Source organism: Polypterus senegalus, chromosome 3 (genome assembly GCF_016835505.1).
Source record: "Polypterus senegalus isolate Bchr_013 chromosome 3, ASM1683550v1, whole genome shotgun sequence".
Taxonomy (NCBI): domain Eukaryota; kingdom Metazoa; phylum Chordata; class Cladistia; order Polypteriformes; family Polypteridae; genus Polypterus; species Polypterus senegalus.
Window position 1 is genome coordinate 287,850,407 of NC_053156.1, and position 72,089 is coordinate 287,922,495.

At 40.9% G+C, this 72,089-nt stretch overlaps 2 protein-coding genes across 2 annotated transcripts; one reads left to right on the forward strand and one right to left on the reverse strand.

Annotated features, from left to right (window-relative positions):
- The first annotated feature begins 13,658 nt into the window (after positions 1–13,658).
- On the forward strand, positions 13,659–14,120 carry LOC120526918 (polyubiquitin-like). Its single transcript, XM_039750017.1, has one exon. It carries the CDS (start codon positions 13,659–13,661, stop codon positions 14,118–14,120), a length of 462 nt encoding a protein of 153 aa, XP_039605951.1.
- A 25,834-nt stretch (positions 14,121–39,954) lies between these two features.
- On the reverse strand, positions 39,955–44,622 carry LOC120526708 (trichohyalin-like). Its single transcript, XM_039749865.1, has one exon. It carries the CDS (start codon positions 44,620–44,622, stop codon positions 39,955–39,957), a length of 4,668 nt encoding a protein of 1,555 aa, XP_039605799.1.
- Between the last annotated feature and the right edge of the window lie 27,467 nt (positions 44,623–72,089).

Here is a 72,089-nt window from a genome sequence, read left to right on the forward strand (position 1 = left end):
GGTCAAACCCAAATTTCTCCAATGTGGTGAAAAGGTAGTTCCATTCAATCACATCAAATGCTTTATCTGCATCCAAGGATAACAAAATGTCTGGGATGTTTGACTTTGCGGGTGAGTATATTACATTAAACAGGCATTGAAGATTGGACGCTAAATGTTGGCTTTTAATAAATCCAGTTTGATCTTGTGATATTACTGAAGGCATTCCTTCTAGCTAGGACTTTGGAGAGTATCTCAACATCATTATTCAGAAGTGAAATTGGTCTGTATGATGCACATTGTAACACGTCCTTATTTTGTTTAGGAAAGACAGTGATTAATGCTTGATGAAAAGTTTGAGGTAGAATTTTATTGCGTCTAGCTTTTGTGAATGTTGCTAATAGGAGAGGAGCTAGCTGAGCAGAGAACTTCTTATAACATTCGGCAGGGTAGCCATCGGGGCCTGATGCTTTCCCACTCTGAAGTAATTTTATAGCATCTAATAATTCTGATAATGTCAACGGTTTATCTAGTTCCTCTGCACTAACAGAATCTATTTGTGGTATCTCTAATGCATCCAGAAATGCATTAGATTGTGTGTTGTCTTCTTAGAATATAAGGATTTATAGTAGTCTCTAAATGTGTGCATTATATTTGTATGGTTAATGACTATGTCTCCATTTGTGTTGGTAATTGCTGGGATTGCATTGCAAACTTCTTGCTTGTGGATTTTTGAGCTAAAAGCTTATTAGCTTTCTCTCCATGTTCATAGTAATGATATCTTGATTTAAAAATGAGTTGTTCAGTTTCTTTAGTTGTCAAGAGGTTTAGTTCTGAATGCAGAGCCTGACTTTTCCTATGAAGAGCCTCACTTGGACACCTGGTATGTTCTTCATCTATTCTAGTAATTTCATTAGTTAGCTTTGATACCTTCTTGGTTTCCAATTTATTTCTGTGGGTAAGATATGAGATAATCTGTCCTGTTAAGAAGGCATTCAGGGTTTCCCAGAGTATTCCTGCAGAGACCTCTGAGGATATATTTGTCTTTAGAAAAAAAATGATTTGTTTTGATATAAATTCTGTAAAGTTCTCATCTGCTAATAAAAGTGGGATAAGATGCCATCTGCGAGATGAGTATGTGGGGCATAATGATTTTAGCACCACAATCAGAGAAACATGGTCGGAAATAACAATAGCGTCGCACTTGCAGGATTTAATCGTAGGCAAGAAATGGTTATATACAGAAAAAATAATCAATTCTTGAGTAGCAATGATGCACTGGTAAGTAGAAGGAATATGTTCTTGAATTTGGGTTTAGAAATCTCCAGGGGTCTGATAAGTTGTGGTCAGTTACAAATTGTGTAATTGTCTTAGCAGTGTTAGATGTCATCACCCCTGTGACAGTAGACCTATCTAGGTCTGGATTTAAAACACAATTAAAATCCCTAGCCATTATAATTTTTTGAGTGTTCACATTGGGAATGGATGCAAATACATTTTGGATGAATTCCCTATCATCTACATTGGGTAAACATTTATCAAAATCACTTTACAGTTAAATAAATTACCTATAACAATCATGTATCTCCCTTCAGGATCAGATACAACATCTGATACTACAAATGAGACTGTTCTATGCATGGGAATTCCCACACCTCTAGTTTTTTCTTGTAAAGCTGGAATGGAACATTTGGCCAGTCCAGTCTTTTTGCAGCTGGAACTGTTCTTTGATTAATAAGTGGGTCTCCTGTAAAAATGCTATTTTAGCGTTTAGACTTGTTAGGTGAGAGAGTACTTTCTTTCTTTTTAATTCGTGAGTCGGGCCTTTAACATTCCAGCTCACAAAATTAACTGTCCCATCTTGGAGACATTGATTCTGAATTTTTGATGTTATTTTGTAGTCTTAACCAAACGTGAGACAGCTATGACCTTATGACCTTATCCATTGTTTCATTGTTAATTATAATTATAAGGATTAAAAGGATAGATTAGAGATAGCTTGCTCACTTTCTCCCCTCCCTAGTAGTCCTCCTCCCATTTTGCCTCCCTACGTGAGGCTGAACCCCACTTCACAAAGTCCCAGTCCTCTGACATACCTAGAGACAGAGCACGTCCAAAACAAAACAAGCCCCCAGCAGCGGTGTATGTGAATTAAAATTTAAATATCTATTGCCAATACAGTCTAAATACTATAAGCATAAAAAAAAAAAAAAAAAAGAAAATCTTCAACAATCTTGAAATGTTAAGATAGTAAACCCAGGGAATGGTGTTAAATAACGGTCCTGGATAAGCATAGTAAACCCTAGTGCAATTATAACAACAACAATAAACCAAGGATATGATGTTTAACAGTCTCCTTTAGAATAAAAAAGGGTTACTAATTCAATTTTTTCCACACATACATACATAAACGTGTAAAATTGTAATTAAAAGAAAAACAGATACCGAGAAGTGACCGAGAAGGGAAAAGGATGTATAATTACGGTACCAGTTCTCGTTGCAAGCAGATCAGACAGCCTTCTTTAAGATGCCATGTCAGGGTGCGACTCACAGTCTTATTTCAGGAAACTGTTGGGATCAGCTTTCTTAACTCTTTATCTTCTTCCTCCCTACTGGTATATATGTAATGTTTGCCTTGAATCTCCACTTTCAGTTTGGCAGGATACAAGAGGCTGTATCTGATATTGGCTTTTCGTAAGCGCTGTTTAATATTATAAAAAGAGGCACACTTAGCAGCTGTTAAGGGTGAGAAAACAGGGAAAATACGAATGAGGTTATTTTCAAATATAATCTCTTGTTTTTGTCTGAGAAGTGACATTACATTTAATTTAAATTGTAACTTATCAAAGTGCACAATAAAAGTCCTAGGTTTAGAGTTGTTTGATCCCTGTATGCGATAAGCTGCAGCTATCTCGGTGTCTGATTTAAAATCCTTGCCCTTTTATCAAGGTACATAGGCTGATTTCTGTCTGTTCAACATTTTCTCTCTGATGGATGTATTCAGCGCTAATATTCGCAGTGCCGTGTGTCCATCTGGTGGTTATGTCTCTGTTACATGTCATTTAGTATGGGATTCGTAAAAGCAGTGCTAATACGTGTAATGCACCATCTGTTACGTAACAGAGACATAGCAGCTGGACAGACACAAATATGCAGAAGTACACAAGCACACACACATATATATATATATATATATATATACTAGCCATCTCCCGCAGCTTCGCCCGCATATTAGTGAAACAGGACAGCAAGGTGGGCCCTGCCCAGCTCTCTACTCCTGACGTCACTCTTCCCCCTCCCCTCGGCCCGCAGCCTCTGTTTTGGATTAGCGCGAATATATCGCTCCTGCAAGCGAACTGTGATTCTTAGCGCAATGAGAGAAGTTGCAAAATCAACCAGAATGTTTAAGCAAATTATAGAAAAAAACCCAATATAAATCTGTTAAGTAGTTCTCTCATGAAAGCAGACAGACAAACAAACCGGTCTAAAAAACTATAAGAAATTTCATGCTTGGACCACAAAATCTTTAAAACCGTTTCTTAGTGAGCACCAATGGGCCAAAGGTAACCTACATTCCAAATTTAAAGTCCCAAGTCCTCATGGTTTGGGAGGTTTTGTGATGAATGAGTCAGTTGTATTTGGCTTTTATATATATAAGATAGATATAGATATATGTACAGTGTATACAGTATATGCATATATCTATCCTCTATTATCCTTATGGTATGAAAAAATTGCATTATTTGGTTTATTGCAGCAAGCATGTATGAGGTATTTGTTAGGATCCTGGCTGGAAAGTGAAACAGACATTGTGCACAATCCCCATAAGGCATTCATACATTATTTGTATGAAAATGTGCTATATAAATAAATGTTGTTGTTGTTTTAGTGCACCTGTTAGACTAAAACTATACATTTAAGAAGGGCTTTTTATTTGTTGAGCTCATGGTTGCTGTGCTTTCTAATAACCACAAGATGTCACTATTTTCAAATCCCTGACATTTAGTGTTGTTTTTGTGGCACAACAAACCTCAAAAACTTCACAGGGTTTTGTTCACCCGCCAGTACTATAAACCCAGAAGCTGATTCTCGGTAAAATTAGCTGAATAGGATTGGCAAGCTAGTTGGGTTGAATGGCCTGTTTTTGTCAAAGAAGTTCAGATGTTCAAATGGTGATATTTTCTAGTGTTATTACCCTGGTTGTCCATTTTTCAAAACTGTACTGTAACTCAGTGGGGAAAACCACTCATCCCATCTTACTGGGCACTTGAATTATCTTCCATTAAAAATAATTTAGGGCACTTTAGCAAATTACTGGGGCAACATTTTCAGAGCTGAAACAAAGTAAAAATGCCCAATAGTGGGGGATCGTGTGAGGGGCACTTGTATTAATTTTCTGTAATTGGAAGTTGGTTTACACAGAGGGAGAGTAAAGGGGGAAGCCCTAACAATATTGGAGCAGTCTGAGGATGTTAGAACAAGCCCTGCAGTACAGTTCTCACACCACTCCTGTCCAGAGCTGGGATGGTAAGTATGGTGGTTATGATTATTTCTTTATTTTTTTTTATGTTGGATGAGCATTGCTAGGAAATAATCTGTAACAATTTTGAGTTTATATATTTCAATATTTTAGTTTGCTTAGTTTTACACTTCATTTGATTTACATCTGATAAAATTTGTATTTTTGTATATATATGATACATAATTTAAAAAGTTTGGAATATATTTTAAACTTCCAGTGCTTAGAGTCTCTACTCAGTGAAGAGTGTAATACAAAAATTAAATTGAAATTGCAATTGAAATGTATTTGTTAAAAACATTGGAAAGACTTGTATTGGGTTTAGTGACACCCCATCTCAACACCTTTAAAGGCTGCATTGAGCTCACACTAAAGTGCCCTAACCCTCGTGTTCTCTTCTGTTATAAGCTCGGTTACAACTGACTGGCAGGAGGAAGTGTGGTCAGACAAACGTGGAACGGTGGACTGTGTCAAAGGTGAGCGAACCCGAGCTAGAAACAAAGTGAGTGATGCACCATCAGTAGCAGAAAATTCAAATGCTGCAAACAATTGTTTTGTGTTAATAGCTAAGGAAAATGAATGACTAATCATACTATCTTTTAATCTTCATGACGTCACAGGGTGACTTTTTAGAATGGCCGCCTCACAGTATTTGGGCTTTATTCAAAGCTGTCACAGCACATCGGTTGGGTGCATTGTTTAATAATAAATAATAATTCTTTACATGTATACAACGCTTTTCTCACTACTTAAAGTGCTTCAGTGAGTACGAAGCCATTTCAACCAACACTTTGATGTGTAGCATCCACCTAAATGAAGCGATGGCAGCCATTTTTATGCCAGGACATTCACCACACATTAGCTGTTAGATGGGAAAGTGGTGAGAGAGATAGCCAGTTAGAGACATTGGGTGGCCTGAATAAATGGCCATGGAGGGAAATTTAGCCTGGACATCGGTATATGGTCATGGCCAAAAGTTCTGAGAGAATGAGTGTTGGTTTTCACAAAGTTTGCTGCTTCAGTGTTTTTAGATCTTTTTTTGTCAGATGTTTCTATGGTATACTGAAATATAATTACAACCAGTTCATAAGTTTCAAAGGCTGTTATTGACAGTGACATTAATTTATGTGAAGAGTCAACATTTGCAGTGTTGGCCCTTCTTTCTTTTTCAAGACCTCTGCCATTCACCCTGGCATGTTGCCAATCAACTTCTGGGCCAAATCCTGACTGATGGCAGCCCATTCTTGTAGAATCAGTGCTTGGAGTTTGTCAGAATTGGTGGGTTTGTGTTTGTCCACCCGCCCCTTGAGGACTGACCACAAGTTCTCAATGGGATTAAGGTCTGGGGAGTTTCCTGGCCATGGACCCAACATTTCGATGTTTTGTTCCCAGAGCCACTTAGTTCACACTTTTGCCGTATGGCCCGGTGCTCCATCATTCTGGAAAAGGCATTGTTGATCACCAAACTGATCTTGGATGGTTGGGAGAAGTTTTGGTACCATTCTTTATTCATGGCTTGGAATCAAGGGGCACCACCAGTGCAGAGCTTGCTCAGGAATGGCAGCCAGCAGGTGTGAGTGCATCTGCACATACACTCAGGTGAAGACTTTTGGAGGATGGCCTGGTGGGTGTCAAGAAGAGCAGCAAAAAAGCCAAGAAAAACATCAGGGACAGACTGATATTCTGCAAAAAGTACAGGGATTGGACTGCGGAGGACTGCTGGGGGTAAAGTCAGTTTCTCTCATGAACCCCCTTTCCGATTATTTGGGGCATCCGGAAAAAAAGAGAAGAAAAGGTGAACGGCGCTACCTATCAGTCCTGTGTCATGCCAACAGTAAAGCATCCTGAGACCATTCATGTGTGGGGTTGCTTCTCAGCCAAGGCAGTGGGCTCACTCACAATTTAGCCTAAGAACACAGCCATGAATAAAGAATGGGACCAAAACATCTTCTGAGAGCAACTACTCCAAACCATCCAAGAACAGTTTGCTGACCCACAATGCATTTTCCAACATGATGGAGCACCGGGCCATAAGGCAAAGGTTAGAACTAAGTGGCTTGGGGAACAAAACATCGAAATTTTGGGTCCATGGCCAGGAAACTCCCTAGACCTTAATCCCATGTTTGTTTTGGTCCCATTCTTTATGCCCCAAATGATCAGAAAGGGGATTCATGAGAAAAAATTGTTTGACCCCAGCAGTCCTCTACAGTCCAATCCCTGTACCTTTTGCAGAATATCAGTCTGTCCCTGATGTTTTTCTTGGAGAGAAGTGGCTTCTTTGCTGCCCTTCTAGATACCAGGCCATCCTCCAAAAGTCTTAGCCTCACTGTGCATGCAGAAGCACTCACACCTGCCTGCAGCCATTCTTGAGCAAGCTCTGCACTGGTGGTGCCCCCTGATCCCGAGCCATGAATACAGAATGGGACCAAAACATCCTCCAAGAGCATCTTCTCCTAACCATTCAAGAACAGTTTGGTGACCCACAATGTCTTTGCCAGCATGATGGAGCACCGGGCCATAAGGCAAAAGTGTGAACTAAGTGGCTCTGGGAACAAAACATCGAAATGTTGGGTCCATAGCCAGGAAACTCCCCAGACCTTAATCCCATTGAGAACTTGTGGTCAATCCTCAAGAGGCGGGTGGACAAACAAAAACCCACCAATTCTGACAAATTACAAGCATTGATTATGCAAGAATGGGCAGCTGCCATCAGTCAGGATTTGGCCCAAAAGTTGATTGCCAGCCTGCCAGAGCGAATGGCAGAGGTCTTGAAAAAGAAAGAAGGGCCAACACCGCAAATATTGACTCTTTGTCTTAATGTAATTGTCAATAAAAGCCTTTGAAACTTCTGAAATGCTTGTAATTCATAGAAACATCTGACAGAAAGATCTGAAAACACTGAAGCAGCAAACTTTGTGAAAACCAATACATGTGTCATTCTCAAAATTTTTGGCCACAACTGTATTCTCTTCTCTTATGCTCAGAGATCTTTTATGACCACAGAGAATCAAGACCTCAGTTTTACATCTAATCCAAAGGAAGACATTCCTTTTACAGCTCAGAGTCCCCATCACTACACTGGGGCATTGGGATCCATATTCAGAGCACAGGGTAAGCATCCCCTGCTAGCCTCACCGACATGTCTTCCAGCAGCAACTCAGTGTTCTCCTAAATGGTCTCCCATCCAAGTACTTGCCGGGCCTGAACATGCTTGGCTTCAGGTGGATGACCTGATCTGAAGTGCATGTGGTATGATTTGGTGGTACCTACTTCATGAATTTGCACAGATCCATTCTGGGTACACTCTTAAAAATAAAGGTGCCAAAGTGGTTCCTCAGAATATGTCAGGCAATTGTTTTGTGGCAACAGTTTTAGACAATGAATGAAGTATCCTATGTACGTCTTAACTTTTATGATCTCACAGGACAACAGGTTCGAATGGCCACCTCATAGTAAGTGGGCCCCATTCAAAACTGTCATATCATAGTGATTGGGTACATGTTTTCATTCTGATTGGGGCACAGATGCATTCTGGGTACACTCTTAAAAGGAAAGGTGCCAAAGTGGTTACTCAGAGTGATGCCATAAGGGGACCAGTTTGGAATCCCAAATGAACCATCCACCAGAAGGTCCCAGATTAGAACCATTATTTGGTTCAGGCTCCATAAAAAAACATGAATAGATGATAACAGATTTCTAAAATACCAGTGGATTTTTGATTTTAAGAGGATTCTTACTGCATACAATACCACAGGCCAAGTTCAGTTTTCTTGATCTGTTAGTATCCTGATAGGTAGCCTACTAAACATTAAAGATTTCTGTTTTATTCAGAAACCAGCAATCTTTTCAAAGACTACAGAAACAATTTAAGTGCAAGGAACACTTCTTCTTCTTCTTTCGGCTGCTCCCGTTATCGGTTGCCACAGCGGATCATCTTCTTACATATCTTTCTGTCCTCCGTATCTTGCTCTGTCAAACCCATCACCTGCCTGTCTTCTCTCATTACATCCATAAACCCTCTGCACATGTCTAAGCCAATGCAATCTCGCCTCTCTGAGTTTGTCCCCCAACCGTCCAACTTGAACTGACCCTTTAATGTCCTCATTTCTAATCCTGTCCATCCTCATCATACCCAATGCAAATCTTAGCATCTTTAACTCTGCCACCTCCAGCGCTGTCTCCTGCTTTCTGGTCAGTGCCACCGTCTCCAGCCCATATAACATAGTAGGTCTCACTACCATCCTGTAGACCTTCCCTCTCACTCTTGCTGATACCCGTCTGTCACAAATCACTCATGACACTCTTCTTCACCCACTCCACCCTGCCTGCCTCTCTTTTTCACTTCTCTTCCACAATCCCCATTACTCTGTACTGTTGATCCTAAGTATTTAAACTCGTCCACCTTCGCCAACTCTACTTCTTGCATCCTCACCATTCCACTGACCTCCCTCTCATTCACACACATGTATTCTGTCTTGTCCCTACTGACCTTCATTCCTCTCCTCTCTAGAGCAGATCTCCACCTATCCAGGGTCTCCTCAACCTGTTCCCTACTATTGCTACAGATCACAATGTCCTCAGCAAACATTACAATCCACGGGGACTCCTGTGTAATCTCGTCTGCCAATCTGTCCATCACCAGTGCAAATAAGAAGGGGCTCAGAGCCGATCCCTGATGTAATCCCACCTCCACTTTGAATGCATCCGTCACTCCTACCGCAGACCTCACCACTGTCACATTTCCCTCGTACATAAGTGCAAGGAACACTTAATGGAACAAATTGATTTTCTGCAAAGTGATGGTCCTATGAGGAACCACACAACCCAGTAAAGTGCCATTATTCCAATTGACAATGGCACCTCATTTCACTTGAATGTCAAGTTCCACGCAAAATTTGATGAATAATGTCACAGACTCTGGAAAATAAAACCACTTCCAGATCCCTGGAAATATTCTAGCTCAAATGGTTGAGTGTTTAATTTTTCACTTTTCCAGTGTGCAGATTTCTTCACTTGACCAGGTAGCATCAGGTTTGTGAGTTGAGATGCCATGGTTTTGTCACACTCAGTGGATTTGCTGCAAGGGACAAATCCTATTAAATTCATTCCAAATGTCGATTTTGGTAAACTGGTAGAATTGGGCTGAGCTGGATATAATATGATTCAGAACTTGCCTTAATAAACATTGCATCTTAGTCCCAGAAATACTTCAAGTGTAAACTTTTGGGCTAAAGGTGGAAGTTAACTGAAGGATGCAAGTTTGAATTCTGAAAATGGAGCAACACAGACTGGCTATAATGCAAAATAACAACTACAGTGCTTTCAAAAAGTATTCAGACCCCTTCATTATTTTCACATTTTGTTATGTTGCACTTCTGTTATTTTTCCCATACTAAACACACCAGAATAACAAAATGAAAACAGCATTTTAGAAATATTTGCTACTTTAGTAGAAAAAAAAAAAAAAAAAAAAATATATATATATATATATATATATATATATATATATATATATATATATATATATATATATATATATATATATATATATATATATATACATTGGCCCAAGTATTCAGACCCTTTGGTATGACATTTAAAATATGCCTCAGGTGCATTCCATTCTAGTGATCATAACTGAAACATTTCTACAACTTGTTTGGAGTCCACCTATGGTCAATTCAAATAATTGGACCTGATTACGAAATACAGACATCTGACTATATAGAAGGGTCCACATTTGACAAACACCAAGTCCCAAGGTCATAGGAACTGTGTCCATAGTTTAGAGGCAGGATCTGCGGAAGGTTACAAAAAATTACTGCAGCATAGAAGGTTCCTAAGAGCAATGTGGCTTTCATAATTCTTGAAGTAGGTTAGAACAACAATGAGTCTTCCTAGTATTGGCCACCCATCCAAACTTAGCAATCATGGAAAGGACCATGGTAAGCGTGGTGGGCCAGAACCAGATGATCACTCTGCCTTGGCTCCAGAAACTTGTGGCTTTATACCAGAGTGGTGGACAGAAGCCTCTTCTCAGTAAAAGACCCATGAAAACCTCCTTGGACTCTGAGATAGATAGATAGATAGATAGATAGATAGATAGATAGATAGATAGATAGATAGATAGATAGATAGATAGATAGATAGATAGATAGATAGATAGATAGATAGATAGATAGATAGATAGATAGATAGATAGATAGATAGATAGATAGATAGATAGATAGATAGATAGATAGATAGATAGATAGATAGATAGATAGATCACACTCCAAGTGATCTTACCAGCCCAACACACCACATCATAGAAAATCACACTGGCCATCGCAGAGTTATAGATGTGAATGATGTCACTTCCCACATTAATGGAACGCAGCCTCCTAAGAAAAGTGAGCCTTCTCTGCCCTACCTCATCTAGTTCAGTTCCTCTGTGTTTCTAGACCAGTCTAACCTGGCACTAACATGGAACCCCCAAGTATTTGTAGGAGTGGACCACATCCATTCCCTGAATAGTGACCAGACTCAGTGTCTCTTTGGTGCTGTACACGTCGATAAGTGGTTTCTCAGTTTTGATGTCAAGCTGCAGACAATTTTCTTTGCACTATGAAACAAACATTCTCCACCTAACTCTGCTCCTCTGTCTCATGCCCTTTTATCAATTGACCTCATAAGTGCAAAATAATCTGAACGTGACTGGGCATTATATTTATAGGTTAAAATACAGGGATATCCTGTTCCAGAGTGCCCTGAACCTCAGATTAGTCCAGGGGCTCACCTTCCAACAGAGCAAAGGCAGCACAGAAGTGGCTTAGGAACAACTCTGGGAAAGTCCTTGAGTGTTGTTTGATGTGGTTAAGAAATGAATTTAAATGCTTTTAGCATAAAGCAGAAATACAGGGTGCCACAGGACAACAGGAAATTTTCAATTGACATGTAATGCACGAACAAACACATTACAAAATACGTTTCATGATGAAATGTATTGTACAGGATATGCAATTAATGATGGTAATCAATATTCATTCAATATTTTATATTTTGAAGAAAACATCATGAAGGCGTTGTCCATTTCTCCATTTACATTCTGACAGGCTGTTCTGGAAATTCTGCAGAGGAATGCCAGCAATTTCCACTTCATTCCTCCTTTTTAGTTCAGCAATGGTTGCAGGATGTGTGTGGTACTCTTGGCTTTTAAGATGTTCCCACAGAAAAAAAACTCACAGTGAGATCTGGGGATCTCGGAGGCCATGGAATGTTACCGTTGTGTGAAGTGGCGTGCCTTCCAAACAATCGTTGAATAGCTGCCATCGATTGTCAGGCACTATGCAAAGTGGCTCCACCTGGGGACTTCTTTTTTAAGGCTACACCCGGTTCTTTAAAATTACGCGCCCATGTTGTAATCGCATGAGCAGATGGAACACGATCATGATGTCCTAACTGGCAATGACGCCGAAATTCCCTTTGCGCTGCAGTCACACTATCACTGTTCTTATGAAAGGTTTTCACAGCGAACGTTCACTGCACACCACTCCACTGCTCCATTATAACTAATGGCAAGGGGTTCTAAATGGTCTGAAACAACTGCCAACACCCCAGGGTTGCCAACACCTAGTTCTAAAATTTCCCATTTCCCTAAGCCACCTTATATATATATTTTGTATATAAAGTGAAAGGGTCTGAATGTTTTCTGAATGCACTGCAAATATACTGGTCAAAAAAATTAAAGGAACACTTTTTAATCAGAGTATAGCATCAAGTCAGTGAAACTTGTGATCTATTGATCTGGTCAGTTAAGTAGCAGAGGGGTTTGTTAATCAGTTTCAGCGGCTTTGGTATTAATGAAATTAACAACAGGTGCACTAGAGGGGCAACAATGAGATGACCCCCAAAACAGGAATTAATGGTTTAACAGGTGGAGGCCACTGACATTTTTCCCTTCTCATCAGTTTTTTAACTAGTTTTGCATTTGGCTACGGTCAGTGTCACTACTGGTAGCATGAGGCGATAGCTGGACCCTACAGTTGTGGCACAGGTAGTCCAACTTCTCCAGGATGGCACATCAATACGTGCCATTGCCAGAAGGTTTCCTGTGTCTCCCAGCACAGTCTCAAGGGCATGGAGGAGATTCCAGGAGACAGACAGGCAGTTACTCTAGGAGAGCTGGACAGGGCACCGCATAGAAGGTCCTTAATCCATCACTAGGACCCACCGGTATCTGCTCCTTTGGGCAAGGAGGAACAGGATGAGCACTGCCAGAGCCTACAAAATGACCTCCAGCAGGCCACTGGTGTGAATGTCTCTGACCAAACAATCAGAAACAGACTTCATGAGGGTGGCCTGAGGGCCCGGCGTTGTCTAGTGGGCCCTGTGCTCACTGCTCGGCACGGTGGAGCTCAATTAACATTTGCTGTAGAATACCAGAATTGGCAGGTCCACCACTGGCGCCCTGTGCTTTTCACAGATGAGAGCAGGTTCAGCCTGAGCACATGTGACAGACGTGAAAGGGTCTGGAGAAGCCGTGAAGAACGTTATGCTGCCTGTAACATCGTTCAGCTTGACTGGTTTGGTGGTGAGTCAGTGATGGTCAGTCTGGGGAGGCATATCCATGGAGGGACACACAGATCTCTATAGGCTAGACAACGACACCTTGACTGCCATTAGGTATCGGAATGAAATCCTTGGATCCATTGTCAGACCCTGTACTGGTGCGGTAGTTTCTGGGTTCCTCCTGGTGCACAACAATGCCTAGCCTCATATGGCGGGAGTATGGAGGCAGTTCCTGGAGGTTGAAGGAGTTGATACCATTGACTGGCCCCCACGCTCACTCGTCTGACCTCAATCCAATCGAACACCTCTGGCTGTGACATTATATTTCAGTCCATCCGACGTTGCCAGGTTGCACCTCAGACTGTCCAGGAGCTCAGTGATGCCCTGCTCCAGATCTGGGAGGTAATTCCCCAGCAAACCATCTGACATCTCATTAGGAGCATGCTAGGCATGCATACAAGCATGTGGGGGCCATACATATGTTTTTCCCATTGATATGATGAGTTTTCAAAGTGTTCCTTTAATTTTTTTGAGCAGTCTATATAAGTACTGGTTAAATTCATTCTGGATGTGCTTTGCAATTATCTAATTATATATTTCAGATTGACTAATGCAAATCTTTGTGAAAACCCTGACGGGGAAAACCATCACCCTAGACGTCGAGGCCAGTGACAACATTGATGATGTAAAGACCAAAATCCAGGAAAAGGAGGGCATTCCACCTGGCCAGCAGAGGCTGATATTTGCTGGCAAACCACTTGAAAAGGGAAGAACCTTGTCTGACTACAATATCCAGAAGGAGTCCACTCTTCACCTGGTTCTCAGACTCCGGGGTGGCATGCAGATCTTTGTGAAAACCCTGACTGGCAAGACCATCAACCTGGAGGTGGAGGCCAGTGACACCATTGAAAATATAAAGATAAAAATCCAGGATAAGGAAAGCATTCCCCCTGATCAGCAGAGACTGATTTTTGCTGGAAAACATCTAGAAGATGGGAGGACCCTGTTTGACTACAGCATTCAAAAAGAGTCCACGTTGTACCTTGTCCTGAGACTTCGTGGAGGCTGGTGAAGGCGATGTCAATCGATGCTTAGGTTTCACTGTTCAGTTTGTGTCACTGTCAGATTAGTCATTGTCTCAGACACTTCAAAGTGGCTTCATTAAAATTTCACTTTGATTTGGTTCGGCTTCATAACTCAGTTGGCATCACTATAAGCTGTGCCCTATTTCTCAAAACGTAATGCAAAAGCTGTAAGAGCTCAAGAACTGAACAATAAATATAACGTGTTGAAAGACGACTGTATTTTGTTGAGTGAATTCTAATTTAAATCCTTCAGTCTTAAGCCGATGTCACATCACGTGACTTTTTGTAATGTCAGACACAGATCTTGTCACTGCACCATGTCAATTTAAACATGGCAGAAAATTGCAGCCGGGTTACATTTACAGCCCAGCCACCGATCTCTCAGCACAGCGAGTGCTTGCCCCTTTTTCTGGCATCCAATGGCATGGTGCCTGATGGACCAAAGGTTTAACAGCTATGGAGAGTTCAGAGCCAATCTCTTAACTTTTAATTTTTTTTTCCCATTCTGTTATGGTATGTAAATTACCAGTATGTGAAGTGGCTCCACCTGGAGGCTTCATTTTTAAGCCTGAACGTGTTTCTTCGAAATTATGCACCCATGTTGCAATCGCTTGAGCAGATAAGACACAATCATGACGTCCTAACTGGCAATGACGCTGAAATTCCCTTTGCGCATCAGTCACATGATCACCATTCTCATAAAAGGCTTTCACAGTGATTGCTCGTTGCACACCACTCCACTGCTCCATTATAAGTAATGATAAGGGGTTCTAAACGAGGCTACATTGGTCCCAAACAACTGCCGATGCCCCAGAGTCGCCAAACATTGTGTTCCAAAATGTCCCGTTTCCCTGCACCACCCTATATAACAATCTCTCTATATATAAAATCCAACGTCTGTCTGTATGTCGGTCTGCTTTTCATGAGAAAACTACTTAACGGATTAAGATCGGGTTTATTTTCTACAAATTGCTTGAACATTCCTGTTGATTTTATGCTGAGGTGAGACAATGACCCCAAGAAGCAACTACCATCTGCACTTCTGAGCAGGTCTCCCTTCTGCTAAAGGTACAAGCACCCATCCCGGTTGGGCTGCCCATCCCTCTCCATCTATCCATTCATTGCGCTAAGGATCATAGTTCTCTTGCAGGTGTGATAATATTCGCACTAATCTGAGACAGAGGCTGCGGACCGAGGGCAAGGGGAAGCATGACGTCAGGAGTGGACGGGCGGGGATCTCCTCACTCACATGCCTGCCTCTGTTAGAATCGGTCTACGTCTGGCCACATTTTGAAGCATAACTTGCCTCTGCTTAGCTAGTGATACCTGTTTGTTTATTAATTTCTAAAGTTTGTCTTGTTTCACTAATATGTGGGCAGAATAATGAAAATAATTTTTATTTCTTTTCTCCATTCTGTTATGGTATGAAAAATACCAAACATCAGACAAATGAGCTTCTCTTCTTTTTGTGAGGTCCACAGCCCCCATGCTTCCAGATGCAGCTGGCACTGTTCTGGTGATGTGCAAAAGGTTAAAACCTGCGGTGCGTTTGGCTGCAGTCTCTGCCCTTTTTTCTTTTTGTACATAAAATACGAGACATCAGAGATACGAGATTCTCTTTTATCTGTGAAGTCCAAAACACACGTGTTCCAAATTATGTGCATTGTACTACCAGAAGAGCAGCTCCCCTGCTTACAAAGGACACTTCTCTGGCAAACAAGAAATTCAAACCTGCTTGATTTTATCCAGTCACAGACTACTTGGTCTCATTCATTGGCTACCCCACATTAGGCGCTTTTGTTAGGGCACTTGCTAACAACAGCGGAAAGTGGCTAAGATTATGTATATAAAAGCTATGACTGAAAATTCCTGGACAAGTAGTCTAATGTGACATATGCTTTAACTAAACCTCTCTCAAAAACTCCACAGGTGTGTCTCAAGGAGAAATGTTTTGACCAATTGCTTGTCTTCATAAGATTTTCTTTTTTAACTATTTGTAAATCACTGCAGTAGGTTTTGTCCAGCACCTATATTGATAAAGAGTGAACCCATAGGCACAAATGATCTAAAGGACTTGAAGTTGTGTATGCCACATCAACTGACCCCAGGGGTTGTCCTCCTAATGAAATGTGAGAGGTAAAAGTTACTCCTTTTCATAAAACTTTGAATAAACAGGGGTCATTAATAATAATAATAGTCAGTCAGTCAGTCAGTCATTCTCCAACCTGCTATATCCCAATACAGCGCCATGGTGGTCTGCTCAAGCTGATCCCAGCCCACCACAGGGCACACACACCCCCACACACCAAGCACACACTACGGACAATTTAGGGTGGCCAGTGCATCTAACCTGCATGTCTTTGGACTGTGGGAGGAAACTGGAGCACCTGGAGTAAACCCACGCAGACATGGCGAGAACATGCAAACTCCACGCAGGGAGGACCCGGATAATAATAATAATAATAATAATAATAATAATAATAATAATAATAATAATAATAATAAATAATGAAATTTAATTACATTTACATAGCATTTTTTTCACTACTCAAAGAGCTTTACATAGGCAGAGGGAACCTACCAGCAATGTGTAGCACTCACCTGGATGATGCAACAGCAGCCATTTTCTGTCAGTACGCTCACTGCACATTAGCTATTAGATGGTGAAGGGGTGAGAGAGAGAGATTAGAGACGGGGGATAACTAGGGGGCCAGAATGGACAGGGTTGTGATGGGCAATTTAGCCAGGACATCAGGATAAATCCTACACTTTTCAAAAGATGCCAAGGGAACTTTTATGACTATAGAGTTGGGAACTTGGTTGTATGTCTCTTCTGAAAGATGGTGCCATGTTTACAGTACTGTGTTCCTGTCACTGTCAAAATAGATAGCTGAAGGAACACACAGTCTGTTAATATGTCTAACTGAGCTTTCTCTCTCTCTCTCTCTCTCTCTCTCTATATATATATATATATATATGGTGGCCGGGCTGGAGCCCGGCCGGGGCGTAGGAGGACGTGAGGAGGGCTTGTGCCTCCTCCAGACCGCAGGGCGTCCGTCCTGGTTCTGTTGGGGGCCACGGGTTGAGGGCATGGAAGCCCTTCCCTGTAGGGGCCCGTGGTCACCGCCAGGCGGCGCCAATGCCGGTTTATCCCGTGCGGTTGCGGTTGGGGCTGGAGCCCGGCGGGCGCTTGGAGGACCGGAGGAGGGCGAGTGCCTCCTCCAGACGGAGTGGGGCGTCCGTCCTGGTTAGGCAGGGGCCTCGGGTACAGGGCTTTGAAGCCCAGCCCTGTAGGGACCCGTGGCCACCGCCAGGCGGCGCCCGGTGCCCAATTATCCCGGAGCCCGGCACTTCCGCCACACCAGGAAGTGCCGGGGAAGACTTTGTGTGGCACCGGAGAGCTGCCAGGAAGACAGCCGACACTTCCGCCACGCTTGGGCGTGGCTAGAGGCGGAAGCACCTGGGGCTCATCCGGGCATTATTTAGGGGCCGCCTCCCTCCAGTGATTGGTGGAAGTCGGGTGGAAGGGGACTGAGCAAGAGGAAGGACTGGAGGCGCCAGGAAGGCACAAGAGACTGTGGGCCTGGACTTTGGGGAATTCGGTGCAAGAAGGCACTGGGGGTGCACGTGAGCCATTTCTGTAAATAATATAGTGTAAATAAAAGTGTGTTGGGTGAAACAATGTTGTCCGTCTGTCTGTGCCGGGGCCAGGCTTCACAATATATATATATATATAATCTTCTATACTAATAAAAGGCAAAGCCCTCACTCACTGACTGACTCACTCATCACTAATTCTCCAACTTCCCGTGTAGGTAGAAGGCTGAAATTTGGCAGGCTCATTCCTTACAGCTTACAAAAGTTGGGCAGGTTTCATTTCGAAATTCTACACATAATGGTCATAACTAGAAGCTATTTTTCTCCATAATGGAGCTGAGCTTGATGGCTGTGGGGGGCGAAGTTTCGTGTGACATTATCACGCCTCCCACGTACTCACGTGAACTGACTGTCAACTCAGTACGTAGAAAACAAGGAAGAGCTCCAAAACGCGCTGAAGAAAACATGCATTATATAATTGAGAAGGCAGCGAAACAATAAGAAGCGAGCGAGTGACATATACAACCATATTCATGAGTGCAGCTACTTCGGAAACAAAGCACAGTGTAAACCTAAAGTTTAAATTAAGTTCATAGACAGGCTGCTGCTGGCGTTTGTCATGCCCACGGGTAATGCGGGATACAAGTTTAATGAGACGACGCAGGATATAAACGAGAGTTTTGATCACTTTGTAACTAAGTTAAAATTGCAGGTGAAGGGCTGTGCTTATGCAAATTCCAAGAGACTGTGTTTGTGGGGGATTGACAGTTAAGGCGGGTGGGGGAGTCACGTCATCATCTCCCCTCCCATTTACCTCATTTCGCTCTGAGCTGAGCTCCACAGCTAACGCAGTCTTGTGGAAGCAACTTTGTGACGCTGCCACCAAATACTCACAGAAAAATCCACAAGTTAATACACATGCTGTCTCTAGAGTTTCTCCACACTCTGAATCCTCCAGTCACTACTTACAAATGGTTACATTGACAATCGTGTTACGTTATTTTTAAAATGTTTCCTTTTCTTAGCACAAGCACAGCTAAGAAGCTTCGATGCATGTGCTCCATAACGCTTTAAAAAATAACGCATTTAATGACACTTTGCATTCCAAGCAAAGGAGAACTTCTGTCAATGCATGATTTCCTGGTTCACCGATTATATTGATGCACACATCAGAGCTACAAAAATTTAACAGTCGGAAGAAAGCGCGTTGCTACGACTGATTGGAGGAAAATTTAATTTCAAAAGACTACCCAACAGAAGCCTTGATAAAAGCGTGGTTTTGTGCACATATATATATGTATATATATGTGGATGTATATGTATATATACTGTATATATGTGTGTATATGTATATATATATGTTTATGTGTGTGTGTATATATATATGACAGCAACACTCATGACAATGACAATGTCAATCATGTTACGTTATTAGAGCCCTCTAGTCTATTATAAAAAAAAAACCTTGGGACGAGAGATGAGACTTTTTTCCTGCAACGAGACATGATTTTTTGAAGACAGACAAAGATACACTTTACACTGCTAGATGGTCAAGTCATGTCCTACTTCCAATCATTTTCAAACAAGACCATGGTCATCTAACCTCTCAGTTGTTGTAATGCTTTTGGCAGACACACTTCCTGTGTTCTCAGCTCTTAAAAATTTTTGGTGCCAAGAGATTTAACCACGCCCGGAGGCTGGAAAAGACAAAGTAGAATCTCGTAAATAATTCAAAAATGTTGGAGCAATACACATGCAGAGCAGGTTAGAGGTAATGGAAGTAGGAAAATTCTAAAGTCTCAAAAAAATGAGAGTAAAGATTGCATTAGTGAAAACAAACAGAAAATATCCATCCATTTTCCAACCCGCTGAATCCGAACACAGGGTCATGGGGGTCTGCTGGAGCCAATCCCAGGCAGGGTGCCAACCCACCGCAGGACACACACAAACCAGAGACAATTTAGAATCGCCAGTCCACCTAACCTACATGTCTTTGGACTGTGGGAGGAAACCCACGCAGACACGGGGTGAACATGCAAACTCCACGCAGGGAGGACCCGAGAAGCTAACTCAGGTCTCCTAACTGCGAGGCAGCAGCACTACCACTGTGCCACCATGCCGCCCACAGAAAATATTATTCGGTGAAATAACGGAACAGTGAAAAGAGATTTTATTGTGTTTGAGGATGTCTGGGGGCAAGAGAGACAAGGCAATGAGACAAAAGTACTGCTGCTGTACAGGCTTTTAAATGTTCAAAGCGCTGTACGAAATGCAGATCATACGACACGGCAGCAAGCCAGCAGTTGATCGAGCAAAGAAGAGGTTAAAAAAAAAACTGTTATTTGTTTCCCATTGTATCACCGTTTAAGAGGGGTTTCGGGGGAGCAGGGGTGTGTTCAGCCCCTCTCTTCACAACGGCGTGTAGCGCTGACGAGGGGGGAAAGGGGTTGGTGAGCAAAGAGAGATGTTATATATATAACTAGCTTCCGCCTGCGTAGTAGTGAAACAGGACAAATTTTAAAAATCAATAAAAAAAATTTTTTAAATGTAATTTGCATTAAAAACAATTTATATTGATTGGTTTCCTATCCGAGGTCTTCTTGATATACAATATTTTTGGTTTTATCAGGGACGATGACAGGTTTCTAGGGGAACTAACCTGGGAGAAAGCAACATTTGGCTGACTATGCGAGAAGCATGATGAGCTAAGATCAACCCCTGCCAACTTAAGTGTCTGTCCCTGGGCCTTGTTAACTGACATTGCTTCACCGGGAACTGTAATCTCTTGAATTGAAAGGGCATGTCCATTGCGATTGGAGGAATGTGAGGGTTTAAAACCCTCTCGCCAATGCCAAATCCTGTGATGATTATCGCCTCTGTGATGTTGTTCTGAAGCTGACAGACCTGGAGACGGGTACCATTGCAAAGTTTGAATGGGCTCAGGTTTCTCAAAAGGATAATTGATGCTCCTACTTTCAATACTAAGTTGGGGCAGCATGCCAGGAGGATTAATGGAATTGCTTATAAATGCCGCAAGCGAACTTTGATACTTGGCGCAGTGAGAGAAGTCGCAAAATCAACCACAATGTTCAAGCAAATTATAGATAAAAAACACAATCTAAATCAGTTAAGTAGTTCTTTCGTGAAAAGCAGACAGACATACATACCCAAATTGAACTGAGGTTGGCGCGTTAGTGAGGATGGCCTGCCTGGCTGCCAACTCCTGAGTTCCCTCCTCCCCTCCCCTCAGCCCACAGCATCTCTCTTTGTTTTACACTTATTAATCACTGCCACAAGCAAACTATGATACTGAGCGCACCAAGAGAAGTCGCAAAATCAGCTGAAATGTTCAAGCAAGTTATAGGAAAAAACCCAATCTAAATCCATTAAGTAGTTCTCTTGTGAAAAGCGGACAGACATACTGACAGACAGACATTGGATTTTATATATTTAGAGATTAGTTATAATAAATTCAATATATACACATTAATAATAATATATAGTCATTATTGTCACACATGTGTGTCAGAGGATCACTTTCCAGGGTCCTCAAAAGTAAACACTACCACCCCAGGACAGCAGGTGCCACAATTGTTAACCACCTTGTCTAATTTTCCACTCACAGCTTTGAGAAGATGCCCTGTGGGCACAACTGTTCCTGACCCTTCTAGTCCAGAAGCTTGGGAAAGCAGATCATAACTTGATTCTGCTTCAGCCTCACTACAAACCAAAAGTGAGGGAGCTACCTACAACCACACGCTCATTCAGGTAGTGGTCCCCTGAGGCAGAGCAGGCTCTGAGAGACTGCTTGGGAACTACAGACTGGGACATCCTGCAGGGGTCACATAGTGAGAACATTGAGGAGGTTGTTGACTGCACTACTGACTACATCAACTTCTGTATGGACATTGTAGTTCCAGTAAGAACAGTACGCTGCTATGCTAACAACAAGCCATGGATTACAAGTGACATCAAAGGCCTTTTGAACCAGAAGAAAAGGGCTTTTAAAGGCGGTGATCAGCATGAGCTCAAGCTTGTGCAGAAGGAACTCCGAGTCCAGCTCAGGGCGGCGAAAGAGCAGTACAGGAGAAAGTTGCAGAATAACAGCATGAAGGAAGTGTGGGATGGGATGAAGATCATCACTGGCTGCAGCTCGAAGCAGGGTGCCACCATCGAGAGAGACGTGGAGAGAGCAAACCAAATGAACAATTTCTTTAACAGGTTTGACCACCCTAACCCACTCTCACCTTGGAGTACTGCACCCTTCCTTCTGCTGATACCAGCATAGGAGAGACATCCCCACCCACAATTACAGCAGCCCAGGTGAGCAGAGAGCTGAGAAGACTTCGTGCCAGCAAAGCAGTGGGTCTAGATGGAGTATCGCCACGACTGCTGAAGGCCTGTGCGCTGGAGCTGGGGAGTCCTCTACAGCGCATCTTCAACCTGAGCCTGGAACAGGGGAGAGTCCCAAGGCTTTGGAAAACATCTAGCATCACCCCAGTCCCAAAGTTATCACGTCCTAGTGAGCTGAATGACTTCCGGCCTGTCGCCCTGACGTCACATGTGATGAAGACCATGGAGTGGCTGCTGTTTCACCACCTGAGGCCACAGGTCGCCATGCCCTTGACCCTCTGCAGTTCGCATTCCAAGAGAAGGTGGGAGCGGAGGATACCATCATCTATATGCTACACTGATCCCTATCCCACTTGGACAGAGGCAGTGGTGTTGTAAGAATTATGTTTCTGGACTTCTCTAACACCTTCAACACCATCCAACCTCTGCTCCTTAGGGACAAGCTGACAGAAATGGGAGTAGACTCATACCTGGTGGCATGGATCGTGGACTATCTTACAGACAGACCTCAGTATGTGCGTCTCAGGAACTGCAGGTCTGACATTGTAGTCAACAACTCAGGAGCGCCGCAGGGGACTGTACTTTCTCTGGTCCTGTTCAGCCAACATACATCGGACTTCCAATACGATTCGGAGTCCTGCCACATGCAAAAGTTCGCTGATGACACTGCTATTGTGGGCTGCATCAGGAGTGGGCAGGAGGAGGAGTACAGGAACCTAATCAAGGACTTTGTTAAATAGTGCGACTCAAACCACTTACACCTGAACACCAGCAAAACCAAGGAACTGGTTGTGGATTTTAAGAGGCCCAGGCCCCACCTGGACCCCGTGATCATCAGAGGTGACTGTGTGCAGAGGGTACAGACCTATAAATACCTGGGAGTGCAGCTGGATGATAAATTGGACTGGACTGCCAATACTGATGCTCTGTGCAAGAAATGACAGAGCCGACTATACTTCCTTAGAAAGCTGGCGTCCTTCAACATCTGCAATAAGATGCTGCAGATGTTTTATCAGTCGGTTGTGGCGAGCGCCCTCTTCTACGCAGTGGTGTGCTGGGGAGGCAGCATAAAGAAGAAGGACTCCTCACGCCTGGACAAACTGGTGAGGAAGGCAGGCTCTATTGTAGGCACAGAGCTGGACAGTTTAACATCTGTGGCAGCGCGATGGGCGCTGAGCAGACTCCTGTCAGTCATTGAGAATCCACTGCATCCACTGAACAGGATCATCTCCAGACAGAGGAGCAGCTTCAGCGACAGACTGCTGTCACCGTCCTGCTCCACTGACAGACTGTTCCACCTGTGGGGGTAAACGTTAACATTATACAAAGTTATTGTGTGTTTTACCTGCTTTTTTATCACTCTTTAATACTGTTTTTTATCAGTATGCTGCTGCTGGAGTATGTGAATTTCTCCTTGGGATTCTATCTATCTATCTATCTATCTATCTATCTATCTATCTATCTATCTATCTATCTATCTATCTATCTATCTATCTATCTATCTATCTATCTATCTATCTATCTATCTATCTATCTATCTATCTACAATGATGAAAAAAATAAATATGAGTGGAGTGATGTGAGCTGAATAGAAAAATAAAGTATCGGAAGTGCTCTAAAATGGCCCACATAGGATTTTCTGAACCGAACCACAATGCTTTTTCAAGGCGTGGCTCCTTTTTTAGTCGGGATGAGATAATCACATGTTGCCTGACGTGATCACGTGATACTTCATGCAATACAATTCTTGTGAAAGTATTCTAACCTTCATTCTTTTCACAGCTTCAAAGAGACCTTGGTGTGTGTTGGTGAAGGTCCTAAGTGTATATTTATGACTGACATAGTAATTCTTTAAGATTGTGTCAGTGGAACCCAGGGATTGCTTGTGTTTCTTTGGGTAACAGAGGAACGCAGCTAAATACCTTGAGATGAATGACAAAGACCTTAAAGTTGATTGCTCCACCAGAGAGCCACACCAAAACCAATATGATGAGGTGTCTGAATACCTTAATATGAAAGAAGAAGAAAAAATTGTCCCTATTGTCATGGAAGAGCCAGGTCCATGCAGGGAAAATGTTAAAGATGATGAATGCTTAAAAGTGGAGACAAACAAACCAGATGCCACTGAGGAGCCAGAAAGGCCATGTCACACTGGGGCTGGTGAATACATGGAGATGAATGAAGACGAAAAGCAAGGACATTCAGTGAACATAAGAGAAGGAAAGGATGGTGAAAGCCTGAAAGAAGACCATGAAAACTTGGAAGATTCTTGCCTTGCTAAAGAGCAGGAACATATGGAGGAGAATGAGTCAAGAGAAAGCATAGTCATTGATCAGATGCATCAGGAAGAGGGTTCAGTTTTCTTGGTAGAAGAAGGGAGAGATATTGAAGTAGACGAAAACATGACGTTGCAGGAGAACGTTCTCTGTGTTGAAGAAAATGACCAAAGGAGTGGTCATGATACTGAAAATAATGTATTCAGAAATGATATGACAGAGCAGGACTGGAGCAGGGAAAAAGAGATTACATTGCTTAAAATAATCAACCAGCAGCAAACAAGAGAAATAGTACTTCTGAAAGATCATCTGTCAAAGAGAGAGTTCTACATTAATGAAAATGCAATGATAGTCCAAGAGCTATTAGAAGATATCTTCCTTCTCAAAGAACAAGAACTGAAAAGACAGATGGAATTCAATGAAAACTTAAATTTGATAACAGATCTTCACGAACAAATTCACCACCTCAGGGAGCAGATACAAAGAAGAGATGCACAGATCCAAGAAGGTATCAGGAGGGCTGAAATACAACGGGAAGAAATCTGCCAACTCAAAGAGCAGCAACTGAGGCAAGAAATCAAATTCAATGAAAATGTACAGATGATTCAAGATCTTCTGGAAGAAATTTCCATCCTTAAAGAACAGGAACAACTGAGAGAAACTGATTTCCACGAAAATCCACAAACAAACTAAGATCAATGATATTTGTGTTACTAATTGAGCTATTAATGATAAATCAGTGGAAATGCATAAGGAACATTTGACATGGAGGTAAAGAAATGAAACATGGGTATGGATGAAAAAACGGAGCAGTAGAAGAATCAAACGCAGAATCAAACGCATGCCATCATATCTTGAAGAAGTACGAACAGAAGCCATGCAAAGGCACATACTTTCAAAAAGAATACTACTTATCATGAACATGTGGACTTTATACAAAAAAATATCTGGTGGTCCTGAGAGCTTCAAAAATGTCTTCATTAACCAAGGAACAGGAGCAATTTCATAAGAATGAGTGAGACCTCAAAATCTAGACCCTAAATGCCCTCAGGCTATGAGTGTAGAACATCATTTTGTTCCTCGGTTTATGGAAGATACAAAGAAAAGCCAAGAGAAGAATTGCAGATGATCCAATAGTTTGAATGAGAATAAGACAAGATGCTCAACATCATCTAATATCTGGTTTATTGAGACACTGACGCATGACGCTGTCTATTGTCCCATACTGACCACAGCATATTTTGGACTGGTGTCAGAAAGAAAATGTTTCTCAAGGTGCTGTTTCTTAAAACATTTTGTAACCATTTCCTATCTTGACTCAGATAACTAGTAAAATAACATACTGTAATTATAGTTAATTACACTTTGAAATAAAATGAAAGGGTGACTCTGAAATAGCATTTGCAATTTTGGAAAAAAGAGGAAAACAGTGCTGAAAATGCTGGGAGAGGTATGGCCAACTTTTTATAAATGAATTATCTCTGGTACTAAGGGTGCAGAAATCAAGCTGTGGTGGAAAGTTTGATCTGTGAGAACAAATGGCAAAGTCTTCATGAGCCACCTGTAAAATGGAAGTTCCCATTTAGGGACATTTTTGGGGATGGAGTCTTCCAGCAGTCCGTCATTCTTGTGGCACTGTGGCAATGATTGCTTGAACTGGAGCAGCCTAATAATCAACTGGAGCCAAATGAGTCTAATAACTGCAATTGCATAATGCTTGGCAGTTAACAGTGGTCTTCATATTTTAATGTGCTTTCTGTTCTTCTCTATACTATATTCAGCTTTCTAATAGGATCCACCTGTAATAATAATAACAATAATAACATTTTATCAGGACACCTTACCTTGTCCTTACAACTTACACAAGTGGTTTAATACCAAAGAGAGCTGCTCCCTCTGTGTCACACCAAACACAAACCTCCAACACATTTTCACATGCTGTAAGTCTGCAATATCAAAGGGATGGTACAGGTGACAAGACACAAATAAGTCCTGAGGAAGCTGGATGAAGCAAAAAAGCTTCTGGAAGCAAATAGAGGTCTGCCACCATCAACAGGACAGTACACCCAGTTCATTAGGCAGAGCGAGTGAACTGAAGGCACTACATCAAGAATTCCAACACAAATCCTAGTACCTGGCAAAGAGTGAAAGATGAGAGTCAACCTCAGAAAACAACTCCAGTTTCCCCAGATGATTGCCACATCCTATCTGTGGTCAGACATAGAGGTATGGTAGATTATTGCCAAAACACTGCTCCTCATTGAGCTGACCATCCCATTGAGCAGGGACAGGACTATGAGCTGGCTGGTGAGTGCATGGAAGCCAGGTGGAGATCCATCACTTGTGCTGTTGAGGTAGGATGGCGTGGGTTCATCAGTTTGTCAATGTGCCACCTGCTCAAAGGCACTTGGGATATAGGTACTAAGTGACAGAGAGTGGGAAGAGAACTGGTAGAAAAGGCAGAGAAGGATAGCTTTTGGTTGTGGCTCAGGAGGAAAGATAGGGGCTGGGGTGCTAACATCTGACCCAAAGACAAGCTGCGGGTTGGCAAGGAGAAGTTAATGCCACCTCTTTGCCGCAAGGAGATGTACCGGGATAAGGAGCAAAATATCTATGAATGGTGATCATGTAGCTGGCCAAAAGGCACCATTGAAGGAGCACCAGGCTGAGATGCCAAGCAGGTGATAGCACACCTACCTGTAACAGATACTGTTGCAATCTTACCTTTTTTAAAAGGATATTTCTCAGAGCAGGACTGTTGAACAACCAAGCAAGTGAAATAAACTGTTAATTATGGACACACATTGTCATTTCAAGACCAAAGTTTAAAAAGATGACTGAAGCAGTTGACCAGGGTATATGTTGTGGAGACCAGCCTTGACACAGACAGGCAAACACCAATGGTTCAGTCACCACCACATGTTTATTTACAATATTTACAAAAATCAGTCCCACACACAACCCAGTGCCCCTGCACCACACACCCTCAGTCCAGGCTTCTCACAATCCTGTCCTCTCTTCGCCGCCTCCACTCCTCTCTTCCGAGCTTCATCCTCTTCCACCCGACTCTAGATGATAATTGCAGGGAGGCGGCCCCTTTTTTTTCCCACCCGGACGTGCTCCAAGTGCGTCCTGATGAGCTTCACTCCGGGTGCCCCTGGTAATACTTCCGCCAGCATCTCCGGGTGTGGCGGAAGTGCTGACATCCAGGGCTTCAGAGTCTTCAGGGCACCCCCTGGCGGTGGCCACGGGCCCCTATAGAGTTGAGCTTCCATACTCAATTCCTGTGGCCCCCACACAAACCAGGATGGCTGCCCTCTTGTGGTCCAGGGAAGGCATAGTCCATCTCCCAGTCCTTCTCGGCGTCCCGGCTGGGCATAGCCCCCAGCTGCCCACCACAGTGTCAGGAAGGGAACCCAGGGTAAAAAGAGAAACTGATAACCGAGGAGGAAGTTGTTCATACTGGTGCTCAGACTGAGGGGAGAATTCCTACTTTCCTGACAAACCTTGAAAAGACAGTAGACATCATGGATAACACCTTCTGGCCTTTCGACAACACAGAGCTCAGGAAAAGGGAACTAGACTACTAGACAGCAGTGCCCTGCTGTATACCCACTCTCCAGCCTTTGGGTTGCCTAAACTATACACGGGTACAAATACACCAGGAACCTGCTAAAGGGAGCACTGGAGTGCTTATTAAAATTTACAGAACCAACGCTAAGCTGTCGCCATTGTAAAACTACCTTGTGCCCAGAGCCTTACTGATTGTAAAGTATGGAGGGTGAGCTAGGGGCAAACATGTGAGTGGCAGAAGGCAGAGAAGCAAAGGAATAAGAGAGGAATGGGAGGAGAGATGAGAGAGTATTATGTCCACTACTGTTGTGAGAATCTGTTTCCTCCAAGTGTACCTTTGAATGAGTAATTTGCTTTGATCTGTTTGGTATATCATTGAAGTATTTAAAATCCATAGCGAAACACTCAAGATAGCTACATGCAGTAAACTGTTATGATGTGAGAATGTTTCTTCCTGGTACACCTTCCATGTAGATCTAATTTGTGCAGCCTCTTCCTAATGGCAAACACATATCACCAGCAGTGGCAAGAGCTACTTGTAGGTCCTGTGATAAAATTCTAGGCTTCTTAGAGATTTCTTTTAGCATCTTGGGTTCAGTTTTCAGGCATTACTTGCTGGGATGGCCCAGGCAAGTTGGTAATTGTTTGAAATCTTCTCTGCATGTGCATGATCTCCCAGGCTGTGACCCGACATTTGCACGATAGACATACGCGTGCCGACAAAATAGCACCGATTAAAACGCGCCGTCAAAATCGCCCCAACAAAATCGCGAAAGTTTCATTAAACATTAATTACTAGTTTAAAACATATATAATAATGTTTATTTTAGAAGTCAATATTATGAGACGCAGCATGCCATCAGCACGGCACGCAGATAGTCCTTAAGATCACGCCCTGCATATGTAGGAAGAATTGCAGCAAGGGCGTCCCACTCTCTTGGCCTCTCTCGCGATTTTGTCGGTGCGCATTTCTCAAAAACCAGTTAGCGGATTTGTCGGCGCTCATTTGTTCGTCGCGGTTTTATCAGGGCGCATATGTCACGCTTTTGTCGGTGAACCCTCCCTGGCAGTGCAATGGTTGATTTTCAATCGTTTGGAGATCATTGCAAATAAATTCCCATACTCATAGGCATCTCTAATCTTCTTTCTGGTGGCCTCACTTTAACAACAAAGAGCAAACTAAAGGACTGAGGTTTAAATAAAGCAGCATCAGACAAGATCCTCTCTAATGATGTTCTGATCATTAAAACCCAATTGTAATTTCTGGTGTTCGAGGTAGTGATAAATGGAGGGGAAAGCTTACTTTTTCCACATGTCAAATTAGCATTTATGTTTGTTTAAGTTATACAATCGACTAAAATATGAAAATGTGGAATAATTTTTGTTTTATTATTTCACCTTTATCTATAGATACTGTTTCAATGAAGATTAAATCTCAAGATGGTTTGCATATGTTAAGAAACATTTCATGGAGTTTACCTTTTGTTCACATTTGTATATTGTGACAAACACACACTTGTTTTATTAAGAACAACACTTTTTTACTCTCTTTCCTAATACTGGTAGCATTGTGCATTCAAGTAATGCAGACAACCACTACACACAGCAATATTTAAATTAAGCTTACCTCGTTTAGTCCTGATGCCAGAATGCATACACAAGGCAGCACATCAGCTAATGGTGGTAGACAAACTCAAAACCCCCTTCATAACTCCAATATAACACTCTCATTGACAAAAGTTACAGAGCTAAATTAAACACAACAACATGTTCTATACGCAACATCAAAGAAATTATAATTATAAGGTCAAATTTTAGCGTCCTGGGATGTCGAAAACATCTGTTGCTACAATATGATTACAACATTACATTGAGTTGGACGTTGCAGTTCCCAAGAACTTAAATGTCTGTACCACACTAACTGTAAACTTGTTTTGTATACAGTGATCCCTCGCTATATCGCGCTTCGACTTTCTCGGCTTCACTATCGCAGATTATATCTAAATATGTATCACAGATTTTTTGCTGGTTCGCGAATTTCTGCGGACAATGGGTCTTTTAATTTATGGTACATGCTTCCTCAGTTGCTTTGCCCAGTTAATTTCATACAAGGGACACTATTGGCAGATGGCTGAGAAGCTACCCAATCAGAGCACGTATTACATATTAAATAAAATTCCTCAATGACATACGATATGCTTCCTGTGCGGCACTTAGTATACTTGAAAGCCCAAACAGCACATATTGATTTTTGATTGTTTGCTTGTCTCTCTCACTCTGTCTCTGACATTCTCTGCTCCTGATGGAGGGGGTGTGAGCAGAGGGGCTGTTTACACAGAGGCTGTTTGCCTAGAAGATACGGATACTCCTCCAAAAAATGCCGAAAGAATACCTTCACATTGCTGCCTTCCTTGCAGCTGCTTTGTCCGGCGGTGCCTCGCAAACTTAAAAGCCCTATTGATTTTTGATTGTTTGCTTTTCTCGCTCTCGCTCTCGCTCTCTCTCTGACATGCTCTGCTCCTGACGCATACTTTGAACAGGAAGATATGTTTGCATTCTTTTAATTGTGAGACGGAACTGTCATCTCTGTCTTGTCATGGAGCACAGTTTAAACTTTTGACTAAAGGGTGTTATTTCATGTCTAGAGGGCTCTAATGATGTTAGAAAATGTATTCAGAAGGTCGTAAACAGGTTTTCTATGCTCTAACTGTGAAAATATTCGATTTATAAATAAAGAATCCTACTTTGCGGAAATTCATTTATCACGGCAGAGTCTGGAACGGATTAACCGCGATAAACGATGGTTGAGTGTACTGGGGGAGTGGAGACCTTTTTATGACGGTCAACGATACTTTCAAATAAAAAATGTGTTGGGCTCAGAATGTTGGTTTTTTTTTTTAGCATATTGGGATATCAGACGGTCCATCTCACTCCTATACACTTTTCGCTTTGCCATTGGTGGTGAGAATATTGAGAGTTACCTATCAGCAAATTTGAGAATTTTGAGTAAGAGTTCTGTAGAGATGCAGTCATTGGCATACAGAGAAGACAACAGAGGGGACAGCACACCACTCTGAGGAGCTGGAAGAGCCCATCCATACATAATGCTTCCTGTTTGTTAGGACATTTGAGATTCACTGACAAAACGCTGGAGGAAGTCTTTAGTGGAATGATTTCAAAAAGAAGAAGCCAGAGTACATGTGCCAGAGCAGAGTGGATGCCTTTTGTTAATAACATCCTCTACTGATATGTGACCAACCTGTTAAGGGAGACCCAGAGAGACAGCCAGGTTTTGGTTCCTTTTATTTTGCATGCCTTTATGATCAGCTGTATCTGTGTGCTCTATGTGCCTAATAAATTTCACATTTTTATCCTGTTTGTCCTTCTTCACTTTATTCTGGCTAAGAGCGGGCATGACAAGAGCACCCCCTAGTGTTCAGAGGCATTCAGTGCACTGTAGTCAAAGTGCTCTGCATTTATGCAAATCAATCAGGTGATCAGCCTCTCTGAGTTTTTACTACTATAACACCCAGAACGGTCCTCCTACAAATGTCACCATCATACTTTCTGCTGATCACGTCCAATGGAAAAACCTAAGACAAGTGACAGACAAGCAGAATGCCTTGATACGAATAGCACTTGTTTCAATTGCATTTGATTTGAGGTTAGTGTTTATAGATTGAAAACAGTTTCTGGTAACAAAATCAGTCAAATCAGAAATCAGCAAATTTTGTTAGTTTTTATGGGTCCATTCCTCTTTTTCCTGACCAGATTTAACTAATCTTAATGAGTATAGTGTGTGTGGGTGGCATAGTTGCACATTGGTATTCTCCCCGAAGAATGGAAGAGAACCAGGAGATGAAACATAGTCGAAACCCAAAGGATTACATACATACATTACGACTGTTAACCAGAAATCAAAATCAAAGGGAAAACAGAGGGACTGAAAACCAGAAATTCAGGAGAGAAATTTCAATTGTGTTTGATTGTGTTTACATCCAAATCACTGATTCTGAGTGATTGAATTCACAAGAATTTAATGTATTCCATGTGTCTGTGGTTCTTTGGGTGAAGAAAGCTTCCTAAAGATTTTGAAAAATATTCTCTTAACTGTCCCCGTGTTCTTGATAAACTCATTTTAAAGTCACAGTCTTGATCCACTGGACTATAATCTCCTTTTACTTAAACTGTAAAGGCTCAGCTCCTTTAATCTTTCCTCATAATTCATCCCCTGCAGTCTTGGAATCAGCCTAGTCACTCTTTTCTGGACCTTTTTCTAGTGCTGCTATGTCCTTTTTATAGCCTGGAGACCAAAACTGCCCCCAGTACTCCAGATGCGGCCTCACCAGTGTGTTATAAAGACTGAGCAGAACCTCCTGTGACTTGTACTGCACACATCAAGGCGCTATATAACCTGACATTCTGTTAACCTTCTTAATGGCTTCTGAACACTGTCTGGAGGTTGATAGTGTTGAGTACATGAGAACTCCTAAATAATTTTCATAAGGTGTTCTTTTGATTTTCAGACCTCCCATTGTGTATTCAAACCTATCATTTTTAATCCTACATATAATACTTTACATTTACTTACATTAAATGTTATCTGCCACAGATCTACCACGCTATCTAGTGATCTGAAACATAAAGTGGACTCCTTCGGTACTGTCTACTGCTAGTTTGACTTTGTGTTGAATAAGCGGTTGCTTACAGAGTCCCAAATGAGGCACCCTACTTGCATTGTGAGGGAGCCATGTGGTGCAGTTCACCAAGGGTGATCTGGCTCACAGCTGGACAAGGTCAAGGGGACACCCACATAACACCTGGCTGTGGCAGATGGATGGTCATCTGCACTGGACTGCATGTCTGCCTTGGGGATTGCAAACCTGGATCTCAAGCTGTTTTGTCATATGCGGCAATACGCTGTACCAGTGCATGCTCCCTAACCTGACCTGACCTGCTACAAATCTGCCGAATACTGCATGCTGCCCAAGTCCCTTTGTAATGATTTCTGATTATCTGCCAATCCACCTATCTTGGTATCATCTGCAAAATTAACTGGCTTGTTTTTTAAATTCCTATCCATATCATTAATATATAGCACAGCACTGACCCCTATGGGATAACACTGTTAATGTCAGCCAATTCTGATAATGTTCCCTGCACAATCACTCTCTGCTTTCTGTGTCTGAGACAATTTTGTACCCATCTATACATCACATCCTAAACTCCCGCTTCTTTTAGACCAATGCCCAACCTCTCATGTGGCACCTTATCAAATACTTTCTGAAAGTCAAGATAAAAAATATTATGTGCACCACTCTGGTCACATCCTTTTGTTGCTTCCTCATAGGATTTCAGCACGTTAGCAAAAAACGACCTTCTTCTTCTGAACCCATGCTGACTGTTCATTTTAACTCCAGTTCTTGCCATGTGCTGCTCAATCTTTTCCTTAATAATTCCTTCCATTAATAATTCCATTCCAATAATCCCACCTTTGATGCACATTAAGGGCGGCACAGTGGCGCAGTGGTAGCACTGCTGGCTCGGAGTAATGAGACCTGGGTTTGATTCCTGGGTCCTCCCTGCGTGGAGTTTGCATGTTCTCCCCGTGTCTGCATGGGTTTACTCCCACAGTCCAAAGACATGCAGGTTAGGTGTATTGGCGATCTTAAATTGTCTCTAGTGTGTGGGGGTGTGTGCCCTGCGGTGGGCTGACATTCTGCCTGGAATTTGTTCCTGCCATGCGCCCTGTGTTGGCTGGGATTGGCTCCAGCGGACCCCCGTGACCCTGTAGTTAGGATATAAGGGTTTGTAGAATGACAGACTGACTGCACATTAAGCTTATTAACCTACAGTTGCTTGGGTCTGCCTAAACTAGAATAAGACAGTTGTATAATAAATAATATCTTAATATAGTCTAACATTCTCAAACCTGCTTAATCAAGTTCAGGTTTATGAGTTGATATATATAATATAAATGTGTGTTGAACCTTTATTTGACACATTTTGCAGAAATTCCCAGTTTGTCGATTCTGTTTTGCTCCAAAATTTGGTTGGTGCCCCCATCCTGAGCAGCACTGGGTATTTCTAATTTTGTTTGTCTGGTATGCAAATCCACATCATTGAACCTATCACCACCAAATTGTGCTCAGATTCCCCATTTGTATCTTGGAACAACTTTGGTTATTTTTTATTCTGAAATTTATCAGGTGCGCCCATCCCAGACAACCTCTGCTAGTTCTATTATGTTATAATGCAGTATGGTAAAACAGTAGAGTTACTGCCTCACACATCTAGTGTGCTGGGAGCCAAGCTCACTCCTTTTCACTGATTTATGTCATTTTCAAGTTTTTCTGTCTGTATGAGTTTTCATTTGGATGCTCTGGTTTTTATTCCACATACACTAAGTTGGACAGGATAAGTAAACTAGTCAATTCCAAATTTTCCCTATGTAAGAAAGTGCATGAATGGACTCTAATAGACTGGTGTTCCTTTCCAAGATGATTTATGACATGATCCCAAATTAGATTAAGTAGATGAATAGATTAGATTAATAGACTATTCTATTACAGTCTTAGTGTTTTAATGCAAAATTTGCCATTTTTCCAAATTGCAAATGCAGGGCTGCATGTTAGATTAATAGAAATTCTGAACTGGATAGGCATCAGCCCCGAGACTCAGAACTGGATTAAGCAAATCAGAGAATTAGGTAGGCATAATATAATTAAATTTAAGAGGCATTGGAGGACCCTAAACTACAGTTATAACTACAGCGACACAAGTCCCTGTTTCAAATGAAAGGTTTATTGCAAGAAATTATCTTAATAAGGGATTATTTGTAATAATAACCCCAGCACAAGCACAATCACAATTCTCTTCTACTTTCCTACGCACCTCCCAGGTGAACTTTGTCCATCTTCCACCTAAACTCTGCCTTGCCTGGATGTGACAGAGCAGCTCCTTTTATCTGCTTCTTGGTCATACACAAGTAAGAGATCATGGACCCTTGCAGCACTCCCAGATCCCAATTGGGCAACCCTATGGCACTACAATCCCAGCATACCCTGCGGGTAACCATATGGGTACCATACCCAAGAGATGCTTCCATCTAGCATGTTGGTGAAGTAAACATTTCACTACATGTTGTACTTGTATAACTGTGCATGTGAAAAATAAAGAATCTTGAATCTAAACAGTCAGTGGCCACCTGATCAAGTAAGCATCTTCAGTACCCCTCTGCTGGGATGCCAGTGTGTTTCCATCAATATTGGCATCCTTTGCCAAGCTCCTACTTGAGGCAGGGAACATACTGCCTTCCTTCTCTCTTACTTATTATTATGCCCTCTTGGTCAGGGACTGGTACCCACCCTGACATATGGCATTAGCCCATGCACGTTGTCCATGATGTTAGATAAATAGATTTAAAAGGCATTACAGTATATGATAGATAGATAGATAGATAGATAGATAGATAGATAGATAGATAGATAGATAGATAGATAGATAGATAGATAGATAGATAGATAGATAGATAGATAGATAGATAGATAGATAGTGTCAGGGATGCCAGGGGCCATGAAAAGGCAGGGACGACATGAAGGACCGGATGTGGGGGTTGCCTTCTGGGTTGCTCTGGGGGCCACGGGTACAGGGTAAGGAAGCTCCAACCTGTAGGGGCCCGTGGTCTCTGCCAGGAGGCGCCCCAATGCCTTGGGGACATGTTACCCCAGCACTTCCGCCACACCAGGAAGTGCTGGGGGGAAGCTTTATGACGGCGCCCGGAGAGCAGCCGGGAGGACAGCCGGCACTTCCGCCACGCTGGGGCGTGGCCAGAAGAGGAATGTCGGGAACACCTGGTGCTCATCCGGGAACCATATAAAAGGGGCCGTCTCCATTCATTCGAGGCTAGAGTCGGGTGGAAGAAGGACGAAGCAGAAGAGAGTGGAGGCGGCCCGAAGACAAGGCATTGTGGCCAGGACTGTGTTTGGGGTTTGTTTTGTGCACTAATTCGGGTCTTAGTGACCATAATTTGGGTCTGTGTGACCATTGATACTTTTGTAAATATTGTAAATAAACGTGTTTGTGGGTGACATGAATGTGTCTGCCTGTCTGTGTCCGAGTCAACTTCCACAATAGATAGAGATAGGTAGATAGATAGATAGATAGATAGATAGATATATGTGAAAGGCACTATATAATAGATAGATAGATAGATAGATAGATAGATAGATAGATAGATAGATAGATAGATAGATAGATAGATAGATAGATAGATTCTAAAGATGGACATTTAGAGTTTTACAGATGGTCAACAAAAAATCTCTCTATTATATAAAAAAACTTGGGACGAGACAAGACCTGTTCAGAGAGATGAGACGTGACTTTTTCAGAGAGATACTTCCACATCCCGTAAGATGAAAGTTTGTGTCATGAAATCTAATCACTAGTCAAGACAAAGACTAGTTGACAAAGTAGAACGTCGTAAAGAATTCAAAAACGTTGACGCGATAAACATGCAGAGCAGGTTAGAGATAATGGAAGTAGGAAAATTCAAAGGTCTCAAAGGGAGCGGGACCCCCAATAGGAGCAGAGGATGTCTGGGGGGGAAGAAGGACAAGGCAGTGAGAGAAAAGGACAGCTGCTATACAGGCTTTTAAACATTCGAAGCGCCGCACGAGATGCAGATCACTCGGTAAGCCAGCAGCTGATTGAGCAAAGAGGAGGTAAAAAAAAAAAAAATTGTTTCCCATTGTATCACCATTTAAGAGGGGTTTTGGAGGAGCAACCATGTCTCCTTGGGGTGCGTTCAGCCCCCTTCTTCACAATGGCGTGTGGCACAGGCTGTTTTGGTTGGTGAACGAAGCAATCAGGGGGTGAAACCCCCCATTATAATAACAAAAGAAGAAGAAAATTTCTGGCAGAACTTGAGGTAAGAGAGCACTCATAATGAGGTATTATAAATGTGGTTTTGCCGTAGGTATGAAGGAGCATTTCTTGACATGGTTCTGTTTAATAATTCATTGGATAAAATGCTTAATGATAGTGTGTCACAGAAAGGATGTGCAGCATTATTCATAATGACCATAGGTTTGGTCTTCATTTGCTCCACTTCACTATTATCTCCTAAGACCATCCCATAAATGTGCATACTTTTTTTTAATTAACTTGTTTTGTTGGGTCACTACCAACATTAAAGGGGCATAGTCTCTCAAGGAAGAAGAGCCTGCTCTGGCCTTTCTTCTACAGTTCCTCTGTGTCCAGCCTGATGTTGAGGTGGAGCAGTGCACCACCTCTACATCCACTACCTGAAGAGTGACGGACTATAATAGATAATGGTTCATTTGTCCACAAGGTGAAATGAAGACTGTACAGAATCTCTCACAAAATTTTAAATATTGTATTAAACAATACCCCCCCCCACCACCACACACACACACAACTGAACTTCATGAACTGAAGTGTTACTGGTAGGTCCAAAATCCCAACTTTCTAAGGCATCCAGTTTCTGTTTTTCTATTTGATGGTACACTTGTCAAACCTGCTCCTGTTGTCAGAAATCTTGGTGTTTTGTTTGATTCATCACTTAACTTTGAGCTACACATTAGGTCTCTTTCCAAAATTTCATTCTATCATCTCCATATCATTGCCCGCCTCCGTCCATTTCTGTCCTTTAATAATGCTCAAACTCTGGTTAATTGTTTCATAATGTCTTGTATTGATTACTGTAATTCCCTCTTCATTGGTCTCTCTGCAAAATCTATACAGAGGCTACAGTACATTCAGAACTCCGCAGCCACACAAAGCGTTTTTCTCACATCTCCCCTGTTCTCTCTCTCTCAGCTTCACTAGTTACCGGTTCCATCAAGGATTCAATTCAAGATTCTGCTTCTCACTTCAAAGCCCTACATAACCTTGCCTCGCTCTACCTCACTCAGCTCCTAGCTCCTTACACTCCTTGTCACTCTCAGGTCCTCAAGCAGTAATCTCCTTACTGTCTCACACACCAGACTCTCCACCCTGGGAGGCAAGTCCTTGTGTTATGGCCCCTCAACTCTGGAACTCTCTTCCTCAGTCTCTCTGAGATTGCTCCTCTTTCAGCACTTTTAAATCTAAACTGAAAACTTTTCTCTTCTAAGAACTTTTGTCTTCTGTGTAATGTATGTAAAGCAACATTGGGTTTGTGAAAGGCGCTCAATAAATGTAAATTATTATTATTATTATTATTATTATTATTATTATTATTCAGCCATTGCTAATGATTCCATCTAATAATCCGATTGTGGTCAGATGTGCCACAGGCTTACATGTTAGGACAATTAACACTTAACACTTAAATAAAGGAGGTCTGTGTCTATGGATAGAACATAATATTCACTGATGTAAGCTTGTCACATAATACATACAAGTTTTCCACCTTAATTTGTGTTTGATTTCTCTGGTTTTCCTTCCATATCCACAAAAATGCACAGATTAGGTTTATTCTTTATTTCAGATTAGTACCTTGTACCAAAGATCGTCTATGCTGCCCCTCAGTAACCCCACTGTAACTGAACTAGATTAAGGACAGTAGATCTGAGAACAGTATGACTGACATATATGATGACCTGGTTGGGAACGATATAAATAAGCTATTAACCAACTATGAAAAAACTAAGTGAGAGATTTCAAAATTTATGATGGATTCCCTCACTCAATTCAATATCACATTATAACTCAACAGAATACATTTCATGTCATTTTCAAATCCAGACCAGGGTTGCAGGGGGTGCTGGAGCCTATTCCAGCTATCACAAGGCAAGAACAAACCCTGGTCAGGATGCCAGTCCATTTAATATCACCAGTTCACCTAACCTGCATGTCTTTGGACTGTGGGAGGAAACAGGAGCACCAGGTGGAAACCTACACAGATAAGGGAGAACATGCAAACTCCACACAGGGAAGACCCGAAACATAAACCTCTGTCTGTTTACTGAGAGGCAGCAGCACTACCATCGTGCTAACATCCATTATCCAACCCGCTATATTCTAACTACAGGGTCACGGGGGTCTGCTGGAGCCAATCCCAGCCAACACTGGGCACAAGGCAGGAAACAAACCCCAGGCAGGGTGCCAGCCCACACACACACACACCCACACACACACACCAAGCACACACTAGGAACAATTTAGGATCGCCAATGCACCTAAGCTGCATGACTTTGGACTGTGGGAGGAAACCCACACAGACTTGGAGAGAACATGCAAACTCCACTCAGGGAGGACCCGGGAAGCGAACCCAGCTCTCCTAACTGCGAGCCACCGTGCCAACCTACATGCTAGCATGCCATCCTGAAACTGAATACATTGCTTGTGATTTTCTTAGTAATTGTTAGTAAAATGTACACTCAGATCTCATTTTACTGTATCATACAGTTCATTATAAAGTGAGATATCAAAATAACAGCCCACCAGGAGTACCTTTGCAGAGCACACCTCTAGACAATGGTGGTTTATCTTTAAAATCTGGAGATGATTTTCTATTACAATACACCATTGAAATCAATCATACATGCAGAGTGTCATTTTTGACAGCTCTAGAGTCATGGACTTTGGGATGCTGCATCATTTCTTTACAAAATGTATTTATTTTTTTCTTGTGATTTGCAGTTTTACTTTATTACTCTCATTTACTAACCTTTAGTAAGGAGAGAGTGCATATCCTTTGTGGATGATGCAGTTTCCTTCAGGAATAATAAAGTTTCAATCTATGGATAAAGTCCATGCTGTGCATGATTTCAGTTCATCATGATGAAAGCTTTATTTACCTCAAGTATTTGTGAGGTCTTAAATATCAAGATGGTCACAACGTTTTGCTGTTTCAAGCTATTATGACGCTCTTCAGAATAGTAATGGACCTACAAGGTTGCAATCAGTTTAAGCCACTCTTTAGATTTTCATGCGTCATTCTGACAGCATCCTCAGCTGCTGTGTGGCATGTCTGTATATTACAAAATGTCTTTCTTCCCTTGTTACACAGCTACTGTTATCCACAGTTCTCCATAGTGCCCTCTGTTAGTGTTTGTGCCTTTCCCTTAGGAGATTTTTGGCCAGCTATATGTCCTTCTGTGTTTTGCACCCAATCTCTCCTTGAAGTGTGTTCTCTGAAAGAGTGGGTTTCTTCTTGCTTTGCCAGAATACATTGCTTGTTGTCACCTATCTCAATATCCTGAGTCCAAAGATGCTCTCTCAAAAAGTGAATTTCTTCCTGCATCTCTCGAATCAGTTGCATGTTGTCCCTAATCTCTACCTCTCTCCTCCATATATGCTGTCTCAAGAAGATGATTTCTTCCTGCAACTCCTGGATCGCCTGTTGCATACTAGCGATCTCCGTGTCTCTTCTCCATAATTCCTTAATAAGGAAGCAGATTTCCTTCTGTAGATCATGAATTTCACTATTGTTAGCATCTACCTTTCTCTGCTGATTTCTGAGAAGGCAAATTTTATCTTGAATCATCTTGACATGCTCTGTTCTTTTTGGACCACCAAATGGCTTCTGCTCCTTGAGAAGGCAGATTTCCTCTTGCAGTTCCCGAATCCTCTTCACATTGTCATTCATCTCAGTGTTCCTCATCAGCTCCTGCTCCTTCAGAACACAGTTCTCCTCCTGCAACTCCTCATATACATTCACATTTTTGTGAACCTCAGCATTTTGCCTGCACAACTCCAGATTGAGGAAACAGATTTCCTCTTCAAGTGCTCTGTGCATCTTACCATTGTCTTGGAGCTCAATGTCTCTTCTCCACACCATACCCCTGAGTAACCAAACTGCATTTTGCAGCTCTTGAATTATCTTTTTGTTTTCACCAACCTCAGCATCTTCTTTGGAGGTTCCCTGTGCCTTGACCATTCTGTTTTGATCTGGCTGTTTTAGATAGAGACAGTTCTCTTCCTTCGGTCGAAACATCCAACCATGTTCTTGAGCATCCTTGCTTTTATTTTGCTCTTCACTGCTCAGCATAACATCCTCAATCAGCAGTGGTGTCTCCATTAAATTTTCTCTAGGAGCCTGTTCTTTTGGCAAGCACGTGTCTCCTTTATTCTCAATGATCCACTTTACCTTTTCACCAGTCTCTACTTCCAAGCTCCACTCTTGGTCATTCGTGGAGTCCTGCTCTGTTTGATTTTCTCGGGTAAAACTCGCATCATCTCCTATCTTACCTTCCTTCTGCAGGTTTTGTACTCTGAGAGGAGTCACTTTTGCTTTCTTCTTGTGTGCTTCATCTCTCTCCCACTCCTCCTTCTTAGAGAAGAGAGTGTCTATCAGAGGATCTTGGTCCAATTTTCCATTAAGTCTCATCTGTGCTTCTATGCACCACAATTCCTCTTTCAATAGAATCATTCTTTCTTTCAACATACGATTAATCTTCGCCTTTTCAGCAAGCTCATTTGCTCCCTTCTGTCCTGGGTCTTTGAGGACACAAGAATCTTCTTGCATTTCCAGATTCATCTTAGCTTTTTCATCAATCTCATTGTTTTTTTGGCACAGTTTGACACTAATGAAATAACCTGGACCTGATGCTTCTTGAATCTTCTTCCCTGGAAAGATGTGCATTTCATCTCGGGGTTCTGATTTCATTTTGAAAATTTCACTAACCACTGCATCTCTACTCAGAAAGTGGTCTTCTTTCACACTGCATTCATTTTGCAGCCCTGGATTCATCTTTAAAATTTCTATGATCTGCAACTTTTTTTCCCATACCTGTTCACCAAATGAGCAAATCTCTTCTTGCAGCTTCTGAATCTTCTTCCTTTCTTTATTAATTTTAGAGTCTATCCTCAGCTCCCACTCATCAAGGGTATTATTTTTGCCTTGTTTTTCGTGATTCGTGATAAGCGATTCTTTGATCTCATTGTCAGCCGAACATACTTCTACATTCAGGAAGCAGGTTGAACTTTGAAGCTCTCTGATGGCCTGAATTTCCTTTTGAAGATCTTGATTCATCTTTACAATTTCCCTTAATTCAACTTCTCTCTTCTGCTCCTGCTGTTTTAAATTGTGGATTTCTTCTTGAAGCCCCTGAATTATTGGTCTGTTTTCATTAATGTCTGTGCTGGTCCACATAATTTGTTCATTGACTTTGTAGGTTTCTTGCTGCTCTTCGGTTGCATTTCTGTTTTCATTGAATTCTATATTTACTGCTGGCTTCTGATTCTTCAGGAAGCAGATTTCTCCTTGAAGCTCTAGATTAGTTTTTTTGTGCCCACCATCCTCTGCTTCAATGCACTGCACTTCCTGGTTGAGAAGGTTAATCTCTTTTTCAAGGACTTGCTTCATCTTTGCGTTTTCACTGGTCTCAGTCCCCCTTCTCAGCTCCTGCCGCTTGAGAAACTGATTTTGTTTCTGCAAATCTTGGATGATCGTGGCGTGTTGATGAATAGCGCCATCTCTCCTGCACACCTCCACATTCAAAAAGCAAATTTGTTCATCTAACTTCTGGTTCTTTACTAAACATTTGCTGATCTGAGCATCTCTCCTCTTCAACTCCAGACTCAGGTAGCCAATTACATTTTGTATCTGTTGGATTGTCTTTATATTTTCATTAATACTAACATCTTTGCTCTGCTCATGCTCACTAAAGACACAAATTTCCTCCAGCTGGTCAACATCCGCCTTTACGTTTTCATTGATTTCAACTTCTCCACTTCTCACTTGTTCACTAAGGAATCCAATTTCCTCTTGAAAGTCAAGATTCATTTTCATACTTTCATTGACCACCATCTCGCTGTTCAAGACCTGCTCATCAAGGAGTTTCTGAAGTTCTAAATCCATGTTTGACTCTTGGTCAAATTTCTTCTTTCTTTGCTGGTTCTGATCTCCAACGAGACACATTTCACCTTTGAACTCTCGATCTGCTTTCTCATTGTCACTGTTCATACTGTCTCTGTTTATTCCTAATCGCTTGAAGGCATGCTTTTTCATGGACTTTGCCCGGTTTACAGTTTTCTGAAGCTTTGTCTCTCGCCTTGATAACTCCACATTGAGGAAGCGTATTGCGCCTTTTAATTCTCGAATCATTTGGCCTTTCGGTGCCCCCGCTTCAGTTTTTTGATTTGGTTTTCCATCTTCATTTTCAACTATGTTCATGACCCACCTTTGGTCCTCTTCTTTAAAAATGAACTTGTCATTTTGAAGCTGGGGTTGAATCTTTGTTGTATCTGCAATCTCAACCTCTCTTTTTTGTATCTGCTCACTGAATTGGGAAATTTCTTCCTGAAGTTCTAGGATTCTTATTATTTCTTCATTGAACTTCGTATCTGTCCTCCATTCCTGCTCCTTAAGGCCATAGATGTTTTCTTGTAGATCACAATTCATTTCTACATTGTCATGGATTTTATTTTCTTTAAATGGTTTCTTTCCCTTGAGAAACTGAATTTCTTCTAGGACTTCCTTTTTCACATTTTTTCCTGTTTCTGTTTCCTGGTTTTTCACTAACCCTTTGAGGAAGCAAGCTGCACTTTGAAACTCTTGAGTGCTCTCCTCGTTTTCACTGTCCCCACTGATCTGTTTCATTCCCTGTTCCTTCAGAGCCTCATTTTCCTCCTCCAACTCTCGATTGGTTTTTGCAACTTCTTGGATCTCCACATCCCTTCTGCGCACTTCTACGTTTAGGAAGCAAATCTCTTCCTCCAGGTCTTTGTTCAATTTCATATTTTCACTGATTTCAGACTCCTTTTTCCATAGATCCACATTGAGGAACCAAATTGCATTTTGTAAGTCTTGGATTGTCTTTATATTTTCTATCAACTCAGCCTCTCTCCTTTGGTCTTGCTCTTTGAGGAGGCAGAGTTCTTCTTGTAGTTTGGTTATTATACTGACATGTTTATTAATGTCAGTGCTGTTCCTCCATGGCATTGGAGTTTTCAGGAGGAAGAATTCTTTTTCCAGCTCATGGTTCATCTTTGTATTGTCAATAATCCCAGCATCGCCCATTTGCTTGTTATCCTTCAGAAAAGAAATTTCATCCTGCAGTTTAAGGTTCATCATTATATTCTCCCTAATCTCTGCTTCCTTAGTGTGAGCTTGCTCATTGAGGAGACAAATTTCCTCCTGAAGCATCTGGATCATTTTCATATTTTCAGTGATCTCAATGTCTCGCCTCAGTTTCTGCCTTTTGAGAATACGATTCGCCTCTTGAAGTTCCTGGATCATTTTGAAATTTTCATGCATCTCAGCATCTCTTCTGCGTACTTCAATGTTAAGGAAGCACATTTCCTCTTCAACTTCTCTACTCAGCTTCACAGAATCGCCATCCCTAATGTCATTCCACCAGGATTCATCATTCAGAAAACTGGAGGAATTTTGCATTTTACTGGCCATTCTTACATTTTCATTGATATTGACTTCTGTTCCTACCTGTAATTCTTTGAAATTGCATATTATGTCTTGAAGCTGTTGGTTCATTTGTACATTTTTATATATCTCTGCATCTCGTCTGCACAACGCCACATTGAGGAAGCAGATTTCTTCTTCTAGGTCTCTCTTCACTTTTAAGTATTTACTAATCTCAATATCTCTCCTCCATACTTCTACTTTGAGAAAGGAAATTGCATTTTGCACCTCTTGGATTATTTCTATGTTTTCATTGACAGTATAGTTTTTAATCATCTCCTGATCTTTTAGAAGCTGAATGTCTTCCTGGACCCTATTCATCTTTCAGTGTTTAGTAAGAGATAGGTTTAGGTTGTCACTACCAAACTTAAAAGAAATGCTCGTCTGTTGTTGAGGCTGGTGTGTCTGTCACTGAAGCACATGTGGATTCATCTAAAAAGTGTGTATCTCTGTTGCGCTGTGCAAAGAATGAAGTTCTGCACACTTTCACTGGTCTTGTATGCCCATTTAGTTGCTAGGTGACCTTATAAAAAGCGCGAGATGACCTACTAATGATATGAGACTTTTTTATTGCTCTTTGTTCTACTAAATATCTAGGAATATTGTTAATCAGATTTAGATATAAACACATGAAGATAACATTAGAGATGCTAACAGGAAAAATCTGCACCAACACAAGTATTTTGTATTTTAATTTAAATATTTGCAACACTGCTTTTTTTCTAATCTTTTGCTATTATAATTTGTATCTGTAAACAGTAAGCAGTAACATCTTTGCGGATGGGACACGAGTCACATTTACTACATTGCATCCACCATAACTAAGCAGGTCTGAAAATGACTAACATTTCTTTAATGAAGACTTAATACTGAATATTGCATTGTGAAGCATGAAGTGTATTATGGGATACGTGTATTTTCTCATGTCTTATGTAAAGTCATTTTCTAACCTGCTTAATCCAGATCAGGGTTGCTGCCGTGGCCTGGAAACTAACCCAGCTAGCATAGGGTACAAGGCAGAAGCAAACCTTGGACAGGGCACAAGTTCATCAGACAGCAAAAACACACATGCACACACACACACACACCAAGGCCAATTTAGCCTTGCCAATTCACCTGATCTGCATGTATTTGGGCAGCTGAAGGAAACCAGAGCATCCAGAGGAAACCCACACAGACATGAGGAGAACATGCAAACTCAATATCGGGGAGGACCCAGAATGCTAACCCTGGTCTTCCTACTGTGTGGCAGTATCCTGCCCACTATGTCAATGTATGTCTTCTTCTTCTTTCTTTTCTTTTTAAATTGCACTATTATTAGCATTTTGTTATACTCAATTATTCATCCATCCATTTTCTGAACCTATTTATTTTTCCAGGTAGATTATTAGGTTCAGGGTCATGGGAAGCCAGTTATTTTCTGGTAGAAACCGATCCTATTCAAGATGGCAGTCTATTGCAAAGCATTTTTACACACTCATACCATGCTCATCCATACTGGAACAATTTGGAACTGCCATTGAGTCTATCCTGTATGTTCCAGTTTAGACTGGCGAGAGCCAAGATCTACCCTAAGGCAGGAACTAAACCAGATTCACATAAATTCACACCTGCATCCACTCCAGTTGAATCCATATAAAGATGCCAATCAGTGTAAGCAACATTAGGACTAACTAGGGAAACCCTAAATAGATAGATAGATAGATAGATACTTTATTAATCCCAAGGGGAAATTCACATAATCCAGCAGCAGTATACTGATACAAAGAAACAATATTAAATTAAATAGTAATAAAAATGAAAAAAATTAAAATAAAATTAATGTTAGCATTTACTCGCCCGGGTGGAATTGAAGAGTCGCATAGTGTGGGGGAGGAACGATCTCCTCAGTCTGTCACTGAAGCTACTCCTCTGCCTGGAGATGACACTGTTAAGTGGATGCAGTGGATTCTTCATGATTGACAGGAGTTTGCTTAGTGCCCGTCGCTCTGCCACAGATGTTAAACTGTCCAACTTTAATCCTACAATAGAGCCTGCCTTCTTAATAAGTTTGTCCAGGCGTGAGGCGTCTTTCATCTTTATGCTGCCACCCCAGCACACCACCGCGTAGAAGAGGGCACTTGCCACAACCGTCTGGTAGAACATCTGCAGCATCTTACTGCAGATGTTGAAGGATGCCAACCTTCTCAGAAAGTATAGTCTGCTCTGACCTTTCTTACATAGAGCATCAGTATTGGCAGTCCAGTCCAATTTGTCATCCAGCTGCACTCCCAGATATTTACAGGTCTGCACCCTCTGCACACAGTCACCTCTGATGATCACGGGGTCCATGAGGGGCCTGGGCCTCCAAAAATCCACCACCAGCTCCTTGGTCTTGCTGGTGTTAAGGTGTAAGTGGTTTGAGTCGCACCATTTCACAAAGTCTTTGATTAACTTTCTGTACTCCTCCTCCTGCCCACACCTGATGCAGCCCACAATAGCAGTGTCATCAGCCAACTTTTGCACGTGGCAGGACTCCGAGTCACATTGGAAGTCTGATGTATATAGATTGAACAGGACCGGAGAAAGTACAGACCCTGCGGCGCCCCTGTATTGCTGCACACAATATCAGACCTGCAGTTCCCAAGACGCACATTTTGAGGTCTGTCTGTAAGATGGTCCACGATCCATGCCACCAGGTGTGAGTCTACTCCCATCTCAGTCAGCTTGTCTCTAAGGAGCAGAGGTTGGATGGTCCCACACCAATAAGACCATAAGATCCAGTAAGAACATGCTATCTTCATACAGAAAGTATAATTTAAAGAGAGGAATCAAAACAATATAAAGAGCTGGGGACCATCCTGTACATTATTTAATGTGTCAAAAAATAAGAAAAAAAAGTTCAACAAAAATATCATTGACGTCTCACTTAAATGGGGAACCTTGGCTTGCCAATGCTCTGTGACTCTCAGTAAATAAGTCTCTTCCTCTGAGCTAAATATTCTTTGGAAGCAGGTCCCCAAGTGAACGCTAACTTCTGCTTCCTTTGTTCTTTAAGTAGTGAACGGTGCAGAAGCGTCAAGAAAAAAATTGACGTGTCATCATGGACTGTCTTGGTACTCATCCTCTCTTTTCCTCACTCTGCAGGAAAAAGAGAAGGTGTCAGTGACTATGTTTCCTCACATACTCGGGATGGGTGTCACTCGAGTCCTGTAGATGCCTCTTATGAGACATTAGCTAAATTCATTTGAATCTGCTCTTTGGAATAATTAAAATGGCAGCACTTATCAATAAGCCACCACACTGGATTTTTTGTCTGAAATCTAAAATAATGAAGAACAAATGGCAGAACATAAATAAAACGTATTATTATTGTTTTTATTATGATTAACATTAATACACTGATCTTTTAAGTGTGTTAGGTTAGCAGGCCTCGCTATCAAATTTAAATAATAATAACAAAAACAAAATAATAATAAATAACCAGATAATTCATAGATCATTAGTAAAACCAAAATTCCCATAACAATACTTGAGCTGGTGTCTGGACTGTACCATGTTAGAGAATAAGGAGAGAAGAAGACACAAATATTTGAATTTATTTTTGAAAAGTGAATTGAAACAATATGAGAGGAAGAAATCAAAACTCAATCATCATCTTCCTTGTATTATTATAATCCAATGTTATCACAATAAAATTACTTGATTTTTTTTTAGGAAACTAATTGATCCACCCCTGCAGAAATATGAATGAGTCCCAGAAATTGCAGAAAACTCCACCACATCTGTTAGCTCAGCGCACTCCTGCTGTGGTGGTGTATTCAGATGTTAGTATGCTCAGCATTAGATGAGAGGATGAATCAAATGTCAATGTATTATAATACATAGCTACTTCATCTTACTTTGAAAAGAGTTTTCTTTGGAACCTAATATTGTTTTTCTGATTTGTTAGCTGATTATATCACAAATGAATGCTTTTGGTTTGTTGGCTGTAATGTACCAAAATAAATTTAGCTTTTTAATGGTACTAATATTTTATTGGGAATGGAGAAGGTGTGGGACTGCAGAGACCTGGATTTAAAAAATATTTACACTTACTCAATTGATAAAATGCCAAATATTAACTACCCATACTAGCCTCTCTGTGACAATTCTTTTGTAATTCTACGGGACGTTTTTAGGCATCTTCTACTGCGGGTAACCCTCCATTATTTTTTGTTTCTTGCCCTGCATTTGTAGCATTTGATATAATTAACGCTTTTCAGAATTTCCTCACCATCTGTTCTATATATTATACTATTTACAGAAATGCAATGTATGGCAATGTACCAGGCAATGTATGAACCTATTGTCAATTAAATATGTCCTTAGTCTCATTACCTACTTAGTTATCTACTTTATAATTCGCAGTGCTAGGGCTGCTGCTTTTCAGTAAGGAGACTGCGGAAGATTGTGGGTTCGCTTACCGGTTCCTCCATGTGTGGATAGCGCTTTGAGTACTGAGAAAAGCGTTATATAAATGTAATGAATTATTATTATTATTATTATTATTATTATTATTATTATTATTATTATTATTTATTTTGAATTTCTGGTGATTCACCATAAGTAGTTCAAGCAGGTAGCTGCATTAGCTTGCATAGCCTGTAAAGGAACAGGTAAGGATTTATTTCATGCTGGTTTGTATACTTGTTATTTTTATAAATCTGGTCTTTTATCTGTTTTGATTATTTGAATCTATTATCGATTATCTTTCAGAGGGAAAGATATGGAAACTCAGGCAAGAATGCTTATGTTCAGAACACAAAGGGATACAACCAAAGGTCTATTTTTATAATTCTCCCATTGTTAAGGGTAACTGTAAGAGAGTTTACCTATTAATGACTCCCCCTGAAAGCAAAATGCATAAAGATCTGAACAAATTTGTTGGTACACCTCCACGAATATAGGAAAACCCACAATTGAAACGTAACTGCCACCCATTATTGTTTATTCTGTATTAAAAAAAATCAGACTTTGCTTTAGAGTTTTGACTCAACAGATTATTTCACATAATAATACACGTGAAAATGGCATGGGCAAAAATGATATGACCCTTAACCAAATATTTGGTTGCCTGACCTTTAGGGGCCATCACTGCAAAAAAAGTGATTCCTGGAGCTCTCCATGAGACATCTGTTCCTGTCCACAGGTCGTTTGGCCCACTTGTCCTGAGCACACTGCTCCAGCTATGTCAGGTTTGAAGAGGGTCTTCTCCAGACTGCATGTTTGATGGGATTCACTGAAGGCCACTTCAGAACAGTCCAATGTTTTGTTCTCAGCTATTCTTTTGTGCTTTTAGCTGTGTGTTTTGGCTCCTTATCCTGTTCCATGACCTGCGACTGAGACAGAGCTTTGTCACACTGGGCAAGACATTTCACTCCAGAATGTATTGATAGTCTTGAGATTTCATTGTTCTTGGTGCAAACTAAAGGCACCATGTGCCAGATACAGCAAAGCATCCCCAAAACATCGGCCCAGTCTCCTCCATGTTTCATAGTAGGCATGGTGTTTTTATCATTGAACGTTTCATTTTTTGGTCTGTGGACATAAAGCTTATGGGACATGCTAAAAACCTTGTTTTATGTCATCTGTCTAAAGGACATTCTCCCAGGAGAATTGTGGCTTGTCAATGTACATTTTAGCAAATTCCAGCCTGGCTTGTTTATGTTTTTCTTTCAATGGTGGAATCATCCTGGGTCGTCTTCCATTGAGCCCACTGTCACTCAAAAAGTAACTTATGGTGCAATAAAAAGCTAATGGACCTTGACATTGGAGTTCAGCTTGTACCTCTTTGAAAGTTGTCCTTGGCTTTTTGTCTACCATTCTCAGTATCCCTCTGCCCATTCTGAGGTCGATTTTCCTCTTGCAGCCGCATCCACAGAGGTTGACCTTAAACAATTCTTAACAATATTTGCAGCTATAGTCACAAGAACATCAAGCTGCTTAGAGATGATGGTCTTCTAGCCTTTGCCTTTCACATGCTTGTCTAGAATTTTCTTTCTGATCTCCTCAGATGACTCTCTCCTTTGCTTTCTTTGGTCCATGTTCAGTGTGGGACACACCGTGATACCAAACAGCAGAGTGATGACTTTTCTCCGTTTAAATCGGCTGATTGACTGATTGCATGATTGGAGACATGTGTGATAGAAATTCAAGAAAGCAGCAAACTTGAAAAACCTCTAAGCTATTAGTTATGATTTTTTCAAGGGGTACCAACAAGTGTGTCCAGGCCATTTTTGAATGTCATTGTAGAATAAGAAATACTTGATCTCTCGTCACACTTGCTTTGCTTTACTCGATGACATATCAAAGGAATGAAGGTATTGAGGGGATAATTGCTTTTCATTTCATCATTTTTCAGGAAGCATATAGCTCCTTTCCAATGAATATGCCTGTATATGTAGAAATGTTTGTAAATGTATTTCATATCAAAAATAGAAATCCCTCATTCAAATAAGTATTCAGATCCTTAATTCAGGACTTTGTAAAAGACCCCTTGATAGCAAATCCAACTTTGAGCCTTCTTGGGTAAGTCTCTAAAAGCTTTGCACAGCTGGATTTTGACAGTTTATTACATTTTTTTTGTAGCAGACCCTCTCAAGCTATGTTAGATTGAATGGGAAGCGTTTGTTAACTGCCATCTTTAGGTCTCTCCCCAGATATTTTGTAGAGTTTAATCCTAGGCTTTAGCTCTGCTACTCAAGGACAGTCGGACGCTTGTGCCAAAGTCACTCTGTGTTGTCTTGGATGTATGCTTTATGTCATTGTTTGGCTAAAATGTGAAGTGTCACCCCAGTCTGAGGTTGCCCACTCTCTGGAGCAGGTTTTCTTCAAGGACGTCTCCATTTTTTGGCTGTACTCATCCTTCTCTCACTTCTCTGCTGCCACCACCATGCTTCATCCTAACAATGGTAAAAGGCAGCTGATGGTTGGTGTCTGATGTTCACCAGACATAGTGCTTAGAGTTCCTTCCAAAGATTATTTTTGTCTCAACAGACCATAGAAGCTTTATGTGCCATTGTGCGCACTCCAAGTAGGCTATCATTGGCCTTTTACTCGTGAGTGGCTTCTATCTAACCACCCTACCATAAACACTTGATTGATGGAGTGCTACTGAGGTGGTTGTACCTTCCAACAAGTTCTCCCATCTCAGCAGAGTCACCATTGTGTTCTTGGTTTTCTCTCTGATCAAAGCTCTTCATTTCCGTTTACACAGTTTGATCACATAACCAACTCTTGGAACAGTCCAGACTTTGTGCATTTCACAGTTACTGAGACCACTGTGCTTCTTTTAAACATTGAAAGCTTTAAAAAAAATTGTTCTTACCATCCCCTTGGCCTGATCTGTGCTTCAACACAGTTTGCACTTCATGACTTGCTTTTTGTCCTGACATGCACTGTGGATTTCAAGTTCTAGACACATTACAAAAAAGAACTAAAGCAAACAGGATACATCTTTGTACAATTTGGACTGACACAGCAAAGGGTCTAAATAAGATATTTCAGTTTTTGACTTAATGAATTAGCAAGCCTTTCCTGTCATTATGTTTTATTGAGTGTAGATAAAAGGGCATAAACCGGAAATTCATTCATTTGATATTAACTGTAGAACACACTAAAGAGTGCTGAAAGTGACGTGGCCAGATATACTTTCTGAATCCTCTGTAGTTATTGCTTTCTGCATATATTTTGTTGCTCTTTTTGATTTTGTGTTGTTGTCGTTATTCTGAGGAGATATGCAAGTGAGAACTTCATTTTAGTGCATACATGTGAAAATAAACTTGATCTTGTAAGTACTGCCTTGTAAGTAGGCAGTAGAGTAGAACGATTATTTTATTTGTTCCCATGATCATATTACTTTATTGCATACAGTATATTTGTAAATAAAAATTTGTTTAAAAAGTTAAATCAAAGCAATATTAGTTAAAGAATGCTACTGGTTTTTGAATTAACAGTAGAATTTGCAGCATTTAAAAAGTCTCTGAAACTTTGCCAATTTGCAGTGTCCATTAAATATAAAGTTAATACTGGATTCGTGTACTCAAAAGATTATATATTAAATTATATTATATTATTATATTATATTATATTATAGTAGGTGTTCCCTGCAACTCCACCTGTGTAGCAGTGAAACAAGATAAACTTTAAAAATCCATTAAAAAAATTGTAAAAATTTGTACTGAGAAGAATTTAAATTGATAGCTCTGGTATCCGAGGGCCTCTTGATATATAATATTTTTGGTTTTGCTATCAGGGGCGAGAATGTAGCTGTGATTTCTTTGGCAAAAATGTAAAACGTTAGCAAGGTATCTCTGGCCAAGTGGAAGGTAGTTATGCTCCAACGTCAGACATTGCCACTGTATCTGATCGTGGGAGAAGAACACGTGACCATGATATCTCTGCCAATGAGCAGGTATCTTCTAAAACGCACGTAGCTCTGTTCTCTCTCTCAAAAACATCAAACGTTACTCTTTAACAATCTCTAGATGATGATGTCTGCTGAACAAACAGGTATTGCAAGCTAAGGCAAGGTACATGTGGCGAGAGGTAAAGACTCAAACGGAGGCTAGTGCGTGAGTGAGGAAGGCCCCGCCTGGCTGCCTACTCTTGAGGTCCCGCCTCCTCCTCTCCTTGGCCTGCTGCCTGTCTCCTGGATTCGAGCGAATAAATCAGTGCCGCAACCGAACTATAATACTTAGCGCAATGAGAGAAGTCACAAAATCAACCGGAATGTTCAAGCAAATTATAGAAAAAACCCGATCTAAATCCGTTAAGTAGTTCTATTGTGGAAAGCAGACAGACATACCAACAAGACAGACATTGGATTTTTTTTTATCAGCAGCTACCCTCTAAAATACATGGAGCTCTGATCTCTGCCTCAAAAACATCAGGCATTATATTATATTATATTAATTCCTTACATAGTGTATCTTATTATTTTTTAATATTATCTGAATATTTCTATCAAACATCCTTTCATATTTATACACTTATTGTTGAGAATGTTGCTAATATAGTGAGATATCTGCAATTAATCCAAACTAGACATTTAGTTAATAGATAAATTATTATTTGTAACAAGCAACAGAATACTTTACTTACATCAACTGTAACTGTACTCAGTTGTCTTATATACAGTTCTTGTCATGTACACTGAATGTGGCTAGTAACCTAAAATGTTATATAAAATGCATCTGAAAGTGGTATCCAGGACAAAGGTTCCACTTTGAGAAACAGCATCCATCCATCCACCTCCACAGGGTCATGGGGGTCTGCTGGAGCCAATCCCAGCCAACACAGGGCGCAAGGCAGGAAACAAAACCCTGGGCAGGGCAGAAACAGCATTTATACTTCAATATTATGGAACTCCTCAACCTGTCACAGAGAGTGAGCCCAGCAAGCCCCCTCAGAAACCTAATCTTTGCCATTTGTGCTCATCATTCATACTTCAATCACAGCCCGCATTTCATAACCACAGGTGAGGATGGGGATGTGGACTGAACAGTAAATTGATGGCTCTGACTAATTTATTAGTCAGTCTTACAATCTTCTCTGCTCTCTGTCATGACCAATAAGGCAATGTATTGAACTCCTTAGCTTGGTGTTCTGCAGAACAGGTGGACTAAATAGGGACCAGATGAATAACTTACCAAATCACACCAAATCACAAAGCAAAATCCTAAATCATAATGGAAGTTTCAGGAAAAGAAACTAAAAATTAGAAACAAAACAAGTAAATTAGGATCACTTAGGATCACTGCTCATCCCCTACCTGAATTGAACAAGCCATTCTTTTCCGGGAGAGGACCATGAGCTCAGATTGGGGATTCTGATCGCTAGTGCATCAGCCTTGGCTCTTAATCATGCTGGTGTGCATAGAAGATTACAGTCTGATAAGGGCCAAGAGAAAAGCATTATCTTGATAAGTAGCCAGCTAATAATGAAAGACCATTAAATGACAGACCTGTAAAAATAAGTATCCAAGATGTTCACAATGATTTATAAAGAGGCAAAATCAAACCTTCCTTCCCATCCAGACATATTGTACCATTTCATACACGTGCTAATGAACATAACTGACGAAGCAGAAATTAAGATAAGCTTATTGTTTGATTTGTGTTTTTGGAAATTTTGAATCATTTGTGCACTGTGGGTAACACATTGTTTTAAGGAGGGTTTGGGTTTGAGTTCATTTAGATTAGATTAGAGTGGGTTAGATTAGATACATTTTCTGAATCCCGTGAAGAATAAGAAGAATAAGAACATCTCAAAAGACAAACTGAGTTTGTTACCATGAAGACTAACTGATCTTGTACCAAATCACAAAGCAAAATCCTAAATCATAGCAGACGTTTCAGAAAGACAAAATAAACATTAGAAACAAAACAAGATCGTAACATTTATGATTAACTACTCATCCCCTATTTGGGTAGAACAATTAAATTTTAATATGATCTATATAAATCTGCTTTTTAATGTGTTTGCATATACAGTAAGAAGCCCCTACTGTGATAGTCATGTCTGTCTATCTGTTTGTTCACTTAAAACAAATTGGCACCCAATGGACCAATTTTGTTGAAATTTGGCAAACTTATTCTTCAAAGATATTTGTTAATTTTTATTAAGATATCATAAACAGATCACACTCTACAGAGCTTTGAAATTTCAAAATCTCCTACTGAAAAGCATTGACATATCAGCGAATTCGTCTATCCTAAAACCGAAACATTCTACACAACTTCAAGTACAAATTAGTTTAATTAAACAATTTTACCACGACAGCAGTTACATTAGCTTTAATATTTTGTACATTTTCCTCTTTTATGTTTCTATCAGTTTCCTGGATCCCCAATATAACGCCAGGGAAAGGGCCCAGGTGCCAGCAGCTCATACAGCAGCCCACTTCTTCTGGCACTTTAGGTAAGTGAACAGTAAAAGTACAAACAATTGCCATTTGTCTGGAAATGAATGGAGGAGGAAAGCAAATATGTAAGCACATACTGTATAAGGCTGAACTGACTGAACTAAGATTATGTGGCCTGTTTAAGATGTCAAAAAATATTGTTGCATCCAGGGCTGGTAAGAAGGCAATCGTGTCAGGGTGGCATTTTCATGTAATTTGATTTTATTTTTTTAAATTATGAAACAATAATGCAAAAAAGAATTTCATACACTTCCGGTACCATGTTTATATACTACCTTTAAAAATTTGGAGAAATAAAAATTTATTTAAAACCTTCAAATTACAAGTTTCACAACACCTTGCCACATGTCAGGACATGGTACTGATATTCATTTCCTTGATTTATGCATACCGGCATAATTTGCAAAGAAAAGGAAGGAAGGGGAGTTTATGGTAGCCCTACAGCAATACTAAAGAAAAGTACCAAAGGCAAAAATTACTATTTTTTTGTCATGTCATGTTTCTGTAAAAAGACTGAATCAATGTCATATCACATACGTGCAAAATGTTTCCTTTGAGTAGCACTAAAACCAAAATAAATCTCCAGTACATCTGTATATAACTTGCCGGTCTGCCAGCTAGCTTACAGTGCTGACTGCCCTCATATAATGACAAAATTCTATGAAATAGAAATGTAACAATTATCCCTAACATTATTCAAGTTTGTAGTATCTTTGCTAATTTATTCAAAGAAAGAAACATAACCACCCAAGTAATGCACGGTGTTAGTTCAGTGAAATAGAAGTTACAGAACTTTTTTGGCGTACTAGGAGCAAAGCTGTAGGTAGACTAGTGTTTTCCAAGTTCTTTTTCTGCGGTGGCACAATTTTTGTAATCCAAAAAATACCAAGGCACACCACAATTCTACGAAATACTAAAGCATTCAATCTTTAGACCAGCTAAACTATAGACAATACTGTATATAGGTAGACGTCACATTCACTGTGTTGCCCAGTCGACATGATACATCAGCGCGTCTGCCCTATTGCAAGTGGCAAAAGTGTCATTTAAATTAATACAGGTAAACGTGGAAACCGGGTTTTCTGACGAAAAAACAATAATGTTTAAAACAATATCATTTACATACAACAGATTTTGCCGAATTGTTTAAATGCAATTATTTATATCTATTTATACACTAATAATGGCAAATATTCAGATGAAAACTTGAACAATGTCTTAAAGTTAAAATAGTAAAGATTGGAACTGGCAGTCTGGTCTTTCTTTTAACAGTGAAATGATAAACTCAATGACAAAAACAAACAATTTTATTGTATACAAATTGGCTTAAAATCAAGAAAACATTTCACACACACTCTCTCACACACATACGCGCACACACACAATGTGGTTACTTAAATATATACAGAATAGGATCTAAAATCCTTGAAACAGAACTGTCTTCCATAGCTTTTTCCGTGTGTTGCCACTCTGTAATTTGAGAGTATTCGGTCTGCCAATATGGTGCAGCCTTAGTTTGTAGAAGACATACACAACTAAAACATGAGCATAAAATGATGGTTGTCAATTTCAAACTGTGTTTCCTCGATCTGCTCCTTGCAAATAAACACATCATCTGAACTAATCTCAGCCTGAACAAACTGATTGATCAAAGATACACTGACAGCTTGCCCTAATGTCGACTGTCGGATAACACGCTCAGCTACTTTGACCACCTTGACTGTACCCTCAGAATGAATCATCAAACCTCCTTTGTTTTTTAATGTGAGCAAGTGGTAGCTTTGATCATATGATGCCAGTACAGCATCTGTTACCAAACTAGCACGGCACACATCACAGGACAGCTTTCTCAAAATCTATCGAATGACAAGCCCTGAGATGTAAACAAGGGAATTTTCCACGAGACCACCAAAGCGGGTTGATAAGTAGCTATGGTCACACACAATTGCAGGGGTATTTGCCAAAGGGGATTGAAGCTCTTCTTCTGCTGCTGCTGGTGTAGCTGGTCTCATCCTGTGCTTCCATGTTTCAAGATGTGCTTAGAGAGGCACCACACCGAACCATGAGACAACGGAAAATGGCCTGGAACTGACCAGCTGAAGGTTTGTTATTCCAGCCCCCTAAAACACACAGGCAACACTTTTACAAATCTTTACTCTTTTTCAGTTGAATTTCTTGAGAAAGAAAAAAAAACTGCACTGCTACTAACAGTTTGGCTTCATAAATTGTGCAAAGTGATAGATTTACATGCTTGTCTATCCGTCCCCACAAAGTCGATCAATCACAGCTGTCAGTCTGAGGATATTATAAGGACAATGCAATTACCATGGTAACACAGGATAGCTATGACTGGTCACAACAAGGCACCATGGTAAACAAATAGTCATAAGCAAACCTTTATGGAAACAGACAGATACACATACATACACACAAAATGGTGCATGGTTAAATAAATAAAACTAAATTCTAAAATACCTAACCCTGATTGAATTAAATAGGAGCTCTAAGTGGTCTTGACTGAAATGATAGGTGCAGATGTATCGCTGACACTGAAGCAGTTCTGGAGGTTCACTGACAAAACCGCGACGGACAAATGAGCACCGACAAAATCGCGAGAGAGGCCAAGAGACTGGGACGCGTACATGCGCATTATGTACACATTATTTGCTAGGTTATATCTGTTATAACTGCTGATGGCATGCCACGAGCAAATAACTCAGTCGAAGGATGGCATAACGCGTTGTATACAAAGCGGAATTAGCAGCAGTCAGGCAGCCAGCAAGTCTAAATATGCTCAACTATCAAGACGTCTTGCTGGAATTCTTCCTACATATGCAGGGCGTGATCTTAAGGACTATCTGCGTTCCGTGCTGATGGCATGCCGTGTCTCATAATATTGACTTCTAAAATAAACATTATTGTATATGCTTTAAACTAGTAATTGTTATTTAATGAAACTTTTGCGATTTTGTCGGTGCGATTTTGTTGGCGCGATTTTGAAGCCGCATTTTAATCGGCGATATTTTGTCGGCGCTCATATGTCTATCACGCAAATGTCGGGTCACAGTTCTGAAATCATCATCATCATCAGGGGGTCAATGTTGATGATGAACACCACAACAGATAGGTACCTTCAAAACAAAATGTTTTGTCATTATTATCACTGCAAACCAAGATACTTCAAGAGCGCAATATAAGACAACTAGAAAAAATAAAACAGAACTGGCCAAGGTTGAAAATATGAACACTGCCATATATATGGCATACTGTAGGTGTCATGATGCCATACTGCCATTATGACACCTCAAAGAACTGGAAAAACAAAAACAAAAAAACAGCAGACTGCAACAACATTAGAAGCAGAGAACAGAGCATCATATGAACTTATGATGCAGCATGCAGGAAAAGAAAACACAGTAGGATTAATAATGTAATACGAGTCAAAATTTAGACAATTACTGTTTAAGGGACTGTTTTTATGACTAAAAATATGATATAACACAGATGGGATTATGAAGTAAAATAAGTGTACACAAAGCTAAAGGAAAGGAATTCCTTCGAGCAGTCCTAAAAGACTTCCCATATGTGTTGAGCACTTGTTGTCTGTTTTGAAACATACTTTGTTTTTCTTCAGTTAAAAAAAAAACAAAACACGAAATGCACGCCTAAACTTTTGACTGGTACTGCATGAACATAAATGAAAGCATCAATAGCCATCTCTACAATATTCTTTGAATACTGATAGAGGTGTTTTGGTCAAAAAAATTATTTTGTCCATTTCTCCCAGCCTTGAAATAACATCATATGAAGTTGATGTCATGAACTTATGAACTCATCATGAAAACAAAAGCTTCACTATTTCCTAAAACCTCTTTGTTCGATGTTTTTTCATCAGAAAACTCGGTTTCCACATCTCCCTATATTAGTTTTGCCACTCGCAATATGGCGGCGACGTTGACATACGATGCTGCTGGTTATGCGACGTCTACGTAATTCTAATGTGCTAAACTATCCGAAGGGGCGTGACTAAGAGAGACGCCGGCAAAAACAAAAAATCAGGAGACTTTCTTATATACTCAGATATGGGGATGGATATTTGAGGAGTAAACCACAAGATAATGATTGTCTGCTCAAGTGGCTTCCGTTTGTTTTTTCCCGTCTCAATTTTGCCTTCTTCCTGTCAGCTGACTTGCCTGGTTTAGATGTTTCAGCTGTGTCTATGTATGGCTTTGATTACCTGTTTTAAGTAAAACAATGTAAGGTGGAATAAAACTCATAGATCACAGTGGTACACTACAGTTGGCTACAGTTGCCTCCTTCCCATTATAACCCCCCTTCTTAATAAGACTTACAGCCCTTATTTTAACTTTGATCAATGGTAACACACACACTAAATTTCATAAAAATCAGTTTAGCATTTTTTGTGTGATTAGTGAACAAAAACACATGCACAGTGCAATGCATACATAATTTTATTTCTATATTTTACTGTTCATCATTCCAACCCCATTATAATTCCACTTTTATTTAAGCAGTTTTTCCAAAATAATATTTTTCATCTTCTAGTTGGAAGCAATTTTCGTCACCATGTCAATTTCTTTCTTCTTTTCTTTGCAGTGAAACACAATGGCGGAAGCAAACAATTCAGGCACTATGGACCTACTAACTTGCTCGGTGTGTCTGGACATATTGAAGGATCCTGTCACTACTCCATGTGGCCACAACTACTGCATGAATTGCATTACAGGCTGTTGGAATCAAGCCGAGGTTTACAGATGCCCTCAGTGTAGAGAGACCTTTACTCCTCAACCAGTGTTGTGCAAAAACACACTTCTGGCTGAAGTCGTACAGAAGCTAAAGAAAACAAGGCTCTTCCCTCCTTCATTGAGGAGTCACCCAGTACCCCCTGAAGAAGTGGAATGTGATTTGTGCAGTGGGAAAAAGCTGAAAGCTGTCAAGTCCTGTTTGACCTGCCAGGCCTCTTTCTGTGATATACACATCCAGCCACATTATGAACAAATGGAGTGGAGGAATCACAGATTAGCCTGTCCAATGAGTAGTCTGCAAGAGAAACTCGACACAAAGCAAATATCATGCCATGGAGATCAGATCTGTTTTTCCTTACTGGGAATGGGTGGTGGTGGACCTGAAGGAATGGAAATTCAAGGCACAAGAGCTGAAAAACAGGTAGGAGGTGTTGCTCTAAGCAGTCATATTGAACCCTGTTCTAGTTGGGGCTTAATCTGGTGTTTAAATGCTCAGCTTCATTTTCTGATTTTTGGTTGAAGACATTTCATGATGTAATCAAGTGTTTCTACTGCACAGGATGCATTGTTTAGCTTACTTTATCCTTATAATACCTTTATACAATCACTGAGCAAGTTATTAGGAACATCATACTAATACTGGGCAAAGCATCCTTTAGCTCTGAATTCTTCAACGCATTGATTCTGCAAGATGCTGGACGCATTCCTTTGAGACTCTGACCCATGTTGACATGATTGCACCATGGAATTCCTGCAGACTTGTCAGCTGCACACTCATGCTATGAATCCCCTATTCTTCCACATCCCAAAGGTGTTCTGTTAGATTCTGGTCTGGTTAATGGATGGGCTGCTAAGAAACCCTGAACTCATCGACATGTTCATCAGACCAAACCAGAGGCTAAGTTTTCTTTGTAACATGTAGTACAGTAGAATTCTTTTCACTTAACATCACATACTCAAGGACACCAGTGGAATTGGCCAGGGGAATTGCCAGAAAGCTTTTCTTTACATAAAATAGTTGTGGGAATCTGAAACAAACTATTGAGCCATGTAGCTGAAGCAGAAACCTTGACAACCTTTATGAAATATTCGAATGAGATATTGGGACAGCTTAGCTGTTAGTGAAACAAATTAACTTGATGGACTGAATGGGCTCCTCTTGTTTGTCAAATTTCAAATGATCTACAGTTGTGTTTGAAAGTTTGTGAACCCTTTAGAATTTTCTATATTTCTGCATAAATATGACCTAAAACATCATCAGATGTTCACTCAAGTCCTAAAAGTAGATAAAGAGAAACCAGTTAAACAAATGAGACAAAAATTTTATACTTGGTCATTTATTTATTAAGGAAAATGATCAAATATTACATATTTGTGAGTGGTATGTGGTATGTGAACCTGAAGGTGAAATTTGAGTCAGATTTTTTCAATCAATGGGATGACAATCAAGTGTAAGTGGGCACCCTGTGTTATTTAAAGAACAGGATCTATCAAAGTCTACTCCTCACAACACATGTTTGTGGAAGTGTATCATGGCATGAACAAAGGAGATTTCTGAGGACTCAGAAAAAGAGTTGTTGATACTCATCAGGCTGGAAAAGGTTACAAAACCATCTCTAAAGAGTTTGGACTCCACCAATCCACAGTCAGACAGATTGTGTACAAATGGAGGAAATTCAAGACCATTGTTACCTTCCCCAGGAGTGGCCGACCAACAAAGATCACTCCAAGAGCAAGGCGTGTAATAGTCGGCGAGGTCACAAAGGACCCCAGGGTAACTTCTAAGCAACTGAAGGCTTCTCTCACATTGGTTAATGTTCATGTTCATGAGTCCACCATCAGGAGAACACTGAACAACAATGGCGTGCATGGCAAGGTTGCAAGGGGAAAGCCACTGCTCTCCAAAAAAACATTGCTGCTCGTCTACAGTTTGCTAAAGATCACGTGGACAAACCAGAAGGCTATTGGAAGAATGTTTTGTGGACAGATGAGACCAAAATAGAACTTTTTGGTTTAAATGAAAAGCGTTATGTTTGGAGAAAGGAAAACACTGCATTCCAGCATAAGAACCTTATCCCATCTGTGAAATATGGTGGTGGTAGTATCATGGTTTGGGCCTGTTTTGCTGCATCTGGGCCAGGATGGCTTGCCTTCATTGATGGAACAATGAATTCTCTCTTATATTAGAGAACTCTAAAGGAAAATGTCAGGACATCTGTCCATGAGCTGAATCTCAAGAGAAGGTGGGTCATGCTGCAAGACAGCGACCCAAAGCACACTAGTCGTTCTACCAAAGAATGGTTAAAGAAGAATAAAGTTAATGTTTTGGAATGGCCAAGTCAAAGTCCTGACCTTAATCCAATCGAAACGTTGTGGAAGGACCTGAAGTGAGCAGGTAATGTGAGGAAACCCACCAACATCCCAGAGCTGAACCTGTTCTGTACAAAAGAATGGGATAAAATTCCTCCAAGCCAGTGTGCAGAAATGATCAAAAGTTACCGGAAATGTTTAGTTGCAGTTATTGCTGCAAAGGGGGGTCACTCCAGATACTGAAAGCAAAGGTTCACATACTTTTGACACTCACAAATATGTAATATTCGATCATATTTCTTAATAAATAAATGACCAAGTATAATATTTTTGTCTCATTTGTTTAACTGGTTTCTCTTTAACTACTTTTAGGACTTGAGTGAAAATCTGATGACGTTTTACATCAAATTTATGCAGAAATATAGAAAACTCTAAAGTTCACAAACTTTCAAGCACAACTGTAGATAGTAGTATCAAAGTAGCCATTAGAAGATCTGTTGTGGCCATATTGCTCAAATAGGCAAGCAATAATAATTTGGTATTAACAGGCCCAAAGTATGCCAAGAAAACATTCCAAACATTATTACATTATCACCACTAGTCTGGGCTGTTGAAACAAGGCAGGTTGGGTTTATGAATTCATGCTGTAGGCACCAGACTCTTGACCCTACCATCTTTGTGCCTCTGCAGAAAGTGAGATTAGTCAGACCTGGCTATATTTTACTAGTCTTCCAGCTTCATGAACCTGTGTCCATTGCAGCCTTGGCTTTCTGTTGTTGGTTAATTGGATTGGAACCTGACTTGGTCCACTGCTGTTTTATCCCATCCACCTCAAGGTTCAACATGCTGTGCATTCTGAGATGCTTTTTTCTGCTAACCACAGTTGTACAGAGTGGTTATCTGAGTTACTGTAGCCGTTCTGTTAGCTCAGACCAGTCAGGACATTCTCCTATGACTGCTGTCATCAACAAGGTTTTTCAATCCACAGAACTGCCACTCTCTGGATGTTTTGGTTTTCACACCATGCTTAGTAAGCTCTATAGACTGCTGAGTGTGAAAATCTCAGAAGATCATATCATGGTTGAAATCACTGAAGTGACTTTTTTCCCCATTTATAAAACTTTGCGTGGATTTTTAATGTGAAAATATGGACACACCAAAAAAACAATAAAATGCAGATGCTACAAAAAAATCTGATGTATAAAACCTGGCATATGCATTTCTATGTAATTTATAAATTACAATCTCCTTGTAAATGTCCATTCGTGAACACACCTTGATGCTAATTAACCTCATAAGTATGCAATCACAATGTTGCTGAGTTTCATTGGCTAACAGTATGTCAAGGCCCCACCACCCGCATTCAAGAGCATTTGGCTGTGTTCCGCAACTGAGCATGCAGGATCACGCACAGCATTAGAGCACCTCTCCTGCATTCTGGGGATCCGGAAAAGAAGTAAGGTACCAGCATCTGAGCGAGTAGCCCCTATCTCCTGATAGCTGATAGTAACAGGCCATAATAGTAATAGGTCATATGAAAAAGCGAGGGTTCAGCCAAATACCTTATCAACCAGCCAGTTACCACATACAGTACATTACATTTGCCAAAGCTACTTTGCCTCAAAATAAGTCTCATCTTGGCAACACGTATGACTTGCTCGTTAATATCATGTAACTGCTTACAGTTAACAAAAGCAGCTTCACTCTTTCTAGATGCCATTATTGCAATAGAGGTGCAGCAAAATGATCTGATAACGGATGTACTGGACACTGCTTGAAAAATTGACTTTTTATGTTGATGGAAACATGTTATGGTTTATATATGCACACCCACACCATACGAGAACTGTGTACATACATAAGACATGCCGTAGCACATCAGTCAGCTAATGGCTTCCTGCAGAGTAGATATGATAGAGTAAGCTTGGCTAAGATAGCCCTGATTTCTGATTTTTGGCTAGTTTCTTAAGCAGTGACAATAGGTGTACTATATTAACTGATATACATTGATTATACACTATACATTGTTCTCATCTCTTGCTAAATGAATCCGAGCCTGAGGGAATCTATTAATTTTTTACATTTAAGATTTCTCTCTTAAAGATTTAACAATGTTGTTTCTTGTCCTAGTGTCTATATAAACACAGAGAACTCAAATTTCTGAATTACATCTTAGTCTGAAGAAGGGGCTTGAGTTGCCTTGAAAGTCTGCTTATTGTAATCTTCTAGTTACCCAATTAAAGGTGTCATTTTTCTTAACTTCTCACTACTGTATATCCATAATGGCTAACATGGTACAACAGCATAGTACTATTTTTTTTTTTGTTTTGTGGAATGAGCCCTGGACACAAACAGGCAGAAGTCATATTAAGCACCACCACACGTTTATTATACATACCGGTATTTACAGTTGTGCAGCACAAACCCCAAAGTCCCCAAAGTCCAGGCCAACTCGCAACTGCCTTTTCCTTCAGGCTGCCTCCTTGCCTCCTCCAAGACCTTGTCCTTCCTTTTCTCCTGACTCCAGCCCTTGAATGGAGGGAGACGGCCCCTTTTATACACACACGGATGTGCTCCAGGTGCATCCCGGCAATCTTCCACTGGCACTCCCCAGTGTGGCGCAAGTACCAGCTCTGCATCCGGAAGCACTCCGGGTGTCCCTGATCCTCTTCCCCCCAGCACTTCCGGGTGTGGCGGAAGTGCTGAGGTCCAGGGCTCCGTAGGCATCGGGGCACCCCCTGGCTTTAAAGCTCTGTACCCATGGTCCCCAAAGCCACCAGGGCAGTCACCCCCTCACCTCCAGTCATCCTGGGCGTCCGGACTGGGTACAATTCCCAGCCGTGTGCCATAGTTTCTATGTTTTAATTTTATTGAATTGAATTGGGTCCTGTACTATATTAACTTAAGAAAAACAAAAAAGTTCTTCAGTGCAAATACGCAGCATTGGGCCTCTTAAAAGTGAACTAAAATAGAGTCCTTACATCATAATCATCACCTCTGAGGTAAAGGTGCTATATAGGTGTTGACCCGACACAGACTGACAATGGAGACATAGGTAAAAATAAACAAAAAGATTTATTTTTGGTGTTCTTCAGCCATGAGGCACGTCTTCCCTATGTCCCACAGGCCTTACACAGTCCCTTAAAGACACACCAAAAGAAAACACCCAAAAACCACACTCTTCTTTCTCCACTCCTTCCGCCTTGAGTAGTGGCTGCAGGCTCCTCTTATAGCACCCCCGGAAGTGCTCCAGGTGCTCGTTTACCTACTTCAAGCTTCACTTCCGGGTGTGGCTGCATCACCACCCACACGGGCACAGGAAGCCACACAGCTCCCCCTGGCAGTGGCCAATGAGCCCAATTGGGCTGAGCTCTGGTGTTTCAAGATTGTGGCATTGTGTGCAGCCTCTGGCTGTTTCCCCGGATTCAATGCCGAAGGGGCGTCCCAGCCGTCCGTCACAAGGTTTTCAATGTTTGTCATGTCAATGCAGATTATTATATCTCTGCACTCAAATTATAGCTGTGATTTACGTGTTTATACATTTGTAAGCTTTATCCTGGGTAGACATTAATATGTAGTGTGAGCAATGTCCAGAGTGAAACTGATAAGGTTGTCTGAAATGAAAGCATTTACAAAGTTAGAAATTCACCTTATTTTGCCTACTACTTACCGTGGATTCAGAAAGTATTCAAATTCCTTTGCTTTTTAGATAAGTTATTATGTTGCAGCATTGTGCTAAAATCATTTAAATGTATTTTTCCCTCACATCAAACAAAACTCAATACCCCTCTTAGATAGGTAGCAGAGATAGTTACAATTACTGTATAAAGGTATACGTTGGCTCCTTTGCAAGAGTGAAAGGGAAGGTCTATAAAACGGTAGTGAGGTCAGCTATGTTGTATGGTTTAGAGATGGTAACACTGACGAAAAGACAGGAGGCAAAGCTAGAAATGGCAGAGTTGAAGATGCTACGATTTTCACTGGGAGTATCGAGAGTATATAGGATTAGGAATGATCATATTAGAGTTATAATACAGGTACGACAGTTTGGTGACCAAGTGAGAGAGGTTAGATTGAGATGGTTTGGGAATGCGCAGATAACATATGTGTGAAAGAATTTTGAGAATGGAACCACTAGGCAAGAGGAAAAGAGGAAGGCCAAAGAGAAGGTTTATGAATGTGGTGAGGGAGAACATGAAGGCAGTCGATGTGGTGGAAAATGATGTCATAGACATGGACAGATGGAGACGGATGATCTGCTGTGGCGATTCTTAAATGAGAGTAGCCAAAAAAAGAAGATGACTCTCCATTGCATTTGGTCCAATTGTAATACATATCAGTGTGGCTACAGAGGACTGAGAGACAGCAAACGAGAGCTCAAGTAATGGGAGACAAGACACCTCCTCACCCTGATGCCCAGGCTCTTCTAAAACACATTCCATTATGTGTTTTCCTCATTATTGCCACTTTACTATTATTATTCATGATCACTTATGCAAAGAAAATGTGTGTTTTGTTTTATGTGTATAATAGAAAGGACACTAAAGCATTGAATGAAATTGACCCAGTGGCGAGGGGCAGAGAAACGTTAAATGTGTCAGAGATGGGGGCTGTGCTTGTGTGACTGAAAGATAGGTTAAGAATACAGAAATGACAAAAAGCTCATGTCTTTCATTGATTCTATTTCCATGAATGATTTATTCTACTGTGCTGCAGTTTAGATGATTTCTTATTTACAAATCCCTTCTCAGCCTTTGATAAGATGTATTCACATGAGAAGGCAGTTGCTGGCAAAATCAGATGTTTTTTGAAAGTTTAAGCTTATCCAGCTGCTCCTTCTTGCCAATATGTGAGTGATTTTCATGCCTAACTCTACATGAATCCAGCCAGTGTGCTTCCACATTTTTTGTCTCACTAACAAAGATGTCCCGAGGCTACCACAAATGACAGAAAACACTGACAATGACACTTTAAAGACAATTGTAATTAGTTATGAATCACATGCTTTTTTTGACATTACATATGGGAATCAATGATACATATCTGCTACAGATTTGAATTTCACTGAATGCTAGCAACACTTACTAAGGAGTGTCGTGCACATATACTATTGTGGTGTTCATATTAACTTTGTAAATTCTAACGTGAAGCTTCTCTCAGCCTCTCCAAGATGATCGGAATGGGGCAAAATAAAAGCTGGATTGTTACAATACGCATGTTGCCTTATGCAAACTATTGTAGTCTCCTTAGTTTGGTGGAGATTTTATATTGACATGACTCCACACCAAGGAATGTGGTGTCTCACGTGAATCTTTCACAATGTCTCTCAAAAGTATTTGTTAACTTATAAATATTACTTAATTTACTTTTTCATAACTTTACGTAGATCGGGTAGAGCCATATCTTTTAATATTGAGTAACTGAAGATCCGCAACCATTCTGCTGACCAAATCAGCTTCTGACTGTGGGGATATTAGTGATGTCATGACACTGCCATACCTGAAGATCACTTGACATGTGCAATTGAAACATGCCTCAAAGTAGTGCTTCGGAACACCTGATATTCGAAAGCTTGACACAGAATCAACACATCAGTATTGAGTGACCCATCCCTGCGTTTGGAATGACAACAACAATTCATGAAGCTGGCTTCTCGGTCAAACTGAGCAATCATGGGAAGAGGACCATGTTAAGAGAGGTGACCAAGAACCCGATGAGCTCCAGAGAACTTCTGCAGAGATGGCAGAAAGTTCCAGAAGGACATCCATCACTGCAGCACTCCACCAATCTGCACTTTATGACAGAGTGGCCAGACAGATGCCTCTCATCATGATAAGATACATGGAAACATGTTTGCAAAAGGATACCTAAAAGAGACTCTGACTTCTCTGGTCTGATGAAAACAAGATTAGCATCCTGTCTAGAGGAAAGCAGACACTGACCATCACCCATGCAACAGTATTTTAAAGGTGAAGCAGGTGGTGGTGGCATCATGCTATGGAGTTGTTTTTCAGCAGCAGTGACTAGGGGCCTAGTTAAGATCAAGGGGAATCTGAACTGAGTGAAGTGCAGAGATATTCTTAACACCTCTGAAAAGAGCACTCTGGACGTCAGACTGGGCTGCTGGCGCTCCGTTCACAGATTATTCCTGCCTCACGCTGTATTCTTGCTGGGGCTGACGTGACACTGGAAGGATAGATGGATAGAATAATTAAACACGTACTACGAAGATATTTCGATGTTCCTTAAAAGTTTTGAAGAATCAGCGTTCTAAGCTTACAGATGGCTTAATATCTGTTACAGAGCTGATTGTGTGGCGATTGGGTATTTGGAGAAAGAATAGTAGGGACAGGAATTGGAGGTTAGTACGTGTGAAGGAGGCAGTACTGCTGCAATAAAGTATTTCATCAAAGGTAGCACACGGCGCAGCAAGCATCTTGCGTGAGACATGAACAATCACTGTGCTACCGTGTTCCCATGTTTAATAACATGCTTTAACTCCTTTCATTATGAAAATGATATCACATATACATCTCAGTATTTTAATTATTCAGAGAGCTGTAATATCACAAATGTAATGGATTCTGTGTCCTGTCGGAGGAAGAGAGCCGGTTTAAGAAGCAAGTAGTGATTCACACACATAGAGCACATAAAAGATCAAACACAAAATAAAGCATTTAATGTGCTACTTTAGTTATGATGGGATTGAGAAACTATTAAATTAAACGATTTTAAGATTAAGTTTAAGATTTTCTACTTTAATGACAAAATAAACTATGTGATTAAAGTGGAAATTTACAGATTAAAGTTAGAGAAAAGCCAAGCAAAATGACACCTTTTATTGGCTAACTAAAAAGATTACAATATGCAAGCTTTCGAGGCAACTCAGGCCCCTTCTTCAGGCAAGATGTAATCTTACATCTTGCCTGAAGAAGGGCCTGAGTTGCCTCGAAGCTGCATATTGTAATCTTTTTAGTTAGCCAATAAAAGGTGTCATTTTGCTTGGCTTTTCTCTACATTCATAATGGCTAACACGGTACAACAACCTAGTACTACAGATTAAAGTTGACATTTTGTGCTTTTTTCCCACTGTGTGCCTATTTTGTTTTTTCTCTGTACCCTGATAAGCTTTCATATGACACTCAGACGGTGGGCTACGACTCGCCTTTTCATGGGGACTTTGATATCTGACAATTTCTTTTTTATTTAGTCACTGTGTGACTTTTTGAACGTGAGCTTTTGAATTTCTCTGACACTTTGTCACTCGATCAACTTCCTTTTGTTGTTCATACCACTGTTTAAACCAACAAATAGTACATTTTTCTTTGACTCCACTTGGTATTCGCTGAAATTCTTCTATTTTCCCTCTTGCTTTTGCCATTGCCTTTTCACAGAAGGCTGAGCTTAAGGGCTATTTATATTGATTTGCATAGTCAAAGAGGCGTAATTCTGGGAGGAGTTGGGGTAGGACAGCAGGCGCGTGCGTTACTTTTCACGCTGACTGGGATTTATGTAGCAGAAGAACGTGGAAGTTGGTGTACGCACAGATTTATGCATCTGGATTTTTTTGTGCATAAGCACATTTCCGCTTTTGTCCGTACGCCATGTTAGAGTGTGAATTCTACGCACGGCATTATACATGAGGCCTCAGGTTATGACCCAAGAAGATTCCAAGCTATAATCACAACCAAACATTCTTAAATGATGTACAAAGGAAAGGGACTGAATAGTTATATCAATGTGATATTTCAGTTTTTGTAATTCTGGGTACTGAGTGTTGCTTGAGAAGGGAAAAATGAAGGGGAAGAAGTGAAAGGGCCTGAATATTTACTGAATCTTATGTAAAATCAAGAGTGAATAATTTCTACAGGTGATGATTTGGGATCATGTGAAATGACAAAGTGTACAAATGCAACGTGATGACACATCAACCTAATTCAACAGGAGTGTCAAGGAAGGACTTCATCCAATACCATATTATTTTTTTCAGAATTTGCATCTTGAAAAATTGTTTTATTTTTAGTTACAAACTAGTAGTGTAATTTACTCAATGTGGTACTTCCACCTCTGTACTGGACTGATATGAATGTGTGGGGGTGAGTAATTTGAACAGCTCCTTCTGATACATGCACTTTGTGATGCTGAGTGAAGTGAAGAGAATAGTTGGTTGGTGTTTAATGGGCACACTTTAATATTCTCAAACTGTTTATTTAAAGATAATGTAGACTATAATTTGTTCCACATATCAGGCACACCTGGAAATGCCCCAGATGATAATCCAGAGGAGAATCCAGGAAAAAGAGATGAATACAAATATGTTAAGGCAAGCCATGAACAAGGTGAAGGTGAGTTTCCACTATTTATTATTCAAAAAGGTTGGAAAGCATCACCTACCATCACAGTTATGTCTGGGATCCTGCACAATCAGTCTGGTGCAGTTTTGTTTGGTTTCATTTCTTGTGTCATTTTTGTTAGATCAATACAAGTTTTCTTGAGATTACCACCATTTTTTTGAATGGACACCATCATAATATTGTTGTTGGCAGCAATGCTCTTGACTAGCCATGATATTGCACACTGGTGTTGTTCTTCATTCTATTCAAATTATTGAAGATAATGGCACGGTGTTGGGTTCATGTGCTTCCAACAGCAAAGGGAGTGTGGAGCCAGAACCCACATCGTCACATTTGGTGGCAGCGGTGGGATGAGCTAGCAGTGGAGGCCAGAAGAGGAGACAGAGCAGCAAGTGGGATTGGTAACTGACGTTTTGAAAGAACCCACGTACCCAAGCCGGAGGAGGACATTTTTAAGGACTGAGCTTTTTAAGGACATTTATTTATTGCTGTCGTTTTTAATTGTCTTTTAAAGTTCTTATTCTTTTAATGTCCTGTTTTTATGAAGGGGGCTTGGGTTGGTTTGTTTTAGTGGGATTGTTTTAGTGCTTTTATGGTTTTAGTGCAGTGTAGAGTGGCCGAGCTGTGGACCTGAGCTCCAGTTGCATTGGGTTGGCAGTGGTGTGGAGTCTTCCCATGCAACTGGAGTTTTATGGGGGGTGGAATGTGGTGTTATGGGTCCACAGCTCGTTGAGTAAAGGCCATTTTTAAATAAATAATCAATGTGCTCGCGGCTTAGTGAGGGGACGTTGGGCCATAGTGGGCCGCGGGACGATCCGTAGGGTGTGGGCGTTTCTCACCTAGTGCACAGGTGAGGAACTGCCCACATTCATGATTGTCCCGTGGCTAATGCTGCAGCTGCGGTGGCCCTCGTCATTTTAAAAAGAAGCGCGAGTCGGTTTTAAGAAAAGTAAGAAACGATAGGGGTGTAAAAAACGATCGGAGGAAAAAAGTGGAGAGAGAAAGGAAAGGAGAGGACGGAGGTTACCGGGAGCAGGAGAGGAAGCAGGTCGGTGAGAGGGAGAGAGCCGCGAAGAGCGAACGTCGGCGAATGAGCCGTGGACAGCGGCGTGGAAGCTGGGTGTTAGGCCGACACCCAGGCGTTTGTGTTGATGTCGCTCCGCTGGCGATCAGGTAGCGGAGTGACCAGGGAAGGCGACTGGCCGCGGAGAGGCCATTGAAAGGCAGCGGAAGTCGGGAGACTTGGTGGTGGGAATCCCCAACGTGAGCGACCTGGCCGTTGTGGGAAACCAAGTTCTCCGGGACTGGGATGAGTGCCATACCGAAGCCAGGGATCGGGAGGTCTCCAGTCTTGTGCGTGTGTTTCAGGAGGGCAGCTGCAGAGAGCGTCTTGCCTGCTGCGATGCCCAAACG

What these genes read in the sequence shown, in the direction of transcription:
- LOC120526708 (XM_039749865.1), bottom strand. Translation starts at nt 44,622, where the DNA reads ATGAATAGGGTCCAGGAAGACATTCAGCTTCTAAAAGATCAGGAGATG.
- LOC120526918 (XM_039750017.1), top strand. Translation starts at nt 13,659, where the DNA reads ATGCAAATCTTTGTGAAAACCCTGACGGGGAAAACCATCACCCTAGAC.